Raw genomic sequence first — 58,256 nt, forward strand, 5'->3', positions numbered from 1 at the left:
GCTTGAACACATGGCACAGTCTCAGAGTAACTACGCGGTAAGGGCTGTCTCTTATACACATCTAGATGTGTATAAGAGACAGGTCTGCTACTTGCCTGATTGTTATTGTCTGCTAATTGCCTGCTTGTTATTGTCTATTACTTGCATGCTTGTTATTGTTTGCTACTTATCTTCTTGTTATTGTCTGCTACTTCCTCCTTGTTATTGTCTGCTACTTGCCTGCTTGTTATTGTCTGCTAATTGCCTGCTTGTTATTGTCTGCTACTTGCCTGCTTGTTATTGTCTGCTACTTTCCTCCTTGTTATTGTCTGCTACTTTCCTCCTTGTTATTGTCCGCTACTTGCCTGCTTGTTATTGTCTGCTACTTTCCTCCTTGTTATTGTCTGTTACTTTTCTTCTTGTTATTGTCTGCTACTTACCTGCTTGTTATTGTCTGCTACTTATCTTCTTGTTATTGTCTGCTACTTGCCTGATTGTTATTGTCTGCTTCTTTCCTTCTTGTTATTGGCTGCTACTTTCCTTCTTGTTATTTTCTGCTACTTTCCTCCTTGTTATTGTCCGCTACTTTCCTCCTTGTTATTGTCTGCTACTTGCCTGCTTGTTATTGTCTGCTACTTGCCTGCTTGCTATTGTCTGCTACTTGCCTTCTTGTTATTGTCTGCTACTTGCCTGCTTTTTATTGTCTGCTATTTATCTTCTTGTTATTGTCTGCTACTTGCCTGATTGTTATTGTCTACTACTTTCCTTCTTGTTATTGTCTGCTACTTTCCTTCTTGTTATTGTCTGCTACTTTGATCAGCGTCGACGCTACCTTTTGACTACTCGAGGCTTGGTTTACATTTGGGGTCAATACAGCACAGCTGCCGCTGCCTGCGATCGCGATAACAGCAGCGATATGTATGCATTTAAGTTGTTTCATCAACGCATTCAATTAAATTCAATTCCACAATTCCTTCACAGCAAGAGAGTATATTCCCCGTTAATGTCAGCATGATAGATAGTAACTCATCTTTTGTAAGTCTGATGTAAGGACCATAACAAAGCCCGTTTGTTGGCTCGCAGGGAGTCTGTTAATAAGGAGAAGAAAGCTGCGAGTCTTGCATGTTAATTAACAATGCTTTCCATTAGCCGTGTCGGCCCACAAAAATAGCCAACAGCCCAAGAACAACAAAATCCTTTCTATACTTTGAAGCAACACCGGGACGACCGAGAGGTCCGCCAGCAACGGAATGGAGCGATATATTTTGAAAACACAGGCGGCAAGACGCATTGTCAAAAGCAACTAGCTGGCAACCATATTTGCAAAAAAAAAAACACACAATTGCTCTGATATAAATTTTCTTGAGTAATAATGAGGAGAGCTATCTCTTTCGATAACAATAAGGAAAGTGCATTAAACAAGGCACGGTAGTTGCATCTCGTACGACGCTCAAACTGTATGATGGCTGGATTGTTGCGTTTTAATTCTACTCGATTGCGTCGAAGTCGACTTGAGGTTAATTATGAAAAAATTTATGCAGATAACTATCAATGTACCTTATCTCCTCCGAGGTAATAGTTGACTTACGTCCTTCCTTTGCGCCTGCCTATTGGCTTATAGCAAAGACCCTCAATAATACCGGCGCTGATGGAGCGAGCGGAACCTATGAGCTCCTGGAATTCCCTATCTAGGACCATCCGCGTGAGGAGGATTTGCGGAGACGGAGGATTTGCTGCTGTGCAGTGCAGGAGATGAAGATAGCATTTCAGTAATCGGCTTTTATAACGCCCTGTCTTGCAGCAGCGACTTCGTGCCTACGAGATGCTCATCGTCTGGACTTACGGGACTGAAGACTCAGCGTCTGGACTGACGGGACTGAAGACTCAGCGTCTGGACTTTCATGCCTGAAGGCGTAGCGTCTGGACCACGTGTTCGAAGGCATAGCGTCTGGATTGACGCCCTTGAAATCTTATATTATACAATGACGTACTTGAAGGCTGATCGTCCAGACTGACGTTCCTGAAGGCTCACTGACTGGCGTGCACGCAGTATCTCCCAAGGAACCAAAACAACTCTCTTGTCGGTCCCACATGCGTCCATCTTTTCGTAGGCAGCCCTCAAGAAGTGCCTTACCTTGTCCATGTTTGGGAAGCTGTTGTTGATTGTCGCGTTGGCCGCCGTGGCAGATCTAGTGTTCCTCCTGCTCCGTTAACTGCTCCGGTTCCGCTCGTTGCTCCTCCGCCGGTCGTTTTTTCCCTGTACAAAACAGATCGCCTGAAAAAGAAAAATGACTGGTACATCATGACTGTTACATCTGGAAATTTCTCTCCAGTTTAAGTCTTCGCAGTAAGTAAAATTTACTGCCGGGTTCACGGATAAGGAATGAGGGATTGGGCGCATCGTACCTGAGCATCAATCTTTACAAATGATGATCCAATAATCGAATGTCATACTCGTAGAGATGAGCATAGAAAGAAAACAGTTACATACATCACAGTCACAAATAACTCATTTATTTGTGACAAACAGCAATAAATAAGAGGAACTATGTTGTAATTTTAGTGATGCAGATGCCAGGACATCAATAACCGTTGCACATCTCGACTACCAATTGCTGCTAATTAAAATTTGAGGAAAAAGTTTTCATAGTATAAAAGATGCAGAGTCTCGAGCGCAAGTTCCGTGTGCAAAATTATCCCCTCGAATGTTTCCAGACTGGCATAATTTTCGCCTCGCTGGCGCTGAATATAAAGTAGAGAGTTTTCCGATAGATTCAAGATAGAGTCAGAATTAAAATCTGCATTGATGAACTTTGTGAGGCACGGAACGGCGACGCGAAAAATGAAATGAGGCCATAACAAACTCCGATTAATTCGATGCTACTTAAATTAAATCTTTTCTTTTAGTGGGTTGGTAAGTTGATCTCATCACTCGGTACTGAATAATGAAGTGGAACAATGACGGTTCGAATTTTAACGAAGAGTTGTGATAGAGAGTTGTTATAGGGAGTTGTGATAGAGAGTTGTGATAGAAAGTTATGATAGAGTTGTGATAGGGAGTTGTGATAGAGAGTTGTGATAGAGAGTTGTGATAGAGAGTTGTAATAGGGAGTTGTGATGGAAAGTTGTGATAGAGAGTTGTGATAGGGAGTTGCGATAGAGAGTTGTGATAGAGATTTAAGAGATGAGAGTTTTGATAGAGATTTTGATAGAGAGTGGTGATAGAGATTTTGATAGAGAGTGGTGATAGAGAGCTGTGATAGAGAGTTGTGGTAGAGAGTTGTGATAGAGAGTTGTGATAGAGTTGTGATAGAGTTGTGATAGAGAGTTGCGATAGAGAATTGTGATAGAGAGTTGTGGTAGAAAGTAGTGATAGAGAGTTGTGATAGAGAGTTGTGATAGAAAGTTGTGATAGAGAGTTGTGATAGAGAGTTGTGATAGAGAGTTGTGACAGAGAGTTGTGATAGAGAGATATGATAAAGATTTGTGATTGGGAGATGTGATCGAGAGTTGTGATAGAGAGTTGTGATAGAGAGTTGTGATAGAGAGTTGTGATAGAGAGTTGTGATAGAGAGTTGTGATAGAGAGTTGTATGCAAATGCAATCCACGGAAAAGTCGCAGTACGGGAGTCGGTAAGAATTTAGGCTGCTGTTGTGACAAAAAAAGAGGCACGCATTGCATGGATAACATCTAGGCAGTACAATTATGATTTAGGTTGCTAATGTGTATCGAACCGACCTAAAGTATTCGAATGATCGGTCACGTCACATCAACAGTTTAGATTGACATCGCCGCCTCACCCATCAATGAACGGACGCTATCTATTTGCATGTTGTAAGACGCTTCCCTATTGGTTATTGGGCAAGGTTTCGCGCAGGACGAGATTTAAAAAGCAAATGATATAGCTAACGTTTATATATTTGAAGTTAAACGATAAACAACAAAAATTAAGAAATCGTTCGCGACAAAAGACAAATCAGATGCGCAATGACAAATCAGATGCTCAAGAGAACTATTTATTGACGAATCAGATGCGAAAGGAGAGGCTATAACAGAGAGTTTTACGAGACAAGTGCGTGGTCCTAGAAACAGCAAATACAAACAATTATAAATACTACAAAACTATTATTTTGCTCCACAGTATCACAGTAGGGAACATTTTATTAATTCACGCCACAAAGCCACAACTTTCCTCTGGGTCTGAATCATAAAACTAAAACAAAGAAGTCGGTACGTCCGTCAGGATCAGCAGCCTAAGACAGACGCTAACAAAATTTGAAGGCCAGTTCAGAGGTTTCGGTCAAAATTTAAGTAAACGAAATTTTCAACATAATTTACTATACTGTGACTGAACACATGGCACAGTCTAAGAGTAGCTACGCGGTTTGGGAATCGGGGCTGATTTAGGTTGCTAGTGGCTGAACACATGGTACACAGTTCATGGGTAACTACGAAGTACGGAGATCGAAGCAGATTTAGGTCGCTATTGGCTGAACACTTGGCACACAGTTCATGGGTAACTACGAAGAACGGTGTTCAGAACTGATTCATGTCGCTATTGGCTGAACACATGACACGCAATTTATGGGTAACCACAGAATACGGAGCTCGGAGCAGATTTAAATCGCTAATGGCTGAACACCTGACACACAATTCATGGGTAACTACGAAGTACGGAGCTCGGAGCTAATTTATTTCGCTATCGGTTGGACACATGCCACACAATTTATGGGTAACTATGAAGTACGGACCTCAGAGCTGATTTAGGTTGCTAGTGGCTAGAGAGTTGTGATAGAGAATTAAGGAAGTAAGTTGTGATAGAGAGTTGTGATGGAGATTTGGAGAGTTGAGTTAGAGAGTTGAGATAGAGAGTTGTGATAGAGTCGTGATAGAGAGTTGTGATAGAGAGTTGTGATAGAGAGTTGTGATAGTGTTGTGATAGAGAGTTCTCAATGGGAGTTTTGATAGAGAATTGTAATATATAGTTGTGATAGAGTATTGTGATAAAGAGTTGTGATAGAGTATTGAGATAGAGAGTTGTGATAGAGAGTTGTGAAAGAGAGTTGTGAAAGAGAGTTGTGATAGAGAGTTGTGATAGAGAGTTGTGATTGAGAGTTGTGATAGAGAATTATGATAGAGTGTTGTGATAGAGAATTGTGATAGAGAGTTGTGATTGAGAGTTGTGAAAGAGAGTTGTGATAGAGAGTTGTGATAGAGAGTTGTGATTGAGAGTTGTGATAGAGAATTATGATAGAGTGTTGTGATAGAGTATTGTGATAAATATTTGCGTATCCAATAAATCGAACGCGACAAGAGACAATTCAGATGTGCAATGACAAATCAGATGCTCAAGAGAACTTTTAATTGACAAATCAGATGCGAAAGGAGAAGCTATATCTGGGAGTTTTACGAGACAAGTGCGTGGTCCTGGAAACAGAAAATACAAAAATTATAATCACGACAAAACAAATATTTTGCACTCCAGTATCACAGTAGGAAACATTTTATTAATTCTAGCCAAAAAGCCACAATTTTCTCTGCGTCTGAGTCATAAACCTAAAATAGAGAAGCCAGCACGTCCGTCAGATTCAGCAGCCTAAGACTGACGCTAACAAATATTGAAGGCCAGTTCAGACGTTTCGGTCTAAATTTACGAACACAATTTTCAACTTACTTTACAATACTGCGACTAAACACATGGCACAGTCTAAAAGTAACTACGCGATATGGGAATCGGGGCTGATATATGTCGCTATTAGCTGAACACATGGCACACAATTTATGGGTAACCACAGAATATGGAACACAAAGCAGATTAAAATCGCCATTGGCTGAACACATGGCACATAGTTCATGGGTAACTACGAAGTACGGAACTCTGAGCAGATTTATATCGCTATTGGCTGAACACATGGCACACAATTTATGGGTAACCACAGAATATGGAACACAAAGCAGATTTAAATCGCTATTTGCTAAACACATGGTACATAGTTCATGGGTAACTGCGAAGTACGGAACTCTGAGCAGATTTATATCGCTATTGGCTGAACACATGGCACACAGTTCATGTGTAACTGCGAAGTACGGAGCTCGGAGCTGATTTATGTCGCTATTGCTTGAACACATGGCTAAGTCTCAGAGTAACGACGCGGTAAGGGAGTGGGGGGCTGATTTAGGTTGCTAGTGGCTGAACACATGGCACACAGTTCATGGGTAACTACGAAGTACGGAACTCGGAGCTAATTTATGTCGCTATCGGTTGAACACATAACACACAATTTATGGGTAACTGCGAAGTACGGAGCTAGGTAAACATTTAGGTTGCTAGTGGCTAGAGAGTTGTAATAGAGAGATGAGATAGAGAGTTTGGATAGAGAGTTGCGATAGAGAGTTGAGATAGAGAGTTGTGATAGAGAGTTGTGATAGAGAGTTGTGATAGAGAGTTGTGATGGAGATGGATAATTGTAATAGAGAGATGTGGTGGAGAGTTGTGATAGAGAGTTGCGATAGAGTTGTGATAGAGAGTTGCGATAGAGTTGTGATAGAGAGTTTTGATAGAGAGTTGTGATGGAGAGTTGTGATAGAGAGACATGCAATCCACGGGTACCTGCTCAGTACGGGGGTCGGTAAGAATTTAGGCTGCTATAGTGACAAAAAAAACAAATGGTACGCATTCCAGGGGAAACAACTAGGCTGTACGACACTGATTTAGGTTGCTAATGTGTGTCGAACCGACCTAAAGTATTGGAATGATCGGTCACGTCACTTCAACAGTTTAGATTGACATCCTCGCCTCACCCATCAATGAACGTCGCTATTTGCAATTTTTAAGACGCTTCCCTATTGGTTATTAGGCAAGGTTTCAGGCATGACGATAGAGAGTTGTGTAACGCAAATAACGTAGCTAACGTTTATATATTTAAAATTGAACGATAAAGAACAAAAATTAAGAAATCGAACGCGACAAAAGATAAATCGCTGCGCAATGACAAATCAGATGCGAAAGGAGAGGAACAGGAAGTTTTAAGAGACAAGTGAGTGGTCATAGAAACAGAAAATACAAGAAATATAAACACGACATAACTAATATTTTGCTCCCCAGTATCACAGTAGAGAACATTTTATTCATTAATTCTAGCCACAAAGCCACAATTTTCCTCTGCGGCTGAGTCATAATATTAAAACATATGAGCCAGTACGTCCGTCAGGATCTGCAGCGTAAGACTGACGCCAACCAAATTTGAAGGCCAATTCGGAATTTTCGGTATAAATTTCAGTAATATGAAATTTTCAACCTTCTTTTCCATAGTGTGACTGAACACATGGCACAGTCTAAGAGTAAACTACGCGATATGGGGATCGGTGCTGATTTAGGTTGCGAGTGGCTGAACACGTGATTCAAGGGTAACTATGAAGTACGGGGCTCGAAGCAGATTTAGGTCGCTATTGGCTGAACACATGGCAAACAGGTAATGGGTAACTACGAAGTACGGGGCGCGGAACTGATTTATGTCGCTATTGGCTGAACACATGGTACACAATTTATGGGTAACCGCAAAGTACATGGCTCGGAGCAGATTTAGGTCGCTATTGGCTGAACACATGGCTCACAGTTCATGGGTAACTACGGAGCTCGGAGCTGATTTATGTCGCTATTGGTTGATCACATGGCACACAATTTATGGGTAACTGCGAAGTACGGAGCTCAGAGCTGATTTAGGTTGCTAGTGGCTAGAGAGTTGTGATAGAGAGCTGTGATAGGGAGTTGTGGTAGAGAGTTGAGTTAGAGAGTTGAGTTAGAGAGTTGAGTTAAAGAGTTGAGATAGAGAGTTTTGACAGAGAGTTGTGATAGAGTCGGGATAGAGAGTTGTGATAGAGAGTTGTGATAGAGAGTTGTGATAGAGAGTTGTGATAAGGAAATGTGTTAGAGTGTTGAAATAGAGAGTTGTGAAAGAAAGTTGTGATGGAGAGTTGTGATAGAGTTGTGATAAAGAGTTATGATAGAGAATTGTGATGGAGAGTTGTGATAGAGAGTTGTGATAGATAGTTGTGATAGAGAGTTGTGGCAGAGAGTTGTGATAGAGAGTTGTGATAGAGTTGTGATAGAGAGTTGTTATAGAGAGTTTTTTACCCGTGGCAAAGTACGGGGGTTGGTGCTGAAAGAGAAATTTGTGATAAATCAAAGTAGAAGTAGAGGCCAAGTGACAACCGAATATCCTCTGCATACATCACATATTTTAGACCCAACTTTCTGCGTATCCTCGATTCCTAACAAGCTGGAAATTATTGGCCAGTAAAACATTAGGGAAGTCCAAATATGCAAACTTCATTACAGCAAACAATTACTCCAAATGGCAAGTGAAAAATAAAAAAAAAACTTTTAATGAATTGTAAAGCACATTACGAATTTACAAATTCGGGAAATCTACGTGACGTACTTTCTTTCATTCAAATGCATTCGGCATAAAATTTTATTGCAAGTAAATTTTTCACTACCCAGCGCGGTATAAGTTCAGAAAATGTTCTGCACCAACCAATCATTTTTCGATAAAGTTCGATGAAACACACTAAAATATCCGCTGATTGGAGGTCGCGCAGTGAGGACGCAATCGCCGCGTCTCTTCATTAAAATTTTAATTGATCGCCGCCGCAGCAACAGCGCCGCGCCCTGCGCACTTGGGGGACGAAGGCAATAACGGACGCCGCTACACAAGCATTAACTGAGTGTGAGTGAACTGACTGGATCTGAGTGAACTGACTGGATGTGAGTGAACTGACTGGATGTGAGTGAACTAACTTGATAAGAAGAATAAGATGAATGGGAGCTAAGGTTCTTTATTTCGATAACTGCCACCACAGAAAACGTCGACATTACACATTTAAGGAAAAAATATGCCGTAGCACTCCGCGACCTTTTTATTACAGCAAATTTCACGTTCAATCGAGATGACTGATGCAGTGAGACTGAGACACCAGAAACTTGCACTCAAACGTCACCAGAAAATGACACCAGTTCGACGAATCCTCCAAATATGTAAGCGAAGTTTTCGAGTAAAGTCTTGCATGCGGTATCGAACTTTTTACAATTTACAATAGTAGAATTGCATAAAAAATAGGCTTATCTTGGTGCTGAACATAGAAGGAGGCTGTCGCTTATTCTTTGTTCAAGTTGAATTAAGCGCTGTCATCCAGTCTCGCTAGTGTAACCTTTGCTGTAAACCTGAGCTGTGGCAGCAGCAGCTAAGGAGGCTCTTTGATAGGACTTAAATTTGTCAAAGTGAGGCTGTGTTGAGGGATGTTGGTCTGTTGAATTGCATGTCTAGCTATTTCATCGTATGTTTATTGTGTTTTCTTGTTTCTTAGTCAAGTATTTTTTCATGTTAATGATGGTTTGTTTGCGGTAAGTGTCCGGTGTTCTTAATGGCGGTTGAGGCATTTTTTGTGTGTTGATGCACTGAGTGCCTCAACTGAGTTGATGCACACAAACCATCATTAACATAAAAACTACACTTGACCAAGAAACAAGAAAACACCACAAACATACGATGAAATAGCTAAACATGCATTCTGAGCAGGTCGTATGGTGGCGGTGCATAGGTGAGTGCACTCAAACAAATAACCGTACCAACGCATTCTGGCTTGCGACAAAAGCGTTCGGCACAGGCGCGTAAAAAAACTCCTCGGGCAGCCGGTGCGCGCTTTTGTTGGATTTAGCGCTTACAGTGATGTTGCCTCACGGCACAGACCGACGGAAAATAAGGCAACAAGTGATACATACTTTTATTTTTACTTTATACTTTTTATATACTTTATATTTTTTTAAATATTATACAATTTTATTAAACATCATAAGAATTTTTTCCACAGACAGAACATTTTAAAGATTTGAGATAACTTTAAGTTCAAATTAAAGTATTCAACAAAACAAGAGTAATAACTCATATGCTAGATATGGCCTAGGCTTTAATCGCCCTCTTCATGATACTATGAAGTAAAACAAGGAGGGAAATAAAAATGTATTGCATCGATTGGTGTATAAAATTAAATAAATTATTGAAATTCCTACAATGCTCGTCACAGCACAGCTCTCTGAACATGACCCATCAATTTAATGTATGACCGGATTTCATTATACATGCCTAATCAGGACAGTTACAGTACATGAACATCTTATTACAATGAGCTGCATTTATTAAATACCATACTTAATATTTCCGACTCTATCTATTCATTCCCTCTTAACCTTCCGCCGGAAAAACCATTCGACCGTAGCAGGATTCAAACCAGTGAACGCTTCAGACCGCGCGACGCCTAAGCCAACTTGACCACGGTAGCTCGCATGCTTTTAAAATTGACATTAGCATAACTTTCTACATCATGACTCAATGAATGGTACTTTTGTGCCAAAATTTTCTTGATACCATTTATTTCTGCTATTCTTTATTTCTGCTAAACTCACCATCATCAACCAGCAACACTTACAGGTTGCGCGCTATCGCAGTCTTGCGTAACTGCTTGCATGACAATTAATCGACGTTGTACGAGGTGTTGGTGTTCAAACATTCCTCGCACCGCCAATTAATACTTGAATTTAGTTCTTATAAGTAGAATTATTATTATATTATATTATTATATTATAATAATATAATAATAATATAATATTATTATATTATTATAATATAATATAATTATATTATATTATTATATTATTATTATATTATTATAGAAGCTCGTCTATGATATCATAAGCTCCAGGTTAATCTTTTGGCGCACCTCCTACACCCACGGCTGTATGTCTCAGATCCACAAACCCGTCTCTGTATTCGCAGCAAAACAAACACTAATTAACTAAACACTAGCATGTGAATGTGGTACTTGCGTTTAATAACTATTACATGATATTTTCAACTTACAATATTGCCACTTTTATAACATTGATATTTAGACCAAAAACAATGTTATTATCTGTTTAATATAAAATCTTTAAAACTGACTGTGATCATGTCCTGCACATGAATTGAGTTTTGCAGTCGTGTGATCTCGTCTGTCTTTAATTTCTGTCGGCGTCCCTCCCACCTAAGTTTTTGTCTAACAAATATAGTTCATTTGGATCGGAGGTTTGCGGGAATAATGAGTTGATCATATAGAATCGCGACATCAGGAATCCTTAATCCCTAATATAATCATCCTGAATCCTGTCATCTTGAATCCCTTCCCGAATCCCGATTTTCCATATCCAAATTCAAGTCTCTGATGTTCAATGGGGAACCAAGTATTTTACTTTTGAATAAAATTTACGAACGCCCAAGTAAAAATTACATTTCAGTTGTTTTTAATTCATACCCGGCGCCCCTATTTGCTATGCCTCACTAATCCCACGAATTAAGGACAACATTTCAGACCAAAGTAATATCGCTACACGACCGGTATAGTGGATACGCGCTCGTATGGCCTCTGTATGTTTTAAAGAGCCGATCGTTCAATAACCTAAGCAATGCAATCTGATGCAAGGTTTTTGTTTCATTCTTACGAAAATATGGTAAAAAGAAGAAGATTTTTACTTAGGGATTTCTTTCCATATTTTTGTATGTAATCTTCAGTGCCCGGCTTATGCCCGGATAAACGCGTAATTTTATGCATAGCTCGGTGCCCCGCTAGCTGAGATTGCAAGCGCTGTGATATACAAACGTCGCGCTGGGCAATGCATTCCATGAACTATTCCTGTCAACAAAATAATAAATATCCTTGTACGTAAGCCCAAATTATAACCAATAATACTTTTCATTAACATCATCCTCGCGAAATGATTTCCGGCAGTTGTAAAATGTCAGTAATTCGTCACATAAGTACAAGTATTGTCCCATGAGACAGTAATTGGTCGCCTTACTATTTTAGCAATCGTTAATTAGAGAGCGTTGGCCCCATGGATGAATTTATGTCGCTCTGACAGCGGTCAGTGCAACGTCAAGGACGCAAGGCGTGCGAATTATGTACGAGTCGGAATCGAAGTCTTCTCTAGTGGGAAATTCCCCACCGTTATTTAGATTATTTCTCTCTTCAACATTGTTTCATGCGAATAAGATCATACGTTCAAATTTAATCTAGAGTAAATTTATTGTTATAGTAACTTATGTCGTAGCTAGCCAGGTTTCTAGAAACTAGAGTTTGCACTAACAGACAATCGCATGCATACTTACACTGGCACACCTGTGTTGTGGGATCCACCCAGTCGTCCTCCGCCGCAGCTTCCACCCAGTCGTCCGCAGCTTCCCCCAGTGGGATCCACCCAGTCGTCCGCCGCCGCAGCTTCACCAGCAATCAACCCTATGCTATATTATCTTCCTGAACTTATCTGCCATTGTTATGAGAGCTGGGTTTAATTTTTGAGTGTATGTGTGTGTTTTGCTTCACACTTCAATTATCCTGTTGATTTATTCACCGTCGACTTTAATTATTCAATAATTCAATTGCGGCTCTAACTTAAGCTCATGCATTTATAAAGTTTTTACCAAATTGCCTTAAAGTTTATCTTACTGAATGAACTAGTCTTCAATTGTTCTCCCTTTATTTATTTCCACTAATTATGGAAATTCAACTATTCCACTAATTTCTTCTCTTTCCTAAAAATTATTTCTTCCCATAAGTGCGTTAGCGCACCGTGTGGCAACTTAAACTCTGGTGTGCTTATTCAGCTTAGTTTAATTTCACTCCCTAATTTTTATTTTTGATTTTTACGTGAAATTCTATTCCTCATTTATTCAAACTAACACTTCCTCGCAGCATGAAGCACACTGCTGTTGTTTGGCTGGTGGTGGCGCGGCCGTTTTCGTCTTGCCCCAATTCGCAGCGTTGGTTATATGCGTTGTCGCAGCCCCAGTTATATGTATCAATTGCCTGCTTCTTACCCATGACGTAACGGTGGTTAAAAATTCAAATTTCAAACTGAAGCCACTACTTATGAATTAAAAAACGCTTCTAATGATTAGAACTAGTTTTACTACGTGAATTACCATTGTATGAAATTTGTCACATACTTTATCTGTCTATTTTAGGCCCACCAAAAGGAGGTGGCTGCGTGCGAACAAACAACATGCACGGCCGCTTCTCGATATCAATTCCTACTTGAACTCTCGAGCGCACATCGCCGATATCGACGAGTCTGTTATCTCCAGGAGAGCTTTTAGAGCGAAAACAGTAATAAAGTATAATTTATTAGGGAGGATGAAGTTGGGCAGTCTTGCTTCAACTCTAAGGAGCATTGCTCGGTACTGTGCGCGAATGCAGCGACATGTTTCACGTTCAGTCGTACAGCCTCTGTGCACTACTTTTCGTGATCATATTTACTCATATGATAAGTTTTTTGCCTGCACAAAGGCAAGAAACATGAGCGTCACACGCCAGATTTTACATATGCTTGTATGACGGAACCCGAATTCTGTGAAATATTTTTTTAGAACGTAGTATTGGCTGGACTTGTATGATCCGAATTTATTATAAGATTAGAGTTTGATGTTATATATTACGACATTACAATGAGACTAAGTAATGCGAGTGTATTTTGATTTTGAAACAGCGACATTCAATCTTGTTTAACTGTGATATTATTTTGTTAATTCATAGGATTTAGTCATTAGCGTCTTGGGACGGGACTGAATTTTGAAGCTCCAACGTGATTGGTCGAGTTGCTGCTAGCCTCGCGTTGGGGCCCGTTTATTCCCCTAGGTAGTCTTGGACGATGCAGAGCTCGGTCTCTTTAGAATTAGTTTAGGATTATTCGACTATTAACTTGTCACTAATTTGCCAAATGATTAAAATTATGGTTACTTTATTGCATTGTATTATATTATCTTCTTTTGTACCTGAATTGCGAAGCTAGTCCGTAAACGAGGTATTGTGGCGAGGTTATTTTAGCCGAGTTACCCCTTGCGGGCAAGTTGTGTGTGCTCAGTGGTACTGGGTTGGGGTTGCAGACGTTTCGCTGCGAATTTAGGAAGAAAGCCAGATGGGCTTCCAAAATAAAACTCCACTGTAGTACTGGATATATCTCTTAAAGAGATCCACTAGCGGACTTATAACGGCGTAGGTGGCGTTCTTGGCTAGTTCCTGACTAGCCAAGCTAGTCAGGAGCTAGACGGCTAGTACCCGTGCAGAGCACCTCTCGAGTTGTGGGGGCTAATAACCTCCGCATTCGAGTATATTTATTAGCGTTCTGGTGCAACTTCTGCTTTACCGTTCGCGTCTCCCGTGTCGTGGGAATTAATACCTTCCACGCTCGGGAGTAATCGGAACTTGGTAGGGCATTGGGGGCTCGTACCCCACATCATTGCATTGGTTATCGGCATTGTGTTGCAGCTCGTACCTGTACCCTTGCTGTCCGTTTCTGTGTTCTTGGCAGTGCATTAGGGCTCGAACCCCTGATCATTGCATTGGCTGTCGCCATCGTGGTGCAGCTCGTAAAGATCACCAATATTCTACGAAAAGTTCCTCGTTTTCATTCCTTTTCTCTCCAACGCAAGGGAATTTAGAGCCGGACCACAGAGTGACTCTAGCTAGCCCTTGTGTTGAAACCAATACGGAAGTCACCGTCAAGTCGGCTCGCTACCCATAATTATTTAGACTTCGCGGTGGTGTTTCCGATTACACTTGATAGCAACTACTACCAGTTCTTGAGCAGCGCACTTTTTCATGTACTGAAAAGATAACAAAGGGCCAGAACGGTTTATGAGTAGAGAACGATCAGGTGCTAAGAGACTCCTAATACTGTTTTTTTCAGTGTGAGAAATTTCTTAAATGAGTTCTTCTTAAATAAATTCTCGTGCCTTCAACATGACCCTAACCGCCCCATAATTTTGACTGGATGGTGAACAGGAAATATTGTAAACGACGTTTTCCAGTTTGGCTGCAGACGACAAAATGGAAGTTTTACATGATCTGTGATGGCCTACAACTCTAGCTGATTTTGTGCGACTTAGACAGACACAAATGGTCTTCTTTTGAAGGTCTTAACGATGTACTCGTGATAAGCAATGGTCGGTCTGCACTGCCAAATGTAGTCGCTGATGGAGCGCTTAGTGCAAGATGAAGCCACGCAGGGACCGGCGGCAAATCGTTGGCCATTCATCGCCCGCCTTTAAATCACAGCCAATTTTCTTACGAGGCTCGCAGTGGCTTTCATTTCCTTGTTCTGCTGGGGATGTTTGGAGTGCAGGCAAGCTTGGAGTGCGGCCAACATCACGAGGCGGCGGTCACATTTCTTCGTTTGTGAAAAATCGGTCCAAATTATGGGCGAGTTATGGGCGAGTTATGGGCGAGTTATGGGCGCGCGAAGCGTCTTTTGGCCAGCAACTGCTCCTTGCATCAGCTCACCGGACACACTGGGTCAGGTATGATGTGGTGCGCCATGTGCTGTGTCATGTGTCATGTGATGCGCCATGTGTCACGTGCTGTGTCATGTGTCATGTGCTGTGTCATGTGCTGTGTCATGTGCTGTGTCATGTGCTGTGTCATGTGCTGTGTCATGTGCTATGTCATGTGTCGTGTGGTGCGTCATGTGCTTGTAACTTACTGGGTTATGTTTTTTGAGACCGGATTTTGGAGTGTGATGTGGTTCATTTTGTTAAGTGTAAGGGTGTATTATAAGTGTATTATATTAAGTGTATTATATATATAATAATGTCTTATTATGTCTACTCTTCCCAGTTTCGAACTTCAATTAAGCCTCTAAACTACGGCCCTCACCTACGCTGCTAACTTACGGCCCTCATGTTGTCTCCTAAGACTCTCACTCCGACCCTCTGCCAGTACCTGCAGTTACGACCCTGGGCTATGATCCTCCTGGGCTTGCCACATGCCCTCAAATTTCCATCGGCTCCCCTCGGTCGGTACCACTGCCGCGTTTCGTTTATTTCTCTTTTCCACGACGGAATTCCGGTGCCGAATCTCGGCCAACATGAAAGGGAAATTTGTGACTAGGTCTCGAGGGACAGGCCTGCGCTCCAGACGGCCGCTGATAAAAAGAGGAACTTTGAGTCAAAATCGTGACTGCACGGTACGGAAAACTTGATATTAGAATAAAATCCGATTTACGTCTGAGTTAATGGCAGTAAAATTTCATGACAAAATGTGATGGCATTGACAAAAGTTACGATCGCTTATGGTCTTTCTCTTTATACTCACTTTAAAATATTGTTCTACTATCCAACTCCAATCAAACTTTTCCAACAACACGTCTTTGAAACAATTTCTTGGTTTCAAAGAAGAACAATTTTTTATTTCTTCAAACTCTTCCTCGTTGCAGAATTGATATGCAGGCCATTGTTATTAAGTGAGCATCCCTCTTGAAAGAGCAACGGCCGCCCAGTAGCGAAAGTTGAGGTAATTTGGTCGCCGTATGGAGTCGTCGTAGAGCGCGGGACTTGAGAACGTTTGTTGCGTGCAGCGCGCGATCGCGTCACACTCTTTCGGTGCTGCGCCGTATCTTAACCAAGTAAGTAACTTCACACTCTGCACGTCGACAGCGCAGCAGCAGCGAGTGAAATATTGCGGGCTGTGGCAGGGACAGGTTGTGGTGGCTTTAAAATAAAGTCTATTTGGAAACTTAATTTATTGTAATCTCCTTTTGTTCAGCTTGTTAGCAAATTGTTAATGAAAAGCATGCTTTGGTCTTCCTTCAATCAAACCTGCATATATGAAGAACTTCCGCCTAACAACACTAATATTATATTTATGCATAATCATCTTTATTTTCTTTTTTTCTACGAACTAGATGGCTTCAAGCGGAATTTGTTCATAATTAAGAACTTCAGAATGGAACTTGGAAATTCTTCATTTCAATAAATTATTATAATACAAATGCATGAATCATTAGTTAGCCTTCAACCACGAATCCTGCGTCCAAAGCACAACAGTCATTTGCACGCGGGGAAAAATTGATGTAAATTGCGAGGTATATCGTCCATTGAAGGTCTCAAGCGAGCACCAATAGAAGGAGTTTCCACGTCAACAACCATTCTACTTCCCTTCCTGATGTGAATGCACATTAAATGCAGCTTAATACTTCATAGACCTAGGAGGCTGTGCACAAATTTAGGATTTGAGCAAATATCATTTGCACATACATCAATTGGGCACTGAGTATTTTAAGCGAATAGTGTCGATGTAATCTTAGCTGTAAGCTATGTACTGTAATCTATAAGCAATATACATACTGTAACATATAAGCGATACATTCTAACCTAATACATATACTCTGACCTAAAATCTTTGAGAACCAACCAGCTTTACCTTCAATTGACCTATGTTCCAACAAAGTTGTTTGGGTCACCGACACTCCAACTCGGCCCACATGATCGTCTAGTGTCATTTGATTACTGACGTTTGTCGCTTAAAGTCACTTAATTGCACATCTTCTTAAAGTCACTTAATTGCACATCTTCCGACACTATAAACAATTCAAGCGTTGATGAAAGAGGCATGCTTTACTGAACAATCCAGTCACGCGTTTCAAGTCTTAAGGCTTTCTTGCACCAACAAAATGAACAATAATTATACTCCTGACTAGAGATCTTATCCATAGATCAAATAACACATAAGAAATGAAGCATTTACATCGATTTAATATCCTGATTTAATAATACACGTCAGGACCTAACACACAACGTACCTCTGATCGGGCTTCATGCCGCATAATAATCTTTTAACGCGCACCGTTCGCACACCAACTTCCGTATATAATAAACATAAATGGAAATGAACAAATTTGAAATTACAAATGAATTTCAAGTAAGAAGATAAAAACACGAGTTTTCCCGTACAAAGTAGAGTTGGAAATACAACTGCTCTTTTGGCGGCAAACGTCAGAATTTGTCAAATTATTTTCAGCATATCTCAGTTAATTGATCCCCCTTGTGTAGAAGGCACTCGTATGAATGTACCTAGGTCCTGAGCTGTAGGGTGCCACCTCTACCATGAGATTAACGCGCTCTGAAATGCCAATGCAGTTCAATGTGGATCAGCAGTTTGGGACTTGAGAAGCACTGCGAGCTGCAGTTTTCGATTTAATGCTTTATCAAAGTGATTCAGCAGTTTGGGACTTGAGAAGCACTGCGAGCTGCAGTTTTCGATTTAATGCTTTATCAAAGTAATTCAGCAGTTTGGGACTTGAGAAGCACTGCGAGCTGCAGTTTTCGATTTAATGCTTTATCAGTGTGATTAAGCAGTTTGGGACTTGAGAGGCTCTGCGAGCTGCGGTTTGCGCAATTGCTTAATTTTAAAATGTTAAGAGGATTGTTGCGTGAAGCTTTTCAGACGTTTGCTCTCGTCGAGAAAGGCCGCCCTGGTTGCCGGCGGCCTCTTCGTTGGTGTAGGCCGACATGTAGGCCGACACAGCTCGCTCAGCCTCAGCGGCCGCCGCCAGCGCTAAATTGTCCGTAGCCGACATGGCGTTGTCGGAGCTGTCGCTCGGTGGTTCAGGCTCTAGGATGATAGGAATGTTAGTTATCTTGAACCCTGGCGCTGAAGTTGTACAGAAATTCAAGGCGGTGTTCCCCATGACTTCTTGGTTTCGGTCGGTGCCATCAATCTTCTCACACTCTCCTTCCGAGAGACCAGCCATCAGCGTCCGCATTTTCTTGCTCGCCCTTTTCCTGACAGATTGTTTCCCGCCCTCCTTCTTGACCCTGTCTTGCGGTCCTTCCCCTTCATTAGGAGTTCTCAAGGGGGCGTGTCGTTTAGTCAAGCGCCCCCCCTCCTCATGCTATCCGACTCCCCTCTCGTCCCCCCGGGGGTTGCCGAGGCCTTCAGATCCCCCCAGGAGCGCTCGTACCGGCGCGGCGACCTGGACAGAGCGGGACGCAGGTTATGCGAGGCACTGAACCGCAGCACATTACGGCAGTGCAATCTCATTGAATACGTGTATATATCACTCTAGCAATTTAAATCTCATCTAATCACTTCAAATCACGATGAATGTCAATGAATCTCTTTAGAATTCATTCAATCCCTTCAATCGCATTAAACATAATCGTATCCTAATCCTGGCGTAATCGTATCTTAATGTGTCATAAAATATAACTTTATTAATTTGAATCAAAGTGAATTGTATTGAATCCCATTGAATTCTGCTGAATTGTACTGTGTGCCGCCTTAGATTGAATTGCATTCCATTTAGTACTATCAGTTCCAATTGATTTTTATTGAGACCGATAGAGCCAAATTAAAAAAATAAATAGTATTGAATGACATGTAACTCTATTGAGAACGAAGGAATCAAATTGAGTCCCATTAATTTCTTTGACTCCGTTATTATTCCCTTGACTCCGTTATTAATTATTTTTCATCGTGCTTGAGTCATGCGCGTTCATTTCAACAGGAAGCGTGCGCAGAGAGACGAGTGATGTGATATCTCCCAGATCAACCGAAACTGTGCAGATATGTTGTGTGCTTCAGACATGAACAACAGGTAAACAGAGACTGTGAACAGAGATGCGTGTGCCTCAGGCAAGAACAACAAGTCAACAGAGACCCTGAAGTACGCTATGTACTCAACCTCCAACACGGCGGCCGCCATGACATCATGCCAGCGCACGAAGCGATCTTCTTAATGCGCTTCCTAAGTTCAGAAACTTTTAATAACTATAATCCCAACGTGTCTTGCTGCTATCATTTGTGCAAACACAGCTTAACTTTATTAAAGATTAGAGACGCTTTATGGAAGGCCAGTAATGATACGGCGTTAATATGGCGGCAAGTTCAAATAGGACGAGGAAATGAGTTCATTACGCGGTGCTGGTGAGCGACGACATCGCCAACGATGCGCCAAATGCTGTCCCGCCGCAGCTGCTGCAGTTAACGGCTATTAACCGAACTGTTGGTGAGGGGAGAAGGGGAGAGAGGAGTGAGGGAACGAGTAAAAGAGAGAGGTAGAGAATAAAATTATTGTGGAGAGAAGGAATGAGAGAGGAAGTGAATTAGGATGTGGAACAGTGAGGGAGGAAGAAAGGAATAGAAAAATTGCGAGAGCAAGAGAGTGAGAGAGAAAAGGAGTCAGGGAGTGAAAAAGGTGGAAGATGTGGCAGTGTCAGGAGGAAAAGGAGTCAGGTGGAAGAAAGAGTGATGATGAGAGAGCGGGAGAGTACAAATTTGAGAAGAGAAAGAGGGAAGAACGAAGGCAGTGACATTATAATATGGACCTACAGGGGGAGAAGCATGACTTGGCGAGGAGTCGAGGCGACTTGTTCATCCATTAACTCTGACATCTCCGGGTGCAGCTGTACGCTATAACGTGACATATGGGTCATTTTTTATCAGTCTCACAATAATGAACGTTAACTAATATGGTTTAGTGAATGTTTATTTTTTAAAGGCATTCAAGAAGATTGTTCCCTATCACAATTTGTCGTCAAAGATTCAATTAATGACCTATAAGTATCTAAACGGAAATAATTACAGCAATTGCGTTTCGCTGCTGAAGCACAGTACGTAGTACCTAGAATAATATAAATTAAGTCTCATTTCTATTTGAAGACGACGATGCAACTGACGGATCGTCTGAGAGGTCCCGACATGACGGCTAAAAGTCAACTTTTGTTAGTACATCGCGTCAAGGAAGTTGACCTCGCGCCTCTACATCGCGCCAAGGAAGTAGACATCGCGCCTCTACATCGCGCCAAGTAAGTTGACATCGCGCCTCTACATCGCGCCAAGGAAGTTGACATCGCGCCTCTACATCGCGCCAAGGAAGTTGACATCGCGCCTCTACATCGCGCCAAGGAAGTTGACATCGCGCCTCTACATCGCGTCAAGGAAGTTGACATCGCACCTCTACATCGCGTCACGGAAGCTAGCGATCGAGAGACAGTCTTCCCATACGAGTGAACGGAGTGACTGTGACCATTTTGTGCTGCCGTACACCCTTCATCTTTTTGATGGGCGATACACCAGTTAAATAAACGTTCAACCCCGCTAAATGAACTCAGCTAAAATATTATTGAGCCGAGACTATGTATGAATTTCAATAGATCTTGACAGGTGAAAGTGCAGTTTTGTCCTAAACTTTTATTGAAAGATATCTAAAGTGTCTGATAATGTTTCCATGTTCTAAGGATGATAAGAATTAGGTTATTTGATACTTTTCAACGTCAACATAGTGAACATTTCAACTGTCTTCTTCCATCGCCTGGTATTCTGGTTGACTCGCTATGATGACGAGTCACGAGAGCCGCACAACGAAGGTCTAAATTTAACTGCAGCTTAATTAACTTGTAATAAAATATAATGGCTATGAAGGAATTTGCCCGAATTATAGTATCATAAATTTGATGGTTCCTGGATTAACATCGACGAAACGAGGCAATCGTCTCTTAAGTGAAAACCGGCCCTTTACGTCGCGGCCAGGTCTAGCCGTACCTTGCCGTCCCGGCCAGGTCTAGCCGTACCTTGCCGTCCCGGCCAGGTCTAGCCGCACCTTGCCATCCCGGTTAGGTCTAGCTGCACCTTACCGTCCCGGCCAGGTCTAGCCGCACCTTGCAGGGTCTAGCCGCGTTGGGTTGCCCGGGCACCCGCAGCGTGGCGACGGTTCGGCGCGTCGGCTCAGGATCGCCGGCGACGCCTACCAACGTCTCGTCGCGCTGCAGCACAGACGACGCCGCCGGCCGTCGCCTGCGTCGCGACGACAGCGCAGGCGACGACTGGTCGACGCAGGCGCACGTCACGAGCGACATGAAGCCCCTGGCAGAGAGGGAAGAGAACGTTACGGCAATCTGGGGCAGCGTTACGGCAGGCAGGAGCAGCGTTGCGGCAGTCTAGTGCAGCGTTTCGGCAGTCAGGGGCAGCGTTACGGAAGGCAGGGGCAGCGTTACAGCAGTCAGGGGCAGCTTTACGGCAGTCTGGAGTGGCGTTACAGCAGTCTGGAGTGGCGTTACGGCAGTCAGGGGCAGCGGTCCGGCAGTCTGGAGCAGCGGTACGGCAGTCTGGGGCAGCAATACAGCAGTCAGGGGCAGCGTTACAGCAGTCAGGGGGCAGTGGTACGGCAGTCTGAGGCAGCGGTACGGCAGTCTGAGGGCAGCGGTACGGCAGTCAGGGGCAGCGTTACGGCAGTCTGGGGCAGCGGTATGGCAGTCTAGGGCAGCGTTACAGCAGTCAGGGGCAGCGTTACAGCAGTCAGGGGCAGCGGTCCGGAAGTCTGGGGCAGCGGTACGGCAGTCAGGGGCAGCTTTACGGCAGTCTGGAGTAGCGTTACAGCAGTCTGGAGTAGCGTTACGGCAGTCAGGGGCAGCGGTCCGGCAGTCTGGGGCAGCGGTACGGCAGTCTGGGGCAGCAATACAGCAGTCAGGGGCAACGTTACAGCAGTCAGGGGCAGTGGTGCGGCAGTCTGAGGCAGCGGTACGGCAGTCTGAGGGCAGCGGTACGGCTATCTGGGGGCAGCGTTACGGCAGTCTGGAGCAGCGGTACGGCAGTCTGGGGTAGCGTTACAGCAGTCAGGAGCAGCGTTACAGCAGTCAGGGGCAGCGGTCCGGCAGTCTGGGGCAGCGGTAGGGCAGTCAGGGGCAGTAGTACGGCATTCTTGGGCAGCGTTATGGCAGTCTTGAGCAGCGGTAGGGCAGTCTGGGGGCAGCGTTTCGGCAGTCAGGGGGCAGCAGTACGGCAGTCAGGGGCAGCGTTACGGCAGTATGAGGGCAGCGGTCCGGCAGTCTGGGGGCAGCGTTACGGCAGTCTGGGGGCAGCAGTACGGCAGTCAGGGGCAGCGTTACGGCAGTCTGGGGGCAGTTTTACGGCAGTCTGGAGCAGCGGTACGGCAGTCTGGGGCAGCGGTACGGCAGTCTGGGGCAGCGGTACGGCAGTCTGGGGGCAGCTTTACGGAAGTCTGGGCAGCGGTACGGCAGTCTGGGGGCAGCGGTCCGGCAGGCTGATGCGTATTGAAGTTCATGTCAACAATGACATGCATCAACATATGAAACTGCACTGGCGTGTCTCAAAATTCATGTCAACACTGACATGTACTAACGTGTTTGACTACATTGAAACTTATCAGCTTAGCTAAATAAACTTATGTGTATCAACATGGCTAACTACACTGACTTGTATCAATATTGATAACTACACTGACGTATATTAGCATAGTTAACAATCCTGGCATTTATCAACATGGCTAACTACACTGACTGAGCTCCGTATCCTGCCCTGCTAACTACACTGACTGGACTCCGTATCCTGCCCTGCTAACTACACTGACTGGGCTCCGTATCCTGCCCTGCTAACTACACTGACTGGGCTCCGTATCCTGCCCTGCTAACTACACTGACTGGGCTCCGTATCCTGCCCTGCTAACAAAACTGACTGGGCTCCGTATCCTGCCCTGCTAACTACACCGACTGAGCTCCGTATCCTGCCCTGCTAACTACACTGACTGGGCTCGTATCCTGCCCTGCTAACTACACTGACTGGGCTCCGTATACTGCCCTGCTAACTACACTGACTGGGCTCCGTATTCTGCCCTGCTAACTACACTGACTGGGCTCCGTATCCTGCCCTGCTAACTACACTGACTGGGCTCCGTATCCTGCCCTGCAGAGCAGCAGCAGGAGCGTCGCCAGGAAGACGCAGACGACGCAGGCGACGTAGGCGACGCCGATGGCAGCGACGCCTTCCTGCAAGCGAGCTATAGCGGCCCTCAGGCGAGCCTCCCGCGGCACCGCGCCTGCGTCGCCCCCACACTGGCACCACAGCTTGTGGTAGTGGTCCTGTGGGGCCCAGGCACTGAGTTATGGCGGGACACTGGCACCACAGCCAGTGGTAGTGGTCCTGTGGGGCCCAGGCACTGAGTTATGGCGGGACACTGGCACCACAACTGTGGGGCCCAGGCACTGAGTTATGGCGGGACACTGGAACCACAGCCAGTGGTAGTGGTCCTGTGGGGCCCAGGCACTGAGTTAAGGCGGGACACTTGCACCACAGCCAGTGGTAGTGGTCCTGTGGAGATGGATTATCATGACACCTTGTACAAACCATCGCTAATCTATATTAAAAATTAAATTATTTTTTAAATTTAATGGTCATGCAGCTAAAGTTATCACAATGTTCCTGATGTGTAAATTTACACTAACTGCCGACGGCATGATCTTCTTTGATGTTTCCCTGCAACTATTAAATTTCGCTATCCAGAGGTTAACCCGCAGCCTAAAATTTTTCAACTCAACCGCTTGTCCAGCTACAGCATAGCACCGGCTACAGCCAGATGACGATAACCTGCCCTTCTTTCCAGCCTCGTCCTGCCTTCAGATCTTTCCCGGTTTGCTGCGTTTTGATCGTGGCAAGAAGATGGTGAGCGGCTAACTTCTCTCTTGTCAACCTCGGCACTCCGTGTAACAGTGGGCACCAGTCGACATACAACAAGCCGACAAATCGCTTGCCAGCATCGGTGCGTCTTCAGAACTACATGGTAACCTTCTGTTGTAGAGATGGTGGATTGCAGTGCATTGCATGAGTGTCATGCCGGTCGACCTCCGACCTGAGGGCAGAAATATTCTATTTCTCCTTCCCATGTCTGGCCTCTCTGTGCAACCTCTTGGTTTTCTATCTTCACTTTCTCAGTGGCACCGCGCCACCACCATTGGCTTCTGCATGCAGTTCAATCTTGTATGCAGATTTCAATCTATTCACCTTGTGATCACTTCATGCTTCTACCACTAGTAAATTCTTAAGTTGAATATCGTGCCTGAATATCATGACCTGTTTCATCATGACAAATATACTGATGTGCATCAACATGGCTAACTACACTGACCTGCGGGCTGTATCAACATGGCTGCCCGGGTCCAACAACATCACCACACTACAACTAAAACATCTCCCTTGGAACATGCTGCAATTATTACTCCAGATATTCAATCAGCCAATCTCCGCCGAATACTTTTCCGATTCACTCGAACATGCCATAATGATGTTCATCCCCAAACCTAATACATGTCAACACCAAGTCAAAAATTACAGACCCATTTTCCTCCTGGACATAAACGGAAATTTACAGGACAAAATACTCAACAACAATAGATTTTATAACAATCTCAAAACAACCAACTTATTCAATCACAGGCAAAATGTATTTAGTAAGCCAAGAGAAAAAGCATTCAACCGAGTTTGGCACATTGTCCTCGTGATAAAATCACTCAATTTAGCACAAACCCTTCATGTAGACCAACAATTATTGACTTCATCTCAGATAGAACAGCTTTAACTTAATTAGAATAGTCACTTATCTAGGCCCCGCATTCCCACTGCACACCGGAGTTCCTCAAGACGCCTGTCTCTCACCGACACTCAACAGCTGCTAGACCCATGCACGGCATCCCCTTATCTCTACCAAACACCGACTACATTGCAGTACAATGTAGTCGGTGTATGACTGCATTCGCCGAAGAAATCTCGCAGATCACAGCAGGCAGGCGCACGCACCGTTACGCAGCACAACTAACAGAACACGCAATCACACAGATAATCACGTTCGAGCACAAATGATTGAAACAAACGAGCACGTCGAAATTCAAGATACTACCAAGCAACAAGGAAAACACAACCGACATTTTCATCCATAACAAACACTTTCCCTGCACAAAAAAAAAGACGGCATTAGAGCTCTAACTAACTGCTGACCAATACAGAACACAAGTTAAAATTAGACAGATAGCCCTAAGAATCCTCCATAAACTTAGCCGATTCGCCATCCTTCTCCCAACCTAAAATACAGATTGTAAACGGCATTTGTATACGATCCTCACTTACCTACCCGCCCATATGACTGCACACTGTCGCGAACAGTAATCTCCCAACTACAAAGGATAGAGAACTAAGCACTCAGATTCATCACCAACACCCACTAGTGACTAGACTGACTTCATTTCCTCAAAAACCCTCTACGAACAATGCAACATACCCGCAATTAACATCGTGTTATACGAACAAGCACGCTAAATCTGGAACACAATAGCCACTTGCATACTCGATCTCCTAAATGATAATGATAATAATAATAGCGGTTTCAGCGTTTATTACACCGATCGGTCTGTCGCCGATTCCTAGCATCGCAGAACATCCACAGCTAGTTGCGGTCTCGAACTCACAACCCACTGATTCAAATTCTGCTGTGCTTAACAGCCCGGCCTCCTCGCCGATTCTGACCAGAAACTGACGCACAGAGCTGGGATCGAACCCGCGCCTCTCTGCGCCAATCTTGGTACTCTGAACTTTAACCACTGGGCCACCCTGCCCTACAACTAACGTTCCGCCAGATGCGGCACACAAAAATTCATACGCTCTAAGAAAATGGCATCAGGCCCTCAACCCCCAAAAATCTACGAATAACACATATCAAAAGTCCCTCATATATACATCACAGATACTCTGCACCCAAAAGGCCTTTGTCTCCGCGCGTTCACACCAAGACAATCGTACCACCTACACGATCGACGGGCCACGATTCACCTGGGCGGCAGTTGCAAGTCATCGCGCTTAGGTGTGGCGACCCAAAACCTGACTCTCACCTTGCCAATAAGACGGACAAAAACGGTCGAACAAGACGCACAATGAGCGACACCCTCAACGAATACCAAACCCAACAACCTGTACCTCTAAGCCACGAGCGATCCTCTCATATCCCTTCATAGCCTCATCACCATCACATATCATTCATTCTCATCTTCTTCATCCGTTTTCGCGCTTTTCTAACGACCATGTAAACAAAATGTAAAAATAAAATTTAAAAAATAAAATTACATAAAAAAAAATAAAAAAATCACCACCAAATACCTAATAATGATAATATATAAATAAAAATAAGTATGGTGTGCAGTGACAAATGTAAAAAATGTAAAAATTACAACTTGTAACTAACATACTAAAAGGCTAGCCTCACGTACCTAATGACCCTCCAAAGTTCCGATGGGTTTCCAATTCCTCTGACCCCGTAGAAAAACCCCATGCATCTACCTTCGAACCGAATTATGAGCCAAGCGTCTTTTCGCCTCTCACTGTGGTTTCCGTTTCTCCTTTATTCTGTCCACACTTAGCCACCTCTTGATCTTTTCCCACATTTCTTAATGGCACCGCCACCACCACTATGCTTATACAACTAACATTCATTGAATTACAGCTTCCAGTGCCTTATCTTCTTGCTACCCGCGTACGCCGATGGCATCAGCATTTTCGTACATGTCTTCTAAATTAGTTATAGCTTAAAATCTAGCCTCTATCTTTTCCATTTCCCCTTCCTCTTTCCCCACTCTTCCCACCAAAACAACAACAAAAAAGCCGGCGGCATCCATCCAGCAGTCCAGATGTCCTCAGAAAGTTGGTCGCTGCTTTAGGGTGCGCGTGAAGCTATGCGGCTTGAAGCTTCAAATATTGATTCAATGAATAACTTTGTTTCTGAGGCGTGTGTTTCTTGTGTATGGCGGTGGCGGTGCCACTAGGAAATGCGAGAAAAGATCTTGAGTTTCAGGGAGGCCAGAAAGGAGATGGGGAAACGGAAACAGTAATAGTAGGCGAAAAGTAGTTTGGCAAATCGAATTGGCCGCTAGTCCTGAAGGTATCGATTATTATAGATAAATGATATCCGAATTATATACCAAGAAAATACTGTTATTTAAATAATTGTAGTCAATAAGCTGTATTCACCTATGCCTCCTCTTGCAGGGACATCACGCCATAGTATGTAAGCGATCATGCCGGTGTAGGCATGCAATCTTCTCACCGCAAGTTAGCCCGATGCATGGAGCTCAATGCAGGTTCATATATGGAGTCAAGGTGTCGTCTATAAAGGCTTCCATCTGCCCGCCCGTTCCTTGTTGCTCAGAAAGTTTTGCTCCCTAAACTAACCTAACTTCAAAGTTCAAGCGACCGTGACATCTCTGTCTAGCGGCCACTTCCTGCTGCTGCTGCTCGGAATGGAGCAGAATCGGTCAGAGTTTGGCTCAGGAGAGCAGAATGGGACAGAGCGGGACACAGCGGACAGAGCGAGGCCCAGCTAAGTAGAGCAGAAGAGATGGGACAGTGCGAGACCCAGCGCAGCAGAGCGGGACACAGCGAAGCAGAGCGGGGCACAGCGAAGCAGAGCGGGGCAGAAGTAGAGCAGAAGAGATGGGACAGTGCGAGACCCAGCGCAGCAGAGCGGGACACAGCGAAGCAGAGCGCTACATAGCGCAGCAGTGCGAGGCCCAGCTAAGTAGAGCAGAAGAGATGGGGCCATGCTAGAGGCTCAGACTCTAACCACTTGAATCTATAAGCCGAGCAGTTCTGGGCTTGCGTGGGACGGCCTAGAATCTCAAGTATCTCGGCATCAAGGCACGAGCTTCGTTCAAGTTATTCAAGTGTGGCCAGTATCTCCTTCAAATATTCAGCTGAAAAGCTCGTCTTTCTCCGGGAATTGAGATTTTATATTAAATTGGTATACGTAAATTTATTTTAAAATACGCAAAATGGTTAATGTTAAATGTGCTAGGTAATATGTGTGTTTGAAATTATTTTTCTTTAATTAACGTGCATATAGGCTTGTTTTTGCTACGGGTTACAGGATTCGGAAGTTGCAGGGATTAATTATTGATCCCGGGAACGACGGGTCTCACCTGCTGGTATACCAGCACCTAGAAAGATAGGCACCATGCAATACTTTGCCACTCTTATCTATCTCTGAATTTTTAAAATCCCCTCCTCATGCGTCCATTCATTCCATATACTGTCATACAGAACTCCGTACACAAGTGATAACTTCGAAAATAAGGCAGGCTATTTCTAAAATGTCCCATTCCAATTATAATTTCGAATATGTAACTCCCATCTTACAGGCAGTTTATGTAAGAATGACAATATTTCATAGTTAAATTTTGACAAACCAAATCAAACATCTTATTTCAATTTAACAATAATACATATTTCACCCTCGTTGTCTTGCACTGTCTTACTATTCTCTCACTAGGAATTCCATTTCTGGATCCGGCATTCCGACGCATCAAACATTTCCTGGATACGCGCTCGCAGAGCCCTTGTATGCGTGCGGCGTCAGGCTTCAGACATGTAAACACTGAATTTCACCAATATACATGAGATGAAACAACGTATTTATGCACCATTTACGTGCAACAGCTCCATAACTTCTGACGCGCTTCATTTGATCGAATCATAGCCTTTACGCACCAATAAACAGCCTTAAAGTTTCCCACAGTTGAACGTTGGCGAAATAACACTCCAAGTGATCACTGCCACACCAAGTATAACGGTGAGTATAACGGTGTGTGTAACACGCCTTCTCATGCCAAGGACGCTTGCACTACGTAATATTTTTGCTCTTACTTTCTGTGGTAAATGTCCGCCTAACCTCGACAGCGCTGCGGGCGCGCGTGCAATTCTGTTGAATTTTCTTCATCCCCATTTTGGTAGCTGTGCGAATATGTAATTCTGCCTCTACGAAAATCACGTCATGGAATTATTCCTCGTTCAATTTAATATAAATGTAAAAATTGAATTGAAATACTTCCAACGAGTATTGTTTCACGTTTGTTGCCGAGTATTATAACACCACGAATAAATTACCTATTTTTCCCCTTCGAGAGTTAAAATCGCCCTGAACAATACAGTGTATGCATTTACTCAAAGGCGAATCACACGGATGAAATTTGCCATAAATTTCATGGAAAGTGAATTCAATAGAAGATATGCATGATAAGCCGAGGTCTGATCCACTCTCTGTTCGCCCCTACCTAACCGACCCTAACCCTCTGCTCTGCCACCCCTGCTCTGCATTATTTATCCGTCTATGAGATTGCCTGGCGCGACCTAACTTCTGTCGTGTCAGGACCGGATATTTCCATACGTTGATGACGGGTTCGATGACATCATCACTGACAATGGCTTTATTGAGGGGAAGGCCGCAGTCTGGCCTAAGGCACGACTGCGATATTTTTCGTACCAGTCGTGCATGGGGGAAGGCAGCAGTCTTCTCTTCTCGAGTTTTTCTCATAATTAAATATGAAAGCTGCTTAGAAGTTTCAAAAATTAAAAGTTTTAGGTTGGTAAGTAGATGATATCAAAGACAAAAGGCAGCTTCTGTTGTCTCGGCTGAGCGAATGACATCAGAGACAGCTTTTGTTGTCTTGGCAGAACGAGCGACATCAGAGACAGCTTTCGTTGTCTCGGCAGAGCGAGGGACATCAGAGACAGCTTTTGTTGTCTCGGCTGAGCGAGGGACATCAGAGACAGCTTTCGTTATCTCGGCTGAGTGTAGGACATCATAGACAGCTTTTGTAGTCTCGGCTGAGCGAGGGACAGCAGAGAAAGATTTTGTAGTCTCGGCTGAGCGAGTGACAGCAGAGACAGCTTTTGTTGTCTTGGCAGAACGAGTGACATCAGAGACAGCTTTTGTTGTCTCGGCTGAGCGAGGGACATCAGAGACAGCTTTTGTTGTCTCGGCTGAGCGAGGGACATCAGAAACAGCTTTCGTTATCTCGGCTGAGCGAGCGACATCAGAGACAGCTTTCGTTATCTCGGCTGAGTGTAGGACATCAGAGACAGCTTTTGTAGTCTCGGCTGAGCGAGGGACAGCAGAGACAGCTTTTGCAGTCTCGGCTGAGCGAGGGACAGCAGAGAAAGATTTTGTAGTCTCGACTGAGCGAGGGACAGCAGAGACAGCTTTTGTTGTCTCGGCTGAGCGAGGGACAGCAGAGACAGCTTTTGTTGTCTTGGCTGAGCGAGGGACAGCAGAGACAGCTTTTGTTGTCTTGGCTGAGCGAGGGACAGCAGAGACAGCTTTTGTTATCTCAGCTGAGCGAGGGAGAGCAGAGACAGCTTTTGTTGTCTTGGCAGAGCGAGTGACAGGAGAGACAGCTTTTGTTGTCTTGGCAGAGCGAGTGACAGCAGAGACAGCTTTTGTTGTCTTGGCAGAGCGAGTGACAGCAGAGACAGCTTTTGTTATCTCGGCTGAGCCAGCATTATCATGCATATATACTCTGAATTCATTATCATGCCGAACTACTCCCATTGCATTTTTATGCGTAAAACCAAATGCCAACCTCATATACAAATACCAGCCAATTTTTTCTTCTATCTTCCTAAAACTCATGCCAAAACCCCATTTCTTTCAATCTCCTGGACTCAGTTTGTTGTAAACGTTTATGTAATTTTGAATTACTCGATGCATTATTGACGCATTTCGTAAACATTGCATAACTACCAAATGCAAAATAATCCTCGCGTTTCCAAGTCTTCAGGAACGAACAGCATTACCGACCTTTAATGTATTCACATCTTCTGGATTGAATCTTTAAACTGTGAAGACTGTAATTGCCGCCTAACTAGCATGTCTTCGGCGTCTCAAAACACACACGAACGGGAAGAAGATGGGAGCAGCAGCAGCATTTTCATCCTACGTCTTGTCTGCCTCGTAACTTACTCAGCAAATGAGGCCACAACGTCCGACAGGAGCCTCGTTCTTCTGCACAAAAGCGGAGCATTTCATGGCTGCTGCACGCCTTGTTATTCACAAGCCTCGTTACGAACGATGCAGCTTCATGTGCAATTACAAGAGCTTTACCCAACTGGAAATTGCGGCCGCTCCAACCTCCAACAACCGGCAAATGGGCTCTGACATAGAGTACTTATTTTGTACGGCCATCCTACATATTGTTGGAACCGACTAATTAATCACGAACGAGTGCTGCTCGCATGATACCTCTACCAGCTGTACCTAGGACATAACGCTCCCTAGCTTGAGATATTCATCAGTTATGACCAGGACCCTACGCCCTCTGGCGTGAGATATTCATCAGTTGTGTACACATCCCGAATCCCGACGCCTTCTGGCTTGAGTATTCATCAGTTATATGCATACATGTGGAACAGCCTCCCTGATAGCATCGTTGACGCTCCGAGTATGACCGCCTTCAAGAACAGACTAGACGAAGCTATGCAGGAGCATATGTTCCGTCTTAAAATGCCTAGCAAATTACGGACCAGACAATAAGTCCAGCAGCTATCTCAATCAATCGTCAGTTATGGAATGATCGGGTTCCAAAGGCCGGATCCCTTGTAAATCAAGTCACGAAAATTTCAAGAGTCGGCAACAGGCCATGGGTCTATTTCTTCAGTGCCGACACTTCTATTCTATTCTATTCTATGTCCAGGACCCGACACCATCTGGCTTGAGATATTCATCAGTTATATCCAGTCCAGGACCCAAAGCCCTCTAGCAACTCACTTAAAGCATTCATGGCTCCCACCAGAAAGCGGCTTTAATCTCATGATCTCAGGTTTAGTGGGAACTGAACGCCGTATATACGAGCCCAAGAGACGCGTCAGGCAGTCGTCAATTTACATACGTAGGTTGTCCTGCAAGGCGCTCCTATAATATATACGCCCATCCAGCGCAGGCCTTACCAAACATAACCCTGTGACTATTGACCGCAACTTTCATTACCAAGGATTTAGGGACGGATAGTATTGACAACAGTTAGTGTATCCGTAGACATAGGGGTTGAAAAGTGTCCGTAACTTGATGTAGACATGTCTGGCAGACCGGTAAGACTCGTAAGTGATGAAACTGGGAGGATGGTGAGACTGGTGAGACTGGGAGGCCTTTGAGACTGTCGGAACTGTGAGCAAAGAATGTCGTGCGAGACTGGTGAGATTGGCGCGAGACTTGCTGGTCCATATGGTGTCTATGGGCACGGCAGCAGGTCACGTCAAACATCAGTTTATAGGCGGCCAGCGGTCGGCCATACCCCCGCCGCCTCTAATGTATGATAGAGCCAGCGAGTTATGGGCCGGCGTCGGCGGCGCTTAAATTGAAAAAGTTAGTCGATAAAAACAGGAGCTTTTGGCCCGGGACGCTGAGCGAGGCGTTAGCGTGGCACCGCTCAGCGAGCCGCTGCTTCTGTTCTCGGGACGACAGCAACAGGGACACGCGATAACAGGGGCGCTATGAATTCTTGAAATCGAGCGTCTCACTCATTTAGTCTAAGAAAGCCTAGACGAATAAACGTTCACATCCCATTAGCCAACGAATGGAAATCTTAATCCATGCTGAACGGCTGAATGATCGTTTTCAGCATGTTTCTTCTTCCTCTGTCTGGCCACTCTATGCCACTTTTTCACCCTCTTTCCTCGCGGCACCGCAAGAACAACAAAGTTCACTGAGGTCTAAAAGAGGCCACAAGCAATAAGCGGTTGGTGCGAAACACTGAGCGCATCGCAGCAATAAAACTCCACATGAAATGGCACTGCAGAGAGGCTGAGGGCAGCTCCGGGGCACAAGAGAAGGTGGCCACGACATTGGGTCAGTTGTGCAGTGAATATTTGAGCATATATTTATCAACCAATTCTTTTGCAAAGGATCAGGAGCGGTTGGTGCTTCCGAGGACTCGAACAAGGAGAGTGCATGCAAATGGTCGAATGGGTTAGGGTGTTCAATGTTTCTAAACAAATATTTTAATTATATCATAAGTTATTCGAATGACCATCTTCCGCTGACGGCTACGAGCACTATTCAATTAATCTACCAAAATTCTTCCAGTTGTGAAATGATGTTGGTGCATCCGCAGCTAACTGTATACCGTATACGTTATTTAGGTAGATCCTCGCTTTAGGCCCTGGCCTGTACTGGATCAACGTCTTTTTTGACTTAACTCTATGGTTATTAGAACTCGCTTATATCTATCTAGAACCAAAATCAATTTACGATCATTTAAGCCACTCACTCAGCCTCATACCCACGCCATATACATACATATTCCTTTAGCTCAACACCCGAACAACTCCGGGCACAGACAGCGACAGCGATAACCTTTAAACATGGGAACAGGATTTATATAAAAGTGAAGCCGAACACATTCCTCCTACTTGATGAGTATGTTCGTCTCCTTTGGTCATGTATAAATTTTTTAACTGGTGAAATCCTCTCGTGATGGGCAAACATGTTTTGGACGAGTGCTTCTTACCTTTGTGATGAGTGAAGCCTTGTCGTGACTTGTGATGGGTTGTGACTGCAATGGCTGCACCTGCTGCTTCCTGCGTGCACTCCTGCTCTGCTGCAATGGCTGCACCTGCTGCTTCCTGCGTGCACTCCTGCTCTGCTGCAATGGCTGCACCTGCTGCTTCCTGCGTGCACTCCTGCACTGCTGCAATGGCTGCACCTGCTGCTTCCTGCGTGCACTCCTGCACTGCTGCAATGGCTGCACCTGCTGCTTCCTGCGTGCAGGAAGCAGCACTCTCTTAAGAGTATATCATTTTAAGCAAATTTATATCGAATTTCTATCAAATTAATATCTAATATATTGCAAATCTGTAGCAAAGTTTGTCAAGTTTATTTCAAATATATATTAAATTTATTTTAATATAATCTATATCAAATTTATTTCAAAGTTGTTAAATATTTGAAATGTTAAATACATTTTGAATTACAGTATATACATATTTTAAATTATGTCAAAGTTTCATCAAAATATACATTAAACATCAATAATTCAATTTTGCCAGAAATTGGGTCGTGCAATTCACGATGGCAGTTGGTTATACTGTTTCGGAATGTGCCATCCTAATTTAAGTCTTTGATCTTCTTTCAACACGCAGTGAAACCTTTAGCTATTCTTGCTGTCTTCTTCCGTCCAACTTCCAACTCCTCAAACTGATTTCCTCTAAATTTCTCCAATTAAACTCTTCATTCACTCCATATTCATAAAGTCTTAACACTGGGCATTAACAACCTCAGGTCAGTTGGAAGTTTTTAAACTAATTGGATTTTTATTGCTGAAATTGCTGCTTATTATTTTTACTGTCAAATCCTGTAAGAACCTGACCGAGATTATACCTGGCGTCACGGCTACGTCGTGGCGCTAAGGAGACCACACCTACAGCCCTTACTTAGCCGCATCCGGAATAAGCCAACCTTATCAAAACCTAATTTTACTTCACCGCTACTGCTGCCATATGATTAAATAAGTAAATTAAAACCTTGCCGTTGCTACTTCCAGCCAATTTTACTTGTTCACAATTTGTTAATTATATGAACATTTAAATCCAAACTCGACTGTGTAAATCGTCCTGCCCCTTGTGCTCCGCCAGCCTAGTATAAAAATTGCGTGATGTCATACCGACATACGCAGATGCGAACTGTGCACAACTATATTGATAATCCAGGGACGATCGCATGAAAACGGTGAAAGTATGAACATGAAAAGTAGGTAACTGATTTTGAAATTATTCACCAGCACTATATGAAGATTTACATTCGGGCGTTTTTAGAGGACAAAACTTTCAACTCCCAATCCATCGTCTTGGAAGTGGAACCTAAGTTAGGAAACGAACAATAAACATAATTCTTATTATCATGTTCGGAAACAACCTCAGAATATTGCCTAGACACAAATTTCTAAATTTAAGTATACACCAGTTGCGAGGACAATCCATTTATTGAAAACATACTTCGTAAAAATTCAAATTTTGAGTGTATAGCATGGATTGTAGAGCAAATACGAAAGCCGCAGTTTACTAATGTTTGAATTCAATGTAGTTTGAAACAAAAAGAACAAAAAACTTCGTCAAAAAAAATCGTCAAATTCGTCTACTAACTAACTAACTAACTTTGAATAGTAAGTTCACTGGTGTCAACTTCACTAGCGCTTGTTTATCCTAACAACATTTGCGTTGCTGGCTGATGGCCTCCCTATGGCCACCCATAAGACGCCGATAATTCTGATGCAATTTTAGGCAGGCAGGCAAGAAGTCTCGCCGTTGGGGTTAGTGGGGCGATCGATGCCCTGAAGGGGGAAGATGGCCAGGTGATGGGCACCCTTGGGGAGCTGAGGTACGGGGAAGGTGATAGGAGCCCCTAGGGCACTGAGGTAGGGGAGGTGATGGGCGTTGACTGGGGAGGTGATGTAGGCTGAAGGGGAACTGATCTACGGGGCGAGGTAATGGGCGCTGCTTGGGATGGTGATGGGTGCAGTCTACCCAAGAAATCCCCAAAACTGGGGTCCGGACGAGGCTCCTAGGTGAGATTAGTCACTTCCAGGTAAGACGAGGCGAGGCTTCTACGTGAGTGAGGCTTCCTTGCTCAGCTCTTTTCCCAGCCACCTCCCCAGTTCCATTCCCACCTCCTCCCAAACCCCTTTTCTTGTCTTATACCCGGTTCCTTTACCCATCCCGGATTCATTGACCTAAAAGCCGTCCGCGCGCCCGGACCCGAACTCCGTCATCTATTTATTCGTCATCGGTTTTTACCCGCACGCGCTGTTTTTCAGCTGCCGGTGATGGAGTGAAAACTTTTACTGCCAGCAAATTGCCTTTCGTCCTGCGCATGCAAATAAAGTGGAGCCATTGAAAAATACGACATTGAGTCCCGAAGAAAGTTGCGGCCTTTTTGCCTCGCAAGAGTTTGGATAAAAAGGGCACCGGTAAATAAGAACGTCGAATAGAACCTTAACTTTAGGCTGGTCGAGAGGTCCTGCTCGAGTTAAGAACATCAGGAGAAGATTTTGTTGGCCAAGTGTTCCGTGTATCGTATATTAATGGTTCTACACTGAACACCATGCAGTGTGGCCAGTGTCGCGTGACTGTTGCGTGATATATAAGCGCTACACAGCAGAAACAGAGAATAAGATAAACGGAAATGTAATTTATATTCATTCATAAAAACACAACAGCATGACACAACAACACGACACAACAGCACGACGCAACACGCAGCACATCAGCACCTCGCAGCTACTCGCACATTAGTCGCTATTTTCACTACGCCGCTCCTGCCCGATTTCTAAGCAGCTGCCAATTATTAAATGAATTGAACGCAGTTATTTTAATAACCGATTTATGAACTTGACGATCACAGAGTTCCATTCCTTTTGTCCCAGATTGGATGAAAAATGGAGCAAGGCATTACCTTGATTCCACAAATGATGACGATATACTTAATTGCGTTGATCAATTTCCGTAGACTAAACATTGAAATTACGTGATTAGAAAATTCGTACACAATTTCGAAGAAAGTCTTTTAATAGTATGGAAACTACATTGATTATTGTGTAGATAGATGGAAGTAAGATACATATCGTGCGCTAGCTGTACAACATAATTATGTTCGGTGTCTTCGTGCAAAACAGCAGCTCAACATTAACTTGCAATCGTCGATAACGAACCATTTATAGTTGCCGAGTTACCAGTACTTATTGATGATGTCCGTGCACATTACAATTCGTTAAGCTAGTGAGCACAAAACTGTGAAGTCATTCGAAGTTTACAATTCAATGCATCATTCAATTTGTCCTCTTCGGCATCCGTCAGTCTCGGGAGACGATGGAGTAGCTATCGACTAGGCCTGCATCACAGAAAAAAACAGACCGACCCTGGAGTGACAATCCGATCCACACCACCACAAGTAAAGGGGCCGCTGTTGCAATTGCGTCGTCCGCTGTTTTCGTCTGAACCTCATTTGAGAGTCGCTAACGCGGCGCTCGGCCTCAGCGCAGGACACGGCCTGCCAACAACAAGTCTCCAGCCTTTGTGGTCAGCAGCTTTGGTCTCCCACAGTGTACGGTCGAGACGGCACTGTTTCAAGTCCCTCATATAAACGTCCCTGCAGCGTAGTTTCAGGTGTCCCGTTATCTTACACGAGCTCGCCGTGAAGGAGGTCCTTGGGGATGCGGCCCACGACCATCCTCCTGGCATGTCCTAGTCTCCTGAGACTGAGAACTCAGAGCAGACTTATCATATTAGATCGATAAGAAAGTCAGAGCAGACTGATCATATTAGATCGATAAGAAAGTAAGAGCAGACTGATCATATTAGATCGATAAGGAAGTGAGCAGACTGATCATATTAGATCGACAAGAAAGTCAGAGCAGACTGATCATATTAGATCGATAAGGAAGAGAGCAGACTGATCATATTAGATCGATAAGGAAGTGAGCAGACTGATCATATTAGATCGACAAGAAAGTCAGAGCAGACTGATCATATTAGATCGATAAGGAAGAGAGCAGACTGATCATATTAGATCGATAAGGAAGAGAGCAGACTGATCATATTAGATCGATAAGGAAGAGAGCAGACTGATCATATAAGATCGCTCTAGCGCCATAGAACTGGGGACCCTGCCATGCCACCTGATCTGCAGTAAGGCCGTTGATACTGCATGTGGTAGACTCATTCAGTTTATCATTATCAACAAAACTAACGGTCAGTGATCTTATATCTGAGTTGAGACAAACATACGACCATAGTAAGTATGAGCATGTAACCTGTACAGCCCCACCTTATCAACGTCTGTCATGTTCTTACGACCATAGTAAGTATGAGCATGTAAGCTGTGCAGCCTCACCTTATCAACGTCCGTCATGTTCTTACGACCATAGTAAGTATGAGCATGTAACCTGTGCAGCCTCACCTTATCAACGTCCGTGCTGTTCTTACGACCATCGTAAGTATGAGCATGTAACCTGTACAGCCTCACCTTATCAACGTCCGTGCTGTTCTTACGACCATCGTAAGTATGAGCATGTAACCTGTACAGCCTCACCTTACCAACGTCCGTGGCGTTGACGTTGTACATGACGACAAGCGTTGCGCAGCTCGGGGCGTTGTTACGGCGCGGCGTTAGCGTTGCACGCAGCCTCAGCCTCGGCGATGGTTGCGTGCAGTTACTCAGAATTTATAACTAAATTGTCGTGAAATATTTATTTTAATCAACAATGTTGTTGTTTTATCATTCTTTCATTGCGAGCACCGAAAGAATGAACTGCCGATGAGTCATGCAGAATAAGGAGACGAAAGAATAACTCAAATGTATAGATAGAGCTGATGATTTGTCAAAAGCAGTAATATATTATACCATTTGTTGATAGGTCAACTAATTCCAGCTGGAGAGAAGTCAACTAATACCAGTTAGAGAGAGGTTAACTAATACCAGTTGGTGAGAGATCAACTAATACCAGTTGGAGAGAGATGAACTAATAACAGTTGAAGAGATGTCAACTAATACCAGTTGGAGAGAAGTCAACTAATACCAGTTAGAGAGAGGTCAGCTAATACCAGTTGGAGAGAGGTCAACAAATACCAGATGGAGAGAGGTCAACTAATAACAGTTGGAAAGATGTCAACTAATAACAGTTGCAGAACGGTTATCGAATATAAGTTGTTAACGAAGATCAACTAATACCAGTTGGAGAGGTCACACTACCACTGGCACGGCGCTATTTCTGCCAAATATTATCACATGCAACCTAAATTTTGGTACTCAGCTCTCCCGTCACAATACCGGGCCTGCACCATTACTTCGCTATTAAATCTGCCGTATATGTGTTTTAAAAAATCCAAGTAAATATGTCCGTGACGTTATACCGCCCTTAGTGACGGCCTTCACTGCGAACTGTGGCACAACCTTCCACGACGACGTCTGTTTAGGCACTGCCTCGCTGACCAGTCTGGCATCAACCTTGACATTAAAAAACGTTCTCGACGTAAGCGGTGTTTTTATTGAGCTGCGTTTTTAAGGAAGTCACCAAACATGATTGTGTTGTGAATGAAGAGCACGATATATATCTTTCATCCACCTATCTTCTCATTTTAAATCTACATCCAATATTATTAAAGGATTTTATTTGGAATTGCGTACCATGTGTCATTAATGTTTTATGCTTAGTCTACGGAAATGGGTCACAATATTTAAGTATCTATTTAATAATCATATAAGAATTCCTAAGTTCAAACGCTGCTTTTTTTCTGGAACAGGAGGACGTGGAAATCTATGATCGTCAAGTTACTGAGATTGATAATAATAAAACTGCGGGCGTTTTGCTTCTACTTAAAAGTCAAAAGTTTAACCGCTGCAGAACCGGGCAGAGCAGCGGAGTGGATAAAGCGACTAATGTGCGTGTAGCTTCGAGATATTGTGCTGCGTGTTGTGGCGTGCTGTTGTGTTGCGTGTTGTGGCGTGCTATTGTGCTGCGTGTTGTGGCGTGCTGTTGTGCTGCGTGTTGTGGCGTGCTGTTGTGCTGCGTGTTGTGGCGACCTGTTGTGCTGCGTATTGTGTTGTGCTGTTGTGCTGCGTGTTGTGGCGTGCTGTTGTGTTGCATGTTGTGGCGTGCTGTTGTGCTGCGTGTTGTGCTGCGTGTTGTGGCTGTTGTCGCACTACCAACTTAATATGACCAGCAATTATGAATCAGATGAACGGATCTTTCGATCAATCGTTCAAAATAAGATTGATAGTACAATTAATAATAAAAAAATTCAACTACTTATCTACAATAAAAACAAGAATATTAATATTTCCAGAAGAATCCTAAAACTACCTTAATTTCACAACTTCGAATTTGTTTTCAAAGTAATTTTTGTGATTCAATTTCCCAGTAGTATCCTATTAAAATAAATTTGTACTTTTGCCGACCCTAATTTATTTATGAGTAGTATATCTTTCACGTGATTTTATACAATAGATATTAGAACTTCGTGATGATGAGACGCTCGTGGCACGTGTCGTGATATGCCACGAGCGCCTTGTCACTAACGCGAAGTTCTATTCTCTCAGAGTCAGGCTGGGTTTTGAAATCCATCCTGTGATATTCAGATTGAAGGAATTTAACTTCGATGTGAATAACCTTTAATCGCTCCTACTCCACGTAACGTGCAACCACTGCCGTTAAGGTATGGGAAGGCTTGTTTGCAGAAGAGGACCGTCGTGCGATTTATTCTACGAAGCTTCACACTTAATGGAAAAAACTAACATCGCCTCGTGATTTCATAAACCTTGCCAATCGTCGCTGTGTCAGATAGAAACCCATCTCGACGTAATTATAAACGAAACTTTCTATTCACAAAACGTTCATGAGAGCGATGTCAAAAATTTTTTTTTTTTTTTGCCGCTTCATTATCGGCCACTTCGTATTTTTTTGGCCACATCGTTATCAAGTAGTGTTAATTTTAAGTACTCATGCAACGCATAACTTGGACAAATTGATAGCGGACCGGATCATTGCCACATCTTTTGGCTGCTTAGTAAGCGGGGGAATTTTCCTTCACGGCTTCCGAGCGACCGACCGCCAAGACGCAGTGCCTCCTCATCTATGTAAGACCGAACCGAAGCTCTTGTTAGCAACTGCTTCTATACTCTGATGTATTGCTGTATGTATTGCAGTATGTATTGCTGATGTATGTATGATGTATACTCTGATGTATAGCTGTATGTATTGCTGTATGTATTGCTGATGTATGTATGATGTATTGCTGTATGTATTGTTGATGTATGTATGATGTATTGTTGTAAGATGATGCATACTCTGATGTATTGCTGATGTTGCGCCATAATTTCCGGCTTCTTTCTACTGTTGTGAGTTTGATATTGTTATAATAGAATAATTTATTCTTTTGAACAAGTTTCGTTGAAGACCAGAGAATATGTTTTAGTTATAATTTCCTTGTTATATATTCAAAAAGCCAAATTATATTTTTCGTGGGCGTTTGTGAATCTAAAATCTGGTTACCGAAAGACATTTCTCTAAACGTTTCGAATATATGAACAATCATTATCAAGGTAAAGTACGCACCGAGGGAAGAAATTCGGATCGACACAGGCACACAGGCAATAAGATTTGGATCGACAACAGTGCAAAATTACTTTAATTGGATTATTTTTCGCCTCTGCAGCAGCAATTAATTACTTGTCTATCCGACGACACTATATTTCAGCCAAATCTTCCAGCGGCTAAAACTTTTTCCCGCACACAGGCACCTTTACGTGCGTACAGAATACGAGATGACGGCGCAGTCGCACACTCTTCTGTACACTGCATGGCTCTCGTCGTTATCTTAATTGGTAAAGTTGTCCGCTTTGCTGCTGGGCAACGCCGAGGTGAACTATACAGGGACTCAGCCTCGGAACAAATACTCTTAATCTGCTTTTCTTTAAGCTAAAAATTCTGCTTTAAAAAATTATATTTGCGGAAAAATATGCTCCAAAAATTTGTAAAAGCCTGACAACTTTGCTAACCAGTAATTTTATTATAATATGGCAAGCAGAATTCGGAGCTTCATCAAACCAGCATTTGGTTGCGAATTCATTGAGACGCAGTGGTAGCGCTACGAAGTGAAACTGGTAAACTAGGCTGAAATTTGGCTAAACTTCCGCGAAGCAAGTCAAGCTTCATTCTGAATGAAACAGTTTCAAGTTGAGAAAATTTTTGGGCTTGCTATTATTCATTGAATTTATGATTTGAAAGGATGAATTTTAATGTCCATGAATAAAATAACTTCAAAAGCACACGCTCATTGTTTTACTCAGCCTCCGTCATCGACTGCCACGACGCACTACGTCCCAGATATCTTTAAAGATAACGCACTTCTCTGCTAGGGGTTAAATTAGCTAACTTCTTGCCAGTATTGGACAAGTTGAGTCCGGCAGCGAAATAAAGTTTGGCAATTGCAGCAGTGACAAGTACGGCTATTTACCTAAGCGGTCGACGTTGTCTTAAAACATTTTCAAATTATGTTGAGCGGTCGCTGGCTGTCGGTTGGCTCTTCCTCGGCCACTGGTGTGCGCACCCAAATTATCAATAGGGTCAGGTCAGCGGTATTTTTTACTGTGGTGGCTTTTTAAAATTATCTGAGCAATAACAGGACCGATATCATTCGCAAAACTTTCATCGGCTGATAACAAATGCTTTAAAGCGTAGCTCTTGATATTATTGGTCTGCTGGCGAAAATTGCACCGATTCACTGGCTTCAACGGTGTGAAAATGTTTAGACAAGGGAACTTAAAATGTGGAAGAAACATTCCTATTTTCAGGCTATGCAGACAATGAAGTTGTTGCTGCAAAGGAATATTAGAAAAATCGAAACACAGCTCCACCACTTATCAGTATTCAAGATCATAAAACACATTTAACTTCTAGGCACATCATTTTTCTTACGTTTAATCGTGACTTTGAGCCAAATTGCGAGCTAATCATAAAATGATCAGCATTTAGGAAAAACTCGGAACTTAGGAATAGTGTTTAGGCAGAACATACATGCATAGAATTATGAATATATTGAAACTGGCAACATCAGCTATCCCGTGGACACGATTCCATCAATCATTCAAAATGCGTCTCTACATAACCGCAGATCTAACGTGCGCTGCAAGCGAGGGCGAACATCGAACACGAGGGCGCTTGACCAGAAGCTAAATGTGACTCTGTCGTGCCCTACAAACCAGAGCAAGCTCTTTAGTCAGCAGTCGATGCCTTGAGTGCTCGTTATGTTGACATTCATTCTATAAATAAACCCGGCGTCCATTGACATGGATAGACGAAAATTGCGTCAGGCAGATGATGCTTCTAGATATTTATAGCGAGGATAAAAATTTTAATTTTTCTGCAGAATATTTGTATCTCAAAGACTTTATGGAGCTACGTTATTTATACAACAGCCTCCCAATTCTGCCACACATCATTCATCAATATTAACTGGTAGCGCCAAATCAAACTTTATAAATGAGCGTTAAAAGCAATACGGAAGCAACAATTCACAAGATCCGATCATTGGCAGATTTGGGCAGGAGATACGGCAGGGGCTAAACACTAAAGTTGTTCATAAGTTTACATTTATTGTTTGCACGTGGTTTGGCACCGTAAAAATTGAGCGTCATGATGCTTTAATTTAGTTAAGCGCCGCCTTAATCATAAATGCAGAATGACTGGCAGAAATTAGTTCTTACAATAAAGTAAAACGCTACAATAACAGCAGCGAATCCATCGCAAGTGTTTGTGCAGCGGCCACGCTACAATAACAGCAGCGGCGTCTATCACAAGTGTTTGTGCAGCGGCCACGCTACAATAACAGCAGCGGCGTCTATCACAAGTGTTTGTGCAGCGCATAACAAGCGCGGCTGCAGTGAAATACGAGCACATCAGCGGTGAGTTACGACGCACGGAAGCCTCATTTGAATGAGGCAATAAATTTCACGGCGCTTTTTTCGATGGAGACTTGCAATTTAAGCGGCGATAGCGGTAATTAAAATAATCTGGACGCTCGTCTTCCAAGCACTTCTTGAAAAATAAAGTTTTCAAAAAGTTCGGGCTCTTCCACTACGCAAAGAACATCTGATTGCAGCACTGCCTCAATTGCAAAGCTCACTAGCTATTTTTGCATAAACAATTTTTTTTGTATGCAAGATTTTTCGAACGACTTCATTTACATTCCTAAATGGTCTCGAACGAACAGATTTAAATCGAAGGAGCAGAAATAATTTGTTCATTCAATTGGAAGAACTTTCCAGCTAATGATTCAACTAAATGACAAAGTAAATAAAATTTCACCTGAATTTATTGATTTTATTTATTTTGGGATATAAGTTCGAGCACGAGTTTCGCTTTGGAGCAGAAATCTCGATTATAGTTTTTACTGATACCGAATATATTTTTTATGCAGCCTCTAGCGAAGAGCTCTTTGGTGGGACATTCATACAGCAATTATAAACGTTCACTTATTTTGCCTCACAGAATATCGGAGCGCCGGAATTAACTTCACATTCCAAATAAATACCAATAAAAATTCCGCAATCCTCTGATGTATTTTGCTTTGCTTCCACTAAAAAACACGGCGAAGCAATCATTGCAGCGGCGATCAGACAGTGAATGGATAATTATAATCCAGTTCTCTGAAGCGCTGCTAATTATATCTATTAAAGACGACCTCCACAACAGCAGTAATTCGCTGTCTTTCGTATCAATTTCCATCACTGAAGAATTAACGCGTCGCAGTAGGTTAAATATTTGTACGATTCTCTCCATTTTATTCAACCTATTGCAGACGGTTTCTGAAAACATACAAATAAACGAAGTAAACTATAAAAAAATGGTTGATGCAAACAACAACAAATATAGTACAGGGTGCGGCGTGGGAACTTACTCTTTTAAAAAAATCACAAAGTAAAAAGTATTAAAGATAGCGTTTTAATTCTTTCTTTTTTACAAAGAGCTACATTTAAAGTTTCGTTGGGTTTACTTACAAGTTTAATTCTTGAATATTACATCTTGTAGGTGACCATCCTCTCTCGACCACTGCATGGTCGCAACTGAACTGAGTGGACGAAAAACTTCATAGCCCGCGCACCATATTGCGCATGGCGCCACCTTCCTAGGACTAATGGCCGCCACGTGGCGCGCAATTCAAATAAGTAAGTTCCCGCGCCGCACCCTGTATAACATAAATAATGTAATGTTAATGATAATAGTATTTAATAATGTTATACTTAGTTACAATAAATATAATCTTAATATTACAACAAAAATTTTCGAGATGAATGAGTAAATAAATATCCAAGACAATAAATCAAGACGAAGAATAGTCCTTTACCCAACAGGGTGGGCTCCGTGCCGCCGCACTAGTCGCCTGTCACGGATAACGCAAAGGAATTTAGAACCACCAAGGCTATAGCCTACTTCTGCTTAGGAAATTATCAGCAATTAGAACCGTTAACTACTAGTCAAATTTTACGGCTGTTCCAAGGCTTCCGAATAAAAAATACCCGTTGAAATCGAAATTAATTTTAATGTTGTTCCTACGGAGATATTTAGAGCTTCAGGAGCTTGAGGTTTACAGTGCGGCCATTCTGTGACCAGCAATATGCAGATTATGTCTCATAAAATGTAGTGAGCATATTACCTTCGTTATTATTATAATTAGTATATTATTATTGGTAGTTTGGTGCATGCGGAACGCGGTCTACAGAGCCCGGCAATATGAAGCCCTAAACTCCTCGGCGATTCTACCTGCGGGGATTCAGAGCAGCTCTGGAGAAAACATCTGAGATTATCTTTTATTTTTCTATGTTTCTTCAGTCTGATCACGAAGGTTCGTAAGAAAGTTGAGCTGTTTCGGGCAATTGTATTATGCTAGGGATAATCAAACTAAATTATTTGAACTTGAACTTATGCATGACAACAAATTTTCCATCTCGAAGAAGAGTTTTTAAAAGAGTTTGTAATGGACAATGCTATTGATGTATCAATCTGATGCGAGGAGGTTTGTTTTTGAATTAACATTATGCGAGCAACGTTATTGATGCATGAATGCAATCTTAAAAAATCCACGTACGCATTCATCAGATGCAAGAACGCCTATTGAAGCATTCATAGCGAACACATTTATGAACCTCATATAAGTGAGAGGAAGTGATTAGCCCAGGAAGAAAGGCACAATAGGTCGAAATTATGAAGAATATACACCTTTTAATGTAGTTTGAAACTTATAAAAAGTTCAAAGATAATATACTGTTAACGGAACCAAACGATGACCGCACCAATATCCTTGCATTAATGCTGAAAGCAGAACAGAGTACATTAATTTCACCAAGCCGGAGATGAGTATAACAGGATTATATATATTTATTTTATATTTATATAAATTATTTTGGGCCAAGAAAGTGAACTTAATTCTTTTGCTCTGTTGAGGCTATACGAACTCTCAACTTACCGACATGATCGCCAAGGATTTCGGTTACTGATGATTTATAAATAAAACCCTTCGTTGTAATAAACTAAGTGTTGGTCTACGTGCTATAAAATGAATGAACACTTATAAACGTTAACATTTCGTTGAGTGGCTTTCATTTGAGGTGCTTGGCGTATACAAGACTTCAAAATTCAAGATTTGTGTCTTGATATTTGAGGCTTTCCTGAAGAAATCGAATAAAATAAATAAGTAACCAATAGTAATCCAAACATAATAGACATATCCATTAATATCCAATCAAAATACTTAGATAAACTGTTACACAACTACACTTTTATTTCGTAATTCGTAACGCATCCTAGCATAACACATGACTCCGCTGCGGTTTTCCACGGCACAATAATAATCGAGCCGTAGCATTACGCACATTTCTTCCGGTAAACTCTAAAACAAATGTCAAACAAAATTTTTGATAATAGATCATTTTTTAACAAATCTTACTGTCTCACATTAAATTGAAAGAGACCAACGGTTTCTATCCTTATCAGCACTAACAGTTGGAAATATCCTTTACATGAAACAAAAAATTTCATACGACCGAAACACAATCTACAGGTAAAGACATCCACAAAAATCACAAATGACTAACATAAATTCATCCAACAAATCCACCACTAACAGAAATATTCGCTGCCGCTCCGGTAATCAGCTCGTACGCTTTGGCTCTCAGAAGCTCAGCAGATTCTATTCTTCGCTGCATTCCGCTGCCGCGTGACGATATTTTCTTGACGCGAGAAAAATTCCAAAAATGCAGGGAATAAATTGAGGCGACGACGCAGGCGCACCCTCGAGTGAGAATTAAAATGTTACTAACTTCATGTGCGGCGGAGTAACAAATATATATGTACGACAGATTATATATATCAGAGCAACAACAATACATAGATATTTGGTGGTGCAGTACATAACACGGTGCTGCGGTACAGTCCATCACACGTTGCTGCGGTACAGTCCATCACACGGTGCTGCGGTACAGTCCATCACACGGTGCTGCGGTACAGTCCATCACACGGTGCTGCGATACAGTGCATCACACGGTGCTGCGGTACAGTACATCACACGGTGCTGCGGTACAGTACATCACACGGTGCTGCGGTACAGTCCATCACACGGTGCTGCGTGTATCAGATCCCAGATAACAGCCAGATAATTAATCAAAAGCCCTCACAAACTTTCAAAAATACACAGATTTCGCCACATCCCGCCCCACATTAAACGCACCTTATACCATATCTTAGTTAAATCGTCCCTCATTTGCCCACCGAACACACCTCATCCAAAACATCAATTCCCACCTCGAAAATCTCTAAAGCAAGGCCCTGAGATTCATTAAAAACACACACTGCTCCAATTTCATGCCTTCAAAACCCCTACGCGAACAATGCGCAAAACATGGTACCCCATAAAAACACACGACCAACACCTCTTCAATCGACCAACATTCACTCCAGACGACACTGCAAGTAAACAGTCCTCATTTAGGAGCTCCAAAACACTCGAGTGTAATTCATTTGACGATCGCAGGCAATTTCAAGCACACGATTTCGCGCTCAGACTGTTGTTATTTTTTTATTTTGCAAAAACTTGAAATGATGAAATGGACCTGCCAAAGTGATACGTTGTAGGACTTAACATCAACGTATTAGGGCATCTACTAAAACGGCAATGATTTGGTGCCTGCTTGCCACTAGCCGGCATTAAGAGCGCCGCTGATCGCAGCGCAGCGGTGCAGCTACACGGTGGCCTTTTCGTTGCACTGTTGCGGTATCCACGAGACCGTACGACAGAGTATAGACTATAATGTGAGTAACTACGTACATTACATCAATAGCATATATACGTTATGTCCACAGGGTAACTGACTTGAATCTGCAGCGTAACTTGACTATATCTGCGACGTATGTACTTGTGCTTTATGCGCACGCGACATAACTGCTAGGCTAGTTACAGAATGTTTTGACTGTCGCGTAACTGCGACAGCGCTAATGAAAACTGCGGCAAAATAAATTCCCTGTATAAAATAATGCTGCATCAAAAGGACAATCAATTGAGTATTCGTACTCAGCAAGCCTATATTTACTACCGACGCGACCTGTTACTAATTAAAGAAAAATTATTAGCGTCCGAAGCTCCTAATTCTTTGGTCACGGATAAGCCGACAGAGATCCCTGCATGCAGTGCTCCGAGCACAGTAGCAGGTGCTGCATGCAGTGCTCCGAGCACAGCAGCAGGTCCTGCAGCCAGTGCTTCATGCACAGCAGCAGGTGCTGCATGCAGTGCTTCGTGCACAGCAACCTCATTTAATTAGGTTCAGTGTGAAATCTTATTTTCTATCTGCGAATTAGTTGCGATTGTTCCAGATTAGAGCAATCTTGTTACATTAACAGTGGAGTTCTTTATAGGAACTTCAATTTCGCACGAAGTTCTACCTGCGTATTGACCCATCAACACTACAGCGAACAGTTAGGCGTAAGTGTGTAACTTTTTCATCGATCTTATTAAGAACTGTCCATAAAATGTTCTCTCCACAGAACTTGCCCGCTTGTGGCGCTCTATTGAAACCTGTCATCCGTTCAGTCAGTAGACCAAGTTTGGAATTTGCCTGCACTTTTAAGCACAATAATCGCAATACAAGCTAATGGCTTTAAAAGACGACGTCCCGGCAGGCCCAGTGAGAACACAAAGTCTTGAGCTTCTTCCTTAGGTGCGAAATATAATTTAATGATTATCAGGTCATAGCAAAATTTGCCGGCAGAATAAATCTTGTATTAGTGGGCTCTCGATCTGCGAGGTTCTTGTTACATGTGCTCGGACGTGATTATCAGTGGGTTGTATGTTTCTTGTTACATATTCGCTAAAATGCTTATCAGTGGTTTGTCAAGGCTCTTGTTGCATGTTCGATGACTTTTTTTCAATGTTTTTCGTGGTTCTTGCGCTGACCCGTTATGTCCACTTCGCCAATAGTAGGTTTAGCAAGAGACATGCTAAATTTAAAAAATTCTACTGAATCAATTTTGACGTACAATGCATGTCAAGACTATAAATTTACAGGGGACTTGCCGCAGCAAGCATACATGTTTAAAAAATATTTCCAGTTAACACAAATTAGGCAAAATAAAGCTAATAAAATCTCAGGCTTTGATTAATGATTTTTATTCATATATTAATATATAATGATCCACTGAAGCCACCGAAGACCAGAGAAAATATAACAACACTATAGCCACAATATAAATTGTACAATATTTTACATTAAGAGGAACTCCCCGGTGGTTGACCGTTGGCTTTCCACATGCCAAGTAAAAATTGTTCATGAGGGGTGGTCGAATGGCTCTTAATTAATTTACGATGAAGTCAGGATGAGAAAATAAAATAAAATTATATTTTTTTAGGGTGATGCATCACTCCGAACTCAGATACGCATTTCCTGTGAAACAAAGCTAGCGTGCCTGTGATCTTAATTCATTTGACGATCGCAGGCAATTTCATGCACACCATTTCGCGCTCAGACTGCGGTTATTATTATTATTTTTTTTTTGATGATTTTGTTTGGGATGATTTTGATTGGGCATGTAGTGGTATCGTTAAGACTAGAAATCATTTGAGTGCAGTTAATAATATGCGATAAGACTGACAGGTATGGCAGGATCGCCGCAGGACAGTGAAGCGTTGCCATAAAACAACTCTGTTAGTTTTATCGATGATTTTATTCGAGAATAACGTACGACCGAGTAAGTTATTTGTGGCACGGCAGCGTTGCCGCTACGTTGACACGAGTGCAGCAAGTGAACAGCATCGGCGGCTCTAATCAAGTAGCGATTGTCACGCAAATCAAAGTTATTTCTTGATGCAAAAACCTCTTTTTTGGTGAAAATTAATCACCTCCTGCACTGCATCCCAAAATCAGATATATATCCCTTTCAGTCGAAATTGCCCAGAAATAAAATTTCTACAGTCAAAAATCTATTTTTCCCCTTCCATAAAAACGAATGCTGCTCCTTTTCTTAAACTGACGTCAACAAATACACTTACTGAAGTTAGACTCCATATTTTCATTTACTCAAAACCTTTAAAATGTTTTCCATCTCTCATAAATCGATTTTTCTCTTCCGAAGCCTTAAACAATTTTGTCCGCCCAATCCTTTCAACTTGTTTTCACATTTTACTGATCAAACAAAGTGGTGACTGCATCGAACCCTATTGAAAATGATCAGTGACTCAAGGTCGGACGATCGCGGTCCGTTCGATGGCCACCTATAACCCACCGATAATTCGCCGCAGCGCAGCCCGGGCCACGCAGCGACTTGACGAGGTTTGCGTGCCAAACATTTGCCCGCCGACCTCATCCTCGCAGCGACTCAATTACCGAGCAGTTGACCACTAACACTGCAGTTGTTTTGCAACATAAAGATTACTGCTCAGGTGTACATCGTTATTCATATATTCACAACCTTCATTAGACATTGTGTTAATTTATTTATATCCTCATTGGGATTTTCATAGTTCGCCGTACCAGTAAAAATGCCGTGGCAGGAAAATCATTCCGATTAGTTCGACTGCACAACTGAAAATAAAGAAGGATCCCCGGAAAAATGATCGGATGTAATTGAGCTCAGCCTGACGCCGCGGACACGCAATCTTAATTATGATAGCAGGGGAGATAAAATGTTATCTGGCAACGAAAGACAGAAATGAAAGTATGGAAGTTATAAATGTAAAAACAAGGGAATATATTGGTAGTAAAATTTAAAAAAAGGAAAATTTAGTAGAATAATATCAGAGAACGGATGAGAAAAAAGAACGAGCACTAAAAAGGCCAATAAACGCTATCGATAATAAAAAATGGGAAACTGTGAACACTCGTTTGACAATTATGAATCGCCTGCACACGATTTCACTCAGAACTCGTTAAACTTTTTTCTGATTTATGATGAAAAAAGAATAGTATATAAAATGCGGTTTCAGAAAGGCTACGAACATTTGAATCATGAGAATTGGCCGTCTCGAGGCGATCGTCAGAAAAATTAGCAAGTCACTGCAGGTCCGTAGCATGGCGAAGTCACTGCAGGTCCGTAGCATGGCAAAGTCACTGCAGGTCCGTAAACTGAGCAGGTGGAGGCAGTGAAATGCTGTCCACAGTTGCGAATGAGAATGCAGGTCAGTGCAGGTCGGCAGGCTAAAGCAGGTTTAACTTCGTTGTTGACCTGCTCTACGTCGTGCAGGATGACGCCATGTCTCTCCACCTGCAGCGGCTCCTGCACCTGCAGCGGCGTCTGCAAAATAGAAACCGTGCGCGAGTGCAGGAAATAATGGCGATGCCAATCGTCATTGCTGATTACAGCGCGAATTATAACAATATTGGCAAATTAAATTGCAATAACAACAATGACAGTAATGTATGCGGCAATAAGGATAATGATAATTTAAATGGCAAAAAGAACAATAAAGGTGGTGTGTTCAACAAATGGTCTTGATTTGCACGCGCCGTATTCCCTCCGTAAAAAAATAATGTGCGTTTCAAAATTTATTCTTAAAGACAACACTTCTAAAGAATCCAGTTTCTCCAATGTTACACATTTACAATGAATTTCTAGTTTTATTTTAATATATTAAAAAAGTAATTTTTAACTTTTTTGTATAAAAATTTAAATATTCGGAACTATTTATTCTGTTGATTGATTCATGCATTGTCGAGACTTTACGTATGTGTGCGAAATTTCAGATTGATTGAACAGGTATAAGTGTGTTAAATATCGATTATAAGATGATTTGTAGCAGACAAACTAACAAATAAACCAATAAACAATCAACAAGAAGTGAAGTTAAAAAGAAGTGTTGTAATAAAAAAGTAACTCCCAGGATTCTGCGCGAGACTCGCTGTGCTCGGTTAAAGTTACTCCGCGTCTGCTTGGTCACCTGATAAGATCAGCGACCAGTCTCGTGTATGTCCTCGCATGCTACAGTTTGGGAATCAATGTTTAAATAAAAGTTTATAACGTGGATCGTTATTATTCATTTTTACGAATATTGGAAATAAAAGCAATGTTTTCCATCACAACGTAGAACCAGCGATAAAGCATGCGAGGGCTCTCCAGTATAAGTATTTCTAATTAATAGTCTCAGAGAAAGTAAAACCAAAGAAAAATTATCATTTGATCATTTGCATAACCAGGGCAGAAAAATATTATTTCTCGTGCTTTATCGTTGTGAGTAAGCATCGCAAATTCTGGAGAAGTGAATATGTCACCTCAGCGCGGTGACATATGGGGCCCAGACCAGAGATTTTGTGGACCAGCTTTCTGATATTGAGTCGCACGTCGTTTTTCCACCGGACTGCACAAGTGCGCTTGAGGTGAGGATAATATAATGTCTTAACAACTTTTTATTGTGTAACCGATGTCGCTTGCACTGCTATACAGTATATGCATGAAAATTTATGTCAGCAAGTTCTATGTCGTTGTACATTTGTGCATCTTAGCTGTAACGCGACATTGAGCGGAAAGCCGCGAGCAATTCAGACTCTCGAAAATTGGTACCACTGTCGTTTAATGAACAATTCAAAGTAGAAATTATGCTAGATTGTTATTAGTCCGTTTACTATTAATCGTTTGTCAACTACTTCATGCATTATTAAATTTGTTTTACTGAACAGGTTTTTTTTCGACCGCAATGTTACCAGAAATTAGAGTGATCTGGCGTGCCTATTACTAATTGTATACTCAGAGAGTTTTTGCAACAAGCATTAGAAGCAAGTAATGTATGCATTCAATTACCCAACGAATGGAAAGTTTTTTTTTTTCTTTTGGTCAGATTCGGCCGTAGCCACCGAAGAAAATTGGGACGAACGTGATGAACCTGCAGAATAAGTGATGAACCTGCCTAGTGACAGCCATAGTAAAGTATGAAGCATCGGAAAGTATAAACCAAAGCTGATATTGGGAGGCTGATTGGGGGCGCATGCCAGAGGCCAGCTTTGCCATACTTCAAACTTAGTTCATATTCCCTTCCATAAGTAAGAACGCTAGAGTGCATAACGGCCTATGAAGTCAGGTGCTCAAAGCCATAGCGCCGGATGTCCACAGCCAGAAAATAAGCTTGCCAAAGGTAAACATGGCCATACTGCATCTGGCTAAACCTCATCTGGCCTAACCTCTTCAGGCCTAACCTATACCGCTATACGAGCTGCAACCTTTCTCCACCCAAAACAAACCTGAGCGGACCTAACCTAACCTCATTGGCTGCAAGAAGTTAGAAAGGCGGTCCAAGTGTGCTGTTAGAGCCAGTCATTGGCTACAAGAAGGTTGTGAGCCGGGACTGTGTGAAGAGATTAGGCCGGAGCAGGTACAGCCGGATGGGGAACTGCCTGCTTATGAGCGAGAATGCTTTAAGCAGTGGCTGAAGATCAACGGCGCTATAATCTTTCGGCAGTGTGTCGCTTGTCTGGATTACGGAGTTCAAGCGCAGTCTGCGGCTTCTAGTTCTGAGGCTGAGTAAAGTTAATGCATGGTGAAGCTAGGCGTTGGCTCCAGGGCTTATTTAAGAGTAAAATTTTTGGACTAGGGCTGCGCTCCCGGCTGATTTACGTGCCGATCGTGTTCTAGGTGGCACATATTGCAGAGTCTGACCCGTTCCTAAATTTTGTTAGGACCTCACCTTAAGGGGACCGCCAGGAGATCTGCACTCGTATTGCTCTTGCTCTTGCGACTGTTGTTGCTGTTGCTTCAGCTGCTGCAGCTGTTCTCCATGTTGATGCTGCTGCAGCTGTTGCTCTAACTCCTGTAGCTGTTCTCCCTGTTGATGCTGCTGCAGGGATGCCATCTTATGTTGTTTATGATGCTGACTGCGATGCTGATGCTTGGCCTGATGCTGAGACTCGTCATCGACAAGGCTGGCGTCAGCACGACGACTCGACGTGATTTTGCCGCTCTTTTGCATCACGTCTGACGAGGCCTGACGTCGGCGGCGGGACGAGCCAACCGCCAGCTCTGATTGGCTGACGCAGGCGCACGTCAGCACCGTCAGCAGGAACCTGCAGGGGCGTGAGGTATGAGTGAGTCCGAGGTGTAGGATATGAGTGAGGTCATCAACTCGAGGTGTAGGATATGAGTGAGGTCACTAACTCGAGGTGTAGGATATGAGTGAGGTCATTAACTCGAGGTGTAGGATATGAGTGAGGTCATTAACTCGAGGTGTATGACATGAACGAGTTCATTCAACACTGATAAGTGCGAGAAATTTGTTAATATAAACTAGCCGCGTCGTCTGGGACCGTTGAAGCCTGGACAAAAGAGCAGGATAGTGTCCGTCAAGTTCATGTCTATCAAGTCATGTCTATCAAGTTCATATCGATCATTTCATGTCTATCCTGTTCATGTCACTCATACATGTATCTATCGAGTTTGTTTCTATCAGCGTCATGTCTATTGATTGATATCTAATAAGTTTAGAGGCCTATCCATCAATTTCACGTCTATACAGCTCATGTCAACCAAGTTCATGTCTATCAAGTCTGTGGTGGCGCTGAACTTGGCGCTATCAAATACGCGTGGCTGCTGAGAAACAGCGTCTTTGCCCAGCCCTCTGCGAGTTTCACAATCAAGTGTCAGTAAGACTGCCTGTCGTACTGTGCGACCGTAGCACTGGTGAACTTATTACTTCATTTACAAGTGTCAGTAAGACTGCCTGTCTTACTGTGTGACCGTAGCACTGGTGAACTTAATACTTCATTTACAAGTGTCAGTAAGACTGCCTGTCGTACTGTGCGACCGTAGCACTGGTGAACTTAGTACTTCATTTACAAGTGTCAGTAAGACTGCCTGTCGTACTGTGCGACCGTAGCACTGGTGAACTTAGTATTTCATTTACAAGTGTCAGTAAGACTGCCTGTCGTACTGTGCGACCGTAGCACCTNAGTTCCACGAACTTCTCCTGCCATTTGGGCGTCAATAGCAGTTTTAGCTTTGAAAATATGCATTATATATAGTGAGTTCTAGGAACTTCTCCTGCCATTTGGGCGTCAATAGCAGTTTTAGCTTTGAAAATGTGCATTATATATAGTAAGTTCCACGAACTTCTCCTGCCATTTGGGCGTCAATAGGAGTTTTAGCTTTGAAAATATGCATTACATCTAGTGAGTTGTCTGTAAAAAGTAATTTTTAAACGTATAGTATTTAAGTTGATATAATACACTGCGACGCGCTGGTGTGATATTTTTAAGGAGCACCTCGCGCACCAGCAGCTTGAGTGATTTACAGCATCAGCTTCGATCATCTACAGCAACGGCTTGATCATTTAAGCGCCGTGACTTGAACCATTAACAGCAGCAGTTTTAATCATTTACAGCAGCAGCTTGGATCACCAGTAGCTGCAAACTCTCTTCAAATGGAGCTGCACAATTCTGAAATTATTGATTTTTGTGTCTTCTTAAAACCAGTGGAGTTGAGTGGCGGTTCAGGGTGCTGTACAGTTGCGCTTCTATTACATTCTTTGGGTTTTTCTGACGGTTGACAACAGCACATCATCTTCGTCGCTCGTCCAGCCTCGTTGGTCCTTCATCATTTGCGTCTCCTGTGAACTTTGTTGCATTCGCGTGTCATAACTCAGCCTGCATCCACGATACACAAATGCCTTAGCATTCATGGTGCATAGCTCAGTTTGTATCCATGTATACAAATACTTTCACAGCTCCACAGTTAAATATCTGTAGACTTTTACTTAATTGGACTGGCTAAATATAAAGGCACTTTATAATATTATTATACTAATATTATTGTAATATTACCAACGCAAACAAAAAAGAATTACAGGTAAACATGCAAGGAAACCAGAGATGACATGAGATTCCAATTGTTAAGATTTAGAATGATCAAAATATATCACTGTCTGAGGTTTATACGGGATGAGCAAAGATTTTTTGTAATTAAAAGTCAGAATGTAGCTTTAATTGCCTATTTTTCACCATGCGACCAACTAATAGATGGCAGTGTCTGCGATAAACCAAAAATGCGCACTGCGTTGCGCTGATATAATGAATATAAAAACAAGTCAAAAACGCATATACAGTATATTATGGAAAATAGCCTTGTATTTTCTTTTCAGTGCAATTGCTGCTGTACTCAAGGTCCATTGATTAGTTTGAGCAACATGTAAATTAAGCTATTATCCTCAATTGGCTTAACGATTAAAACATCCTCGCCACAAATCGAGACCAGCTGGGCAATTAACGTAAGACGCTGAACGATTTCAGCAAATGGCTGTCGTTTTGCCTACGAATTGCCCCTGATTACCCAAAGCCATTCGTGCCTGAATTTTAGAAGCAATCGGGCAGCTGAGGCTAGCCTTCCTCTCCCCCTCCCCACACCAAGGCCGTCAGGTCTTCATTTTATTGTCATTCTCACCGGAATTGCAGATTCAGTCGAGCGTTCAAGGTGAAATTAGTTACTAAACTGAACATAAAAACGTCGCGTCGACGCCAGAAGTTAGGAATAATGAGACAGAAAATGGCGCTCAATCTCTGACCGAGGCCGATCGTCAGAAATCAAGCTAAATCGAGTGGAAGCAATTACAAGTTTGCGTTCTTCATCCGTCAGCGAATCAAGCAAACTTAGATGGACTTCCCTTAGTCTCGATCCTATATATGATCTCCATTCATCATTCAAGCCGCATAATCGTTGGCCTGCCTTTGGCCGTCCAAAAAAAATATTTTCTGTTTAAATGGAACCTGAGCTTTTGGAAAATTTTTGATGCCCTCAAAAAAATGTAAAGGCAATCTGACGACTTAGGGCGAAACTTAAGTTAGAAAAATGTGTTTCGCTGGAAGCGTCTGCTCGCAGCTTGTCGTTCATATGAGGCATAAAAGTCAGATCATGACTCGTCACTTTTTGTCGGCCTCGGCTACGAACTTGGCCGGCGACGCCGAGAACGTTCGAAAAATCGGCGCTTCATTGGAATTGGTAAGGTAGACTTTTTCTTCACAAACCAGCCTTTGCATAGACGTCGCAGTGTCTGCACTGCCACGTAAAAATCCTTATTGCAGCGTAATAGACCAAGTTGCACAAGAAAAATCAATGAATAAGCTTTCCAGTCGTTGCTGAAGCACGAATCAGAGTTCACGATCTAGAATATATTTTTTATTTTGGTCACCCTCGTTAGAAGTTTTTCATTAATAGAGAGCCTTTCAAACCCATGAATGAACGCGAAACACAATTTTCACAAAAATTTACGGCTGAAAAATTAAATTATAATATGAAAAAATGTCATTATTCTGCCTCAATAAGATAAACGCGAAAAAATACTCAAAATCAAGTCACTAGAAAATAATGAATCTGCGGCATGATGGAGGTTATCGATACGGTGGCCGCAGCTTACGACCCCCTCACCAAAGGCTTACGGCCGTGAGCTTTTGGTGAGGGGGTCGTAGCTACGGCCACCGTATCTGGGTACCTAGCGGTGCCGGGGTGCTGTCCCATGTGTCTGGGGGCAGGGGTACAGTTAGCAGAGCAGGCAAGGGAAGGGCAGATGATCTGTGCCAGGCTCCATAGCGAAATATCGCATTTGAATTTTCACTGTTCCCTTTACCACGTCTTACTGGTATCGTATCAAATCCTTGTCTAAAGAAGACTTCGATATTTTGTGGTCATTTCAGTGACCCCCTAAACGCTAGCATTTTTTATTATATTATCTCTAGCGCGCTGCACCAACGTTTATGTGAAACAAACGTCACGTCAAGCGTCGGCCGAATTTTTTACAGCTGTCA

General features: G+C 42.9%; 3 protein-coding genes across 3 annotated transcripts; all 3 read right to left on the reverse strand.

Moving 5' to 3' along the window:
- Window positions 1-16,602: 16,602 nt before the first annotated feature.
- On the reverse strand, window positions 16,603-29,399 carry LOC125178234. The gene is made up of 5 exons (XM_047881505.1): window positions 29,346-29,399; window positions 23,755-23,889; window positions 23,528-23,721; window positions 21,505-21,709; window positions 16,603-18,818 (listed from the first exon to the last, which is right to left on the reverse strand). The coding sequence occupies exons 1-5, from the start codon at window positions 29,397-29,399 to the stop codon at window positions 18,738-18,740; spliced, it is 669 nt and encodes a 222-aa protein (XP_047737461.1). The 3' UTR covers window positions 16,603-18,737.
- A 654-nt stretch (window positions 29,400-30,053) lies between these two features.
- On the reverse strand, window positions 30,054-30,965 carry LOC108667912 (neurofilament medium polypeptide-like). Its single transcript, XM_018155011.1, has one exon. It carries the CDS (start codon window positions 30,963-30,965, stop codon window positions 30,054-30,056), a length of 912 nt encoding a protein of 303 aa, XP_018010500.1.
- A 20,560-nt stretch (window positions 30,966-51,525) lies between these two features.
- On the reverse strand, window positions 51,526-56,140 carry LOC125178235 (cytoplasmic polyadenylation element-binding protein-like). Its single transcript, XM_047881506.1, has 4 exons — window positions 56,003-56,140; window positions 55,410-55,429; window positions 54,155-54,530; window positions 51,526-51,774 (listed from the first exon to the last, which is right to left on the reverse strand). The coding sequence occupies exons 1-4, from the start codon at window positions 56,138-56,140 to the stop codon at window positions 51,526-51,528; spliced, it is 783 nt and encodes a 260-aa protein (XP_047737462.1).
- Between the last annotated feature and the right edge of the window lie 2,116 nt (window positions 56,141-58,256).

Source organism: Hyalella azteca, unplaced genomic scaffold, assembly GCF_000764305.2.
Source record: "Hyalella azteca isolate HAZT.00-mixed unplaced genomic scaffold, Hazt_2.0.2 contig8119, whole genome shotgun sequence".
In the NCBI taxonomy this organism is placed as follows: domain Eukaryota; kingdom Metazoa; phylum Arthropoda; class Malacostraca; order Amphipoda; family Hyalellidae; genus Hyalella; species Hyalella azteca.

What these genes read in the sequence shown, in the direction of transcription:
- LOC125178234 (XM_047881505.1), bottom strand. Translation starts at nt 29,399, where the DNA reads ATGGGGATGAAGAAAATTCAACAGAATTGCACGCGCGCCCGCAGCGCT. An exon ending in GCGCCCGCAGCGCTGTCGAG is followed by an intron (nt 23,890 to 29,345) that starts GTTAGGCGGACA and finishes TGGGCCCCACAG; the next exon opens with GACCACTACCACTGGCTGTG. An exon ending in CCACTGGCTGTGGTGCCAGT is followed by an intron (nt 23,722 to 23,754) that starts GTCCCGCCATAA and finishes TGGGCCCCACAG; the next exon opens with GACCACTACCACAAGCTGTG.
- LOC108667912 (XM_018155011.1), bottom strand. Translation starts at nt 30,965, where the DNA reads ATGCATGATAATGCTGGCTCAGCCGAGATAACAAAAGCTGTCTCTGCT.